General features: G+C 54.7%; 1 protein-coding gene across 6 annotated transcripts; it reads left to right on the plus strand.

Annotated features, from left to right (window-relative positions):
* Positions 1–37,111: 37,111 nt before the first annotated feature.
* Positions 37,112–59,768, plus strand: STX16 (syntaxin 16). Of its 6 annotated transcripts, none has more exons than XM_040988200.1 (9): positions 37,112–37,679; positions 43,969–43,980; positions 50,838–50,945; positions 51,480–51,620; positions 52,460–52,625; positions 53,729–53,820; positions 54,185–54,328; positions 55,415–55,495; positions 57,170–59,768. In XM_040988200.1, the coding sequence occupies exons 1-9, from the start codon at positions 37,548–37,550 to the stop codon at positions 57,272–57,274; spliced, it is 981 nt and encodes a 326-aa protein (XP_040844134.1). In that variant the 5' UTR covers positions 37,112–37,547; the 3' UTR covers positions 57,275–59,768. The 6 variants fall into 6 exon arrangements, with proteins under 6 accessions (XP_040844134.1, XP_040844136.1, XP_040844139.1 ...); XM_040988202.1 differs by having other exon boundaries at positions 37,112–37,628; XM_040988205.1 differs by lacking the exon at positions 54,185–54,328.
* Positions 59,769–66,056: the final 6,288 nt, after the last annotated feature.

Raw genomic sequence — 66,056 nt, forward strand, 5'->3', positions numbered from 1 at the left:
ACCGCACGGCTGGAAGTGGGGGCTGGACGAGAGAACAAATGTTCAGATGTCTTCGTGGGTGACCTCCAAGTTTCCACCAGCTCCTAAGCCCTGGGTCATAATTCACGCTCTCTGGCTCCCATGGAGGACGGGTTGGCCGCTGGAATTCCGGGATCTCTGCGTGGCTGTGCGGCCGCCAGGGGCGCCCCTGGGGAGCCCAGCACAGGACATGGGCCTCCAGCAGGATGGAAGCCCGTGTTTCCATTTGGCTGGGCTGAAGGGCGCCCCTGAGCTCATCCTCCAAGCGTGATCCTGCCGGCGTGGGCCGGCGGAGAGGCAGGCGCCATGTTAGGAGTTCACTCCTTGGGGTCTCCAGCCAGGGGACATTGGTTAAAATAACTGCAGCGGGGCCAGCCTTCAGCAGCGGACCATCCGTTGATCGGTCGTCTTTCTGTCCTTCGTGCACGCCTTCATTCAGCTTCCAACCCCTGTCGCCCCAAGCCATGCTGCAGCCCGACGCTTAGCAGCATCTAAAACGTACCCTACGCCGAGTGTCCTCCAGTGCGAGTGGCAGCTTCCGACAAGGTGCCAACCCCCTGTTGGCCTGGGGGCCCTCGTGTCTTGTCTGCTCTGGGTTGCAGCTACCCCAGTAACTTCTGAGCCTATAGAATAGGAAAAATACCATGAAAGGCCTCACTCAGAACCAGTCACCGGAAGCCGTGACTGGTTTGCTATTTCCGCTGGCTCCTGTGTTGTTCTCACACCCAGAGGACCATGGAGGTCCAGGGCCAGAGTGGCCGTCTGGTCACCTGCCAGCGCCTCCCAAGGCTCTTTGTGTTTTCACTCTAACATGTACCAATCCGTGAATTTTTCTCTGTTTCTACACGTCCACCTATCTGTTCCTGTGTGTGTCCATCCACCTGCCCACCATCCCTCCGTTGCTGCCCATCACCCTCGTATTTAGGCCATCTGTATTTGTCCATCCACCCACCATCGGTGTCTGTCATGCCATCACTTAACCCCTTCTGAACCATGAGCTCTTGTTTGTCCGGTGTGTAGTTTCTGCCTTCACATTCCCTGGTGACTGGCCGGGTTATCACAGCAGAACTTCATGCCCCCACAGAGAGGCCAAAGTCCCCAGGAGTCCCCAGGTTGCTCTCGAGGCCCTGAGGGAGGACGCTGCTGGCTCCTCCAGCCTGTGGTGGCTTGAGGCCTTCAGGTGTCCTTCCTGCGAGCTGCCCCTTGTCTGTCACAGATGGCCCGTCACTGGGATGACGCCACTCAGGACTCTTGACCTATTGAGTCCACAAAGGCCCCCTTTTCCAAATGCCCCTCAGTCAAGGTGCACAGGGCAGCCCTCTGGCTAGATCTCGCCCTCCATGTTGCGGAGTGATGACCCCGGGGTCCCTGCGGGTGCTCGCTCAGTGTCTGTGGGATGAGTGAATGAGCCCAAACATCAGCTCAGGGGTGCTGAGCTTGCGTGGAAGTCTCCGGAAGGCCAGTGCACATGGACGTGGCTGGCAGCCCCAGGCGTGGAATTGCTGGTGGAGAGAGTGGGGGCAAGGGCCAGGAGCCTTGACGTGGCTAAGTTTCCAGGCCTTACAGCTGGGCGCACTCCCACACAGGCGGCAGGTCCTATGTGGTAATCAGAAGTCACCTCTCCCGACCAAAAGCACCCCTCGGAAAACACCCTGCCCCTGGAAAAGCACCGGAAGCCCTGATCTGATGACCTAATTCTCACCCTGGGGCTTTGGATCTTTGGTCTCACCCTAGGGCGAGCACCATCACCACCATTCTGTGGAGAACGCCAGTGAGGGACCAAAACTGGAGCCTGGCCGGCGGCTGCGGCTCAGGGGTTGGGGGCTCCTTGGGGCAGGTGTCCCCCTGGGGCTCACAGAGTCCAGTGATTGCCCTGAGAATCCTTCCAGGAAGGGCAGTTCCACCAGCACAGGACAGACAGCAGGACCACCCTCGGGCAGGACAGTGGTGGGGCGGGCTCTGTGCAGGAGCCCAGCAGTGACGCTGACCCCACCCCCTGCCCTCCTCTTGCTTTTGTTTTTGTTTTTGTTTTTGTTTTTGTTTTTTTAGGAACATGGTTTCGTTGACGTCCGTAGGGATCCTTCAAGGTGTTCATGAAAAACACATTATGATGACCAGGCTCTTTATGGATTTTGTGTTTTTGTACCCAAAGTAAACATTATCTTTTCATTTTTCACAATCTTCCTGAAGCACCTGTTGTTCAGCTATCATACAACTGGCCCATTTTAGGTGTGCGGGTCAGCGCTTAGAAGCCATCTGTGGATTCATGCGACCGTCGCTGTGCTGTCCATTGCAGTCTGACTTGACAAGAACCCCTCAAGGTTTCACACCCCTGCTGCCAGGCCTGCCCCGCCCGCACCATGCCCTGCTGTGCAGCGCGGGCCTCCCCCTGACCGACGGATTGCGGGAGCCCACCTATGCTGGGCACAGGACCAGGGCTTCACTCTATTGGAGCTGCAGCATTCATATCCCACCGTCTGGGAGGATCCCGCCGTGGTTCTCCCACAGTCAGCTGGTGGAAATCAGGGTGGTTTGGGGTGTTTCCGAATAGTGGCGCTGTAAGCATCCACCTACAAGTTTCTGTTGTATGGTTTTCCAAAGCAGCTGCACCATTCTGACCCATTCTAAACCCCTCCCAGCATGCATGGTGAGCGGCTCTGGGGCTCCTAGACCGTCGGTACTTTTTTCACTGCGGTTTCTGAGTCCAGCTGCCCTCATGGGTGTAGGGTGGTTTTGATTCACACCTTCCAGAATGATCACCAGCATTTTCTCAAGTGCTCATTTGCATGACTTCCTCTGACGACGGCCTTTGCCCATTTAAAATTGGATTATTCATCTTTTTTGTTATTGAGTTGTAAGCATTGTGCATGAATTTCGGATCTAAGTCTTTTATCAGATCTGACGCTTTGCAAATATTTCCCCTCATTCATATGTTGTCTTTCCAAGTCCCCATGGGTGTTCTGCAAAGCACAACAGCTTTAAACTCGGAAGAACTCCGGCGGATCCATCGTTCCTCTCGCTCCCGCTTCGGGTGTCAGACCCGAGACTCTCGGCACACGGACTGATGAAGAGTTGCCCCTGCTTCCTTCAGAGATTTTACAGTCCTGGTGTTCACAGTAGGATCTCTGACCCATCTTGAATTAGCCTGTGTGTGGCGTGTGCCACGGGGGGAGGGCATCCAACTTGTGCGCCATGTGGAAGATGCCATGCCACCCCATCGATAGTCTCCGTGTCCTGGTCACGTGGGACTTCTGTGTCAGTGTCAAGCTGCTCTTGAGGTAGGATGGTTCAGGTGTGACATTCACCCTCTGCAGGTGTCCAGTTCTGTGACCCCAAGACCCCTGCCATGGTCGATGTGTTGCCTAGCATGTTGTACAGCCAGAGGCCGTCCTCTTGGAGGCCTGGGCTGCTCCCTGTCCTTGCACCTGCTCCAGCATGGTGTGTTCCTGCAGTTGTCCAGGGCACGACCTTCGGCCCGACTCCTTTCACTGAGTTGAGTTGTCTGCAGCTCTTGCGGTCACTGTCGGTCCAAGGGGTGTCCTGTGTCAGAGCGTGCTGAGTGACGCAGGGGAGAGGGCTGCTTGCAGACTGGACAATTATGGACAAGGCCACGGCAGACAGGGGCAAGCTTTGTGTGCCCATGACTTGGCGTTTCTCTTAGCTAAGAGCCTCTAGGCGGTCTGCTGTGGGGGAGAAGCCGTGGCACTGTTTCCCAGCCCCGCTCTGCAAGCCCACGTGCAGTGAGCGAGAGTTGGGGTCCTCTGCCTCTTCAGCTCGGCGCTGTCAGACTGAAATTATTTCCTCGATTCTAATAGACACGTAGATGTATCTCAATATGCTTTTAATTTAGATTTCCCGGATGACTAATGCTGCTAAGCGTGTGTTTATTGTCTGGTCATATATCGTTTGTGGAATGCCGTTCAGACAGGCCGCTTTGGTGTGCTGTTGGGTGTGAGTGCTCATTCGCCCCGTGATATCTCCTTAGCTGTGTCTGGCACGCACGCTCTCCCAGTGCGGCCTGCTGTGTGAATTATCTACTGCCATCCGACAAATCACTCCCAAACTTAGTCCTTCAAGTGAGGAACGTTTACTTTCCCACTGGCCGCTGGGGCATGGGCTGGGTGTTCTGGGTGTGAGTTCGCTGGGTCCAGCCACCAGCCGGGGCTATGACCTGGGAGCTCACCCCGGCCTGGGGAGCTCTGCTCCCAAACGGCGTGGTCCCGTAGGAGGGGCCCAGGCAGAAGGCCAGCGCCTCCTGTGACTGAGCCTCCCAGTCACCCTTGGTCGCTTCTAAAATGTCCCACAGGGGATGGATGAGGCCAAGAGTGAGTAAATGAGAACAGGTAGGCTCACTGGCGGCGATGGCCAGACGCACAGCCACAGCTTGCATTTCCGGTGAAAAGTCCCACCTAGAGGGGCCGATCTTCCCTTCCCAGCCACCCGCCCCTGGAGGGCAACCGCAGGTAAAGGAGGTCGCCTCTACACCAGCACTGTGTGGACCACATGTCCCCTCTGCCTCGGTCCGCAAACAAACGGCCGGATCAGGGAAATGCAAATCAAGGAGAGCCACTTGGTGACCGGAACACCCCCCTAATGTCCCTTAAGTCAGCGCACAGGGAAACCAGGCATGGCCCCATCTCTCACATCTCACGCATGGGCCAAATCACCTGCCAGGGCCTGCAGGTGCAGCCCTAGGCACTGAGCGGGGTGTTATGGATGGGGTGAAGTGGGGACTGCAGTACAGAGAAGCCTCCTGGCACCACTCACGTCCACCCATGTCCCCTTGGACCCGGATGCATCTTCTCCATCAATTACATCTCAGAGGAGATGCTTAATTAGATTCGTTCCAAACTTTAGGTTTCTTCGAAATGTAAACAGCCAGAGGGTTGCTGAGTGCTGTGTGTGTGTGCACACGTGTGCACGTCTCCAAGGCTGCAAGGAAAACAGAGCCAGGCCAAGGCATCTGGCTGGCCCTGTGGCTGTCCACCTGTCCCCCCCGGCCTCCTGGCAGGAAGCTGGTCCACTGGGACAGGCAGCAGCTTCCTACCTGGGCAATGCCAGGAGTCCCTGGGGCGTGGCTTCACTGGGGTTTTCTGCCACCATACACAAGCTGATGGTGACCTCGTGGTGTAGCTGGAGTGAGAGTCCCCCAATAGTGACACCCAATAGAGCCACAGTCCGGCAGCAGGCTCGGCAGTCAACTGCAGGCTGCAGAGGAACCTGCCCAGCGTGGGCTCCAAAGGGGCCAAGTCCCGCTCAAGTGCATCTGTAGGTGTGTAGTGAATCATCTCCCAGGGGAGTCAGCCACCGGCATCTGAAGTTCAGACACAGGATCTACATGTGAGCTGGTGGGAGGCCCAAGGGTGCCTGCTCTGTCACCCACAGATACAGGGATACCTGTGCTGTCCTTGGGACCAGCTCAGGGTTCCCTGCCCGCCTGCCCACCCCCCGGATGGGCTGAGGTGAAGGACGTCCTGTGGGCCCACTGTGTTCCGTGCCGTGGGCCCACTGTGTGACTTGGCAGAGTCTCATCACCTCTCTGGTTTCTGCTGCTAACAGAGATGAAAACCGGGACACTCCACCGCTATCACGAGGAGGAATGGAGATTGCATTCGGAAAGTGCTGGATACAGCACTTAAACATAAAGATGATTAATACTGGTAGGTAGTAAAATGACAATTTTTGCTAATATATCCTGAGTACTCCCCTCAGGCTGGCACTGTTACAACCACTCTGTCTGTATTGGCTCAGAGAACCCTCATCCTCACCAGCTTGCTGCCAGGCACAGTGCTCAGTGTTGTACACAATGACACACAGCAGCACGAAGGGACAGCTCTACTGCACTCCCACTTAGACGGCCAGCAGGAACGGAGAGGTGCCAGAGCCCAAGCAGGGGGCACTTCCCCAGCGTGTGGACTCACGTTTGACTCCTTGGGGCAACATGGCACAGGAAACTCAGGACTCAAAGGGAGGCTTAGAGCTTTGGGGTGTGTCACCCCAACCCCCCATGTGGGGGCACAGTCCACCCTCAGTCATATGTAGGACACAGGGCACCACCAAGTGCAAATGTCACCCAGGAGAATGGCAGCAGGAGGCAGTGCCCAGGCCTGAACCTGTGGGCTTTTCTCACTGCTTTGGCTTGTGGTTGGGGGAGACAGGAGACCCCAGCCCTGGAGAGAGGCCAAGGGGCAGCCTTGGAGAGTGGTGCAGCCAGAGCCTGGGGTCCACCTGGAGAATAGGTGAGGCAAGGTGGGTACCCCAAGCCCCACATGACCAGGTCTGATCACGGTGGTCCCTGAGACTCTGCCAGGAGGAGGGAGGGCAATGCCAGCATTCGTTCTGGCCGGCCAGCTCTGTGACCCCGGGCAATGCACATCCTCGCTCTTCCCCACTCTGCTCCTATGTGGCTTTAGGATGCCTGGGGCTGGCATGGGAGGGCTGCCTTCATGTCTTGGTGCTTCCTCTGGACCTCATCCTCAAGTACTTCTCTCCGAGCACCTGGATGACGCAGAAGACAAGTTCTGGTCCCCGCTCTGCTGGCTCCACCCCCCCCCCAGCTGATTGACAGAACTGCTCACAGCGCACTGTCATCTCATCCTGGGGGACTGTGAGGTTCACACCTGTCTCCCTCCCCATGGCCCAGGAGCTCCTAGAGGGCCCCTGGCCATGCCTGCATCTGTCCCTCCCACAGTGTGGCCTCAGCGGGTGTGTGGAGTGAAAGGAGACAAGGCAGAGACCACATCCTGTGTGACCACCCAGCCTCGGGGGGCCTTAGCTGTGTGTACCTGCAGTGAAGTGTTCTGCTTTGCCAAGGCCAGCTCCTACCAGAACAGATACAGTGCCTCCTCCTTCCTGCCCATGCTCAGCTCATAGCCAAGCCTTTAGCCCTGGTAACCAGCAGCTGGGGTTTCCTCCAGCTCCAGGGGTCTAGGCCATGAGGCAATCAGCTGGTTCCAACTGAGAGCTGCCCGCCAAGCAGGGCAGCACGCTGGGCTCCACAGAGCCTCAACAGTCATCTCACGCTTTCTTTCCATTTTCTGAGTGGTTGCTGGAGTTTGCTCTCCTCTGCGATGGGACAGCTACATTGGTCTCCGTGTATTTGATAAATGGGACACTGAGCTCTGCCCCCCCCAACTGACAGTCACATGTGGGGGACATACTATGTGGATGCTCCAGGCTCAGTGCTGTGCCAGGAAAGAAGGGTGAGGGCAGAGCAGCTCTGCTGCCAAGAATGCACCCAGCAGGGTGCACAGAAGGGCTAGGAGAGGGAAGTGCCTGGGCGCTGATCACGTGCTGGTTGCACCTGCCCCTGGACAGCTCGAGGACAGGGCCTGCGAAGGGGCTGGGAAGCCTGTGGCATCTGCATCAGAAGAGGAGCCATGAGTCCTTGCACGTTTGGGCCACTGTGTATACTTCCATCCCTGGCCCTCAAGCTTCTTCCCCAGGCCCTGCTGGTGCTGCTTCCGTACCTGCCTGGCCAGCTCTGCTCCGCAGAAGGAAGCCAGGCCACACCTGGCACTGGATTCCTCATGCGGGCCCACAGCCCAGCTACCAAGGGGATGGGCTCTGCAGGACTGGCTTCCTGTCCAGGAGGCCCTGAGCCTCACAATGCCCCATTGTTTCCAGACCACTGTGGGAAGCTTCCTCAGGACGTGCAGACGAGGCCGGAGGTGCCAGCTATTTTAGGTGCTGGGAGTGGGGAAAGGGGAAACCTGGAATCTCTCAGCACCATGATCTTCCCAGGAGAAAGGCCACGGCGCCCAGCCCAGGGTGTCGGGGCAGGGCAGACTGGGCCCACATGGCTCCAATTCCCACATTGATCCCAACTTCCTCTTTGAATTGGGAATTGCGGGCATGGCAGGCCGCCTGCAAGCCCTGGGGACAGCTCCTGTGGCATTCTATTTCGGTGGGAGGGCCCAGAGCAAGGCACTGGTGCCCAGAGGTCACTCACCTGGCTGCAGGACTGCCTTCAGCCTTATCTTCAGGATCAGCAAGCTGCTGCCCTCGCCACCATATCCCAGCCATGTGACCCAGGGCAATCCCGTGAATCCTATATGGGCCTTGGGACCCGTCGTTACCAGTGCAGGACAGGTGTGATAGCCAGCCCGTGTGGGCAGACCAACGCGTCAACTGTGCTGCGGCAAGACTGAGCTCTAGAGTAGCACAAATGTGGATTATGGAGAGCACGGGTGCTTGCCCAGCGTCCACAGACCCACGCAGACTCTGTGCGGCCAGACTCCATGGGCGGTGCTTACGAAACCCCATGTGCAGGCTGGAGGTCTGGTGGCACAGCAGGCGCACAGAGCTGCACCGAGGTTTGTAGCCACCCCTGGCCATGCGAGCTGGGTGAGTGGCGGGACCTCCCTGGGCCTCCATGTCCTTGTCTGCAGCCAGAGCTAAGGGGAGTAGCCAGCACACGTGCGCCATGTACATTCAGGAAGGTGATCCGTGTGTGCAGGACAGCACTGGGATGACAGATCAAGACGGCCAGTTCTCCCAGGCTCCAAGGGAGGAAGGGCAGCGTCTCCTTCCGCAGCTCCCTGCCTCAGGGGAGTGTCTGTTTCCCTGACCTGGTCTCCAGAGCTGGATGAAATTCACTGTCTTAGAAGACCAAGGCTTGGGCCCGGCATGGTGGTCTAGCGGCTAAAGTCCTCGCCTTGAACGCGCTGGAATCCCATATGGGCACTGGTTCTAGTCCCAACTGTCCCACTTCCCATCCAGCTCCCTGCCTGTGGCCAGGGAAAGCAGTCGAGGACAGCCCAAAGCCTTGGGATCCTGCACCTGTGTGGGAGACCTAGAGGAGGTTCCTAACTCCTGGCTTCAGATCAGTGCAGCACTGGCTGTTGCAGTCACTTGGGGAGTGAATCATTGGATGGAAGATCTTCCTCTCTGTCTCTCCTCTCTGTATATCTGACTTTGTAATTAAAAAAAAAAAAAGAGGAAGAAATAAGACCAAGGCTGGGCTAGTTCGTGTTTCAGCACCTCATATTTCCAATCCAGCTTCCTGTTAATGGCCTGGGAAAGTCACAGAGAATGGCCATGTGGGAGATCCAGGAGATGCTTCTGGCTCCTGCCTCGGCCTGGCTCCACCCTGGCTGCTGTGGTTATTTAGGGCGTGTGAACAAGCAGAGGAAGATGTCTCTGTAACTTGACTCTCAGATACATAAGGAAATAAATAAGGTTGAACAGCAACACAACTGAAGAACATATTCTTGAATGAGGGGCCAGATCTTACAGGCCCCGTGTGGCATGTCCTCCTCCTGCTGGCTGTCTCTGGCCCTCGTGCTTCTGCTCCCGGCCTTTCCCCAGCCTCCCAAGCCACAGCACACTGTTCGCATCCAGGCCGGAGGGAGACCATGAGCAGCCTCTTCCCCAGAACTGCCTGTCACCCCCGGCTGTCTGAGCACGGTTAGGGAGGCACCCAGAATTCAATTAGGAAGAAGGAGCTGGACAAACAGGACAGGTGGCAGTAATCAAAGCTGACACGCAGACAATGCCTGCGAGGCCCATGGGCTCGGTGAGCTCCCAGCACCTCTGTGGAGACAGGGGACGGCCCCAGCTAGCACCGCACCCCAGCCATGCTGAGATCCTGTCTGGCCCAGTTGTGGGCCACAGTGTCCCCGTAGGTCTAGGCTCCGGGTGTGGGAGGCTGCATGGAGGTGGGCCCTGTACTGGCATGCCTGGCCTGGTGCTGGGCTGCTTATGGACTGTGTGTATGAGCTGAGCAGGGCCCTCAGTTTTTCACTTTTCAGAGCCAACACAGGTTCTGAGGCCCCAAGAAATGCTGTGCAGATAGCCCGCTCCTGGGGCCTGCTCCCTGCACAGGTTCCTGAAGACACCCACCCCAGAGTGCAAGGGCCTCCCAGGATCCCACCTGCAGCCACCTGCCGGCCACAACCTCCTGCCCGCCTTCCTGCAGGATGCAGCTGCCACCGTGAGCCCGCTGCTGAGCCTGCCAGCACCTCCCGGAAGGGACAGCTGCTGGCTCCCATGTCCCATTCATGCTCCCCTTCCTGTTTCTCCTCCATTTGCCTGGAACATCCAGATGACATGAGAAGGAATGCCATCCCCGCCTCACTCTCTTCCCTGGTGATCGGGGGCTTATTGGACCAATGGACCACTTCCAGCTGGCATGCAGGATCTGCTCCCTAGCCCCTCCATTGCACAGAGTGGACAGGACCTACCCTGGGGCCTCTTTCCTCCTGGCTGGGGCACGGAGACCACCCCTCCCCGCTTCCTCATAGGCACCTGCGCTGCTCTCCAGGACACATCGTTGTGGAGAGACGCATCGGCTCCATGTCGGTCTGGGCCCGTCTATACCTGCTAGGGAGCAACAAACAGTAATTTTAATTGAAAAAGACGAAGTGAATTGAGGCCCTGTGGTCCGGTGCTCGGGAGCCTGAGCGGCTTATCCCTTGGCGGGTGGCTGCCACTGCTGCTGCCTCAAGCTGGCTGTGCGGCTGGCTCTGTGTTAGGGCCCCTAGCTCAGGTGGCTTTCACTGCTGTCTTGGGCAAACGTCAACTCCTCAACTCCTCCTGGGTATGTGTGCTGCCTGCAGGGTTGCACACTTCCACCAGATGAGGTCACGTGGCTGTTCCCACACTGACAGGTGGCAGGTGGATAGCCCTCAGGCAACGCCTCTCCCTCCCTGCCCTGTCAGAAAGGGGCACCCCGGTGGGCAGTGCCCCATGAGCAGCCCCTGGTGGGCTTGCGCTCGTCCTAGGGGATTCTGAAGCAGTAACAGGAACGATGGTTAGTGGAAGACATGTCCGCCTGCTCTTCCTCTGCTTGGCATCTGCCATGAGCAACAGGGCGCTGTGTTTGGGCCCAACAGCGATGTCAGTCTTAGACCTGGATATGACATGATCTCCATGACTAAAGGACACAGGAAAAGACGAGACATCATGTTCAAAGTAGCCAATGAAGCTGCCAGCACCGCCCGGGCCCAAGGGGACAGAGCAGGGATGCAGCAGGTGCTACCACAGAGCCCTGGGCCAAGAGCTGTGTTTGGGCAAGGGCCCCTCTCCATCAGACAGTGCCCTGGACCTCAGACCTGAGACAGAGATGCAGTCCTGTGTCCATGTGGGCAGAGCCCAAAATGCAGAAACGACTGCACCTGGAACCAGCAGGCGTGGGTGCGTGCCCTCTTTCTCTTCTGATGTCACCAGCCAACAGCAACTGAGCATGACGTCATTTCTGGGTGTCGGCACTTGCTAGAAGTTTCTGGGAAAGACATACCTGCAGCGCTGTGTGAAAGCGTCAGCTGCTGCCGGCCAGTACATGGAGGAAGACACCCAGCAGACCTGGGGTGTCAGGATACCCTCCGCAATGCCTCGTCAGTGCTGCTGGTGGAGTTGGATCCCCTGTGTGTGCTATCCCAGGTCACGTGCCCGGGACCCCCAGGAGGTGGGCAGCACCCAGGTCAGGGGAGCGGGAACAGCCAGTCAGCCATGAGCCTACAGCTCTTGCTTGTACATAGCTCTACTGAGATGCATGGCCCCAATTTTACAACCCACTCGTTCACAGAGGGCACGCCTGCTCCATCTGCAAAGATGTCTCAGAAAACCCGTATCCCGTCCTCCCTAACTCTGCCTCAAAGCCAAGCTGAACTCCCTTTCTGTTCCTTTCTGGGGACCTTCCATCTGATGAAATCTCACCATGACTTATCTTTGTGTTACTAGGCTCGACGCTGGCAGTGTGTGCCCAAGTGTGTCCACTGGATCACAGCTGTGTTCTGGTCAGTTGCTGGACACTGTTCTTTCATCTGAATGAGCCACCCTCGTGAATGGCTGCAATGCCTGGGCAGTCCGATTGTTACAGACTCTGGCTCCTGTGACCTGCTCAGAGTGGCCCTGGGCAGGTTCTTCTGTGGATGGAAATCTGTTGTCCTAACTCTTGAGGGGCACAGTAGAATTGCTGGGCCTCATGGCAACCGTTTGACTATTTTGAGAAGCTGCCAAGATGCTGCCCAATTTCATTTTACGCTCAACCATGTGTGATGGTCCAATCGTCTACATGCTTGTCCGCGCTTGCTACAATCCCTCTCCTTGGTTCAAGGCATGCTCTCCCATTGCAGTTTCAGCTTGCATTTGCCTATCAATTTTAGCCTTGTGCTTCCCTCGCTACCCAGTAAACAACGATCTATCGTCATTGCCTCTCCGCATCTGCTTCTCCCCTGCCAGTTTTGCTTCTGCTCAGCGGATTTCCAAGCTTGAATTGGTTGTCTAGGTTGATCAGATCACGGCTCCCCTTTCTCTGTCAATAGCCCTTCAATATTTCCTTGTTAAGCACCTGCAGGGCATCTGCTCCTGTCTGGAGAGACGGAGGGTGAAGGTGAGGTCCGGGAGTGATGGTAGCCCTCACGGAACACATGGGGGGCCGACAGCCAGTTGGGGGTGAGCTGGGTCCTGAGCTGGGAGAGGAGGCAGAGGCTAACCCAAGAGCCAGGGTCATTGGAGGTCAGGGAGAACTTTACAGCAAGGAACAGAAGACCCAAGAAGCTCGGCCTGCTCTCCATCCTTCTCTGCCTCAATATTTACTGATCTCAAGTGTGTGCTGTGGTGGGACCTTGTGTACCGTCCACCCTTGCTCTAGGGAGGAGGGATGTCATGGAGCTTGCTTTTGAGCAGGCCCGACATCGTGGGACAGCTGTGTCTCCAATGACACGACACAAATCACCGAGGGGAGAGCCGCCGGCGTTTGTGATCTACTAGCTGCACAGAAACAGCTGGCCGCCCTTTGTAACTATTAAACACAGCAGCCCGTGCTATGAGCCCACTAATTGCTCCTGAGTCTCATTCATTCGGAAAGCCCCTCTTGGGCCCAGCCGGGGTCTTGCCAGCCACACTAGGCTCTGCAACATGTGAGGCTCTGGCTGTTTTCTGCCTCACTGATGGTGGCTTCTCCACTGTTGAGAGAGCAGTGCCAGGACACAAGCCAGCCAGCAGCGTGAGCTTCTACCTGTTGGTGCCTTCAGGTCCTTTGTAGCAAATGTTCTTAGATGCGGCTAGGTCCCAACTCCTACTCCATTTAGGGCTGTAGTGTAGTGTTAGGGGCAATTCCTACCCATAACTTGAGAGCAGAGACAGCCAAACATTTGGGCATGTCGCATTGCCCCATTCATGGTCACCACTGGGCTCCTGCCGAGTGCCCCCTCAACATTGAGCTGTGTAGCAGAAGCTGCCCCACCCCCAGTGCCTGCAAGCCACCTTGCAGGCTGCAGCTCACAGTACCTCCTTCCTGGGCCTTCAGCTGGCTCACTGCTGCTGGGGCCCTGCAGGAGAGAGCAGAGAGCTTGTGCTGCATAGGGCTTCTAAGACGCTCCTGATTGCTTCCTTGCTTCAACTGAGATGACTGTTTCGAAAGTCGGCCCCTTGAGCAGAGAGCCAAGGAAGCAGTTGTGCCTGCAGGGTGCAGAGATGGGAAGGTCTTTGTGGGGTCTTCTGTGACAGCAGTGCTGTTGTGTGGGGCCACAGAGCAAAGGAAAGAAACAGGGGAGGGCCAAGAGCTAGCCCACTGTCTTTGGAGCCTGGGCCTGAGGTGGCCGTGTTGTCCACTGAGCAGCAGCAGCAGCCGCCATGGTGACTTAGAGGCTCAGGTGGAGCTCAGCCCAGTATGCTGGCCATACAACATGGTACGGGGTGGCTTGGTTAGCGCCAGCCACGGTGGAGTGAGCAAACACTGCCAGTCCTTCCACCTCGCAAGAGGAACTGAGGCCTGGGAGGCTCAGCGCCTTGCCCAATTCTCCTGGCTCATGGAGGGAGCCAGGACAGCAGTAGCTGGGCAAGTTGAAGGGTCGCCCCCACGGGGCTGTGTGCTGTGCTGCTGCTTAGGGAAATGAAAGTGCAGAGTGTCTGGTCTTTCCCCAAGACAGCAGCCAAGCCTCGAGACCCCTCAGAGCATGCCCCACACCCAGCCACGCTGAGGCCCAGCCTCCCAGGCCAGCCTCCAGAGAGCTTCTTGCTGCCCGGACCAGTGGGCAGCCAGCTGGCCAGGCTTCCACGCCCCCTCCCCTTAGGCTCCTTGTAGGGGACTCCAAGGGCAATGAGCTGCAAACCAGTTGACAACGCTTCGATGTGTTTCTCCATGGCAGTGAGCAGAAGGAATACCCCAAACCCTAAAGCCCCTTGTCATCCCTAGCTTAGGCCCCAGCCGTGAGCAGGCATGCAGGCAGGCAGTCCAGGTGTGGGCAGCTGGGCGGCGGAATGATGGCCGCCGCCTTGGGTGCTTTGCAGTCAGGATTTGCTGAAACCTGCCAGCCTGGGAGGAAGCAATGCAGGACAGCTGCTGCCAGCATCTGGAACCTGCCATTTGCTTTCTCAGTGGAGAAACACGCTGGGTCTGGGGGTCTGCTCCAGGGGTGTTTTCCTGCCCCCAGCTCTGCACTCGGAGAATTCAACAGATTGGAAGGAACAACTAATAGCGTCTCAGTGATGGCCCAATTTTCTTTACTTTTGGAAGAAGTCTCACCGCTCCTTCCATTCCTAGCTCCCCTGTTCCCAGAATGCCTCCTCCGAGCCTCCATACCTCCCCTCCCAGCTTCCCAGCCCTGATCCCGGGATTTGAAGGCAGGCCTGACACCCACCCCCACATCCCCAGCCTGGCTGACAGGGGGTGTTGCACTGGGAAAGGCAACATGCCAACGAGGAAACTGCAGTCCACGGAAACACTGGCCTGCAGAGATCCTGCGACTCCCAACTCCAGGCCAGCCCCAAAGACCCTGGCTGCAAGTCCAGTTTTGGGCCTGAGAGGCTGAACTTCAACTCTTGGTTCAGCGGCAACTCCTGGGGCTCATTCCCTTTTTGTTATCTCCATGTCTCTGGGCAGTGAGCCAAGCCCTGCCTCCCCTGCTTTACCCAGATGCATAGGCCCTGGCAGTGCCTGCTCACGAGTCACTGATGGAGAGCTTCTTAGAGTGAGAGTGGGACTGAGTTGGGATTGGAGTTGGGACTACATTCTGGAATTGGGGTTAGGATTAGTTTTCATTGGAATTGGGTAGAGTTGTGTTGAATTGGGTTGTGTGGACTAAAATTTGATTACAGTTAATGGGGCTTAGGGATAAATCTGGGTTGGGTTGAGTTGGGATTAGAGTTAGCAGTGAATTGGGCGAGATTTATGTGGGGTCTTGGGTTGGGATCTGAGGATTGAATTGGGTTGGATTAGACTGAGTTGTGTTTGGGGTTAGGGTTAGTATCTAGATTAAAATGGAATAAGGTTGGGTTGAATTAGGTTGAAGTTAGGATTACAGCCTGGAGGTGGGATTGGCATTGGGGTTAGCATTCGAATTTTTACTAAAATTGGGCAGGGTTGAGTTGTTGAATTGGGGTTAGAGTCTGGTTTAGAAATGGGTTGAAATGGGATTGGGGTTAGGATTAGGATCTAAATTAGAAATGGGTTGGGTTGAACTGGGGTTTGTGGTTAGGATTAGAATCTAATTAGATCAGGGCTGAACTGGTTTGGGCTGGTTAGAGTCTGGATTACAATTGGGTTGCATGGGGTTCTTCTGTGAATAGAGATCATGCTTGGTAAATGTGTGTGTGTGCGTATGTGTGCAGGTCTAGCTAGTAAATCCACCAAGTACATGATGTGGCTCTGAAGACAAGGAAGGAGCCAAGGAACGCAGCAACCCTGAGGAGCTGCAGTGAGCAGGACGGGGACCCGTCCTGGAGCCTCTGGCAATACCTTGGCTAAGCCCCCATGTTGCCACCCTCCCTCCTCAGCCACCCCTCTGCCCTCCACGACTCCCTGGACAGTGCCCCCTCCCCACCCTGCTTTGCTGCTACTCTGCCTGCTGTCCTGCATCCCAGCCTCTGCTGCTGAGGCAGTGTGGGGTTTCCTTTAAGGGCTAGCTAAGCCCAGGAGGTCTGCGAGGAGACCAGGGTCTGAAGCCAAATCCTCAGGATATTCCCTTCCCTAGCTGCCATGGTGGACTTGGAGAAGGGAAGACGCCACCGTGGGCTGAGGCAGGAGTGCAGGGGAACGGACATTTCTGGGGGCAGCTGATCGAGAGCCGCTGCGGAAGAGAAATGAAGTCAGACGGGACAAGGGTCTGTGGCAGCATCTGTGGGATCCCAGCCCAGCCTGTCCATCACCCCAGATATGCATGTCTTAGCTTTCTGCTCTCAGCCATTAGAATGCTGGTAATACAAGGTGTCCTGTATGTCTACTCAGAGGCAAGAAACAGGGGGCCTGGAAGAGTGGGCTCCTTCCTCTGAGCCCTGGTACTGACTTGGGGCTCCTCCGGCCACAGCCCTCATCCTGGCTGTTGGACCCCCTGCTCACTTCCCCAGGGACCTCTGCTGTTCGAAGGACTTGCTAAAAAGTCAAGGGACACCAGGCTAGAAACCGGCTCCTGTCCCCGTCCTCCTCCTGCTGTGTGAAGTGACCCAGACCATGTGCCATCCCTTCATCCACGCAGCTCCCAGCTCTGAGGGGCTGCAGCTTGCCAACTGCTCTGTGGACCACCTGCCCTGCCTGCTACCAGGCCCTTGTTCTTCTGAGCGGAGGGTTGAGCCACATGGACCCAGCACCTAGGAGAGGCTTGTCAGGGGTCAACACTGGGTGCCTGTGACAACACTGGGTGCCTGGGTGGGCTGTGTTGAGGTCTAGTCAGTAAGCAGAGCCTGTCACGTGGACCTTAGTCCTACAAGGCGTCATGGGTGACTTCACATTTTGTAGCAGCAAAGACGGCAGACAGCATCATGGAGTGACCTGTGCAAGCCACACAACTGGCCGGTGGCGTGTGAGCGGGACGATGGGACTGCGCAGGATGATGCCAGTTCCAAAGCCGGTGTTCCCACCTATCCAGGAAGGGAGAGGGCGTGTGCTCACAGGGGAAGCTGATGAGAGTACAGGTCCATGTTCCAGTCTGGGCGTGACTAGGTGTTCCAGCATGTGACGTGTGTAACGTGTGCTATGCCTGGGGCAGTGAGAATGCAAGAGGGGCATGGGTCTGTTCTCCCCACACCTGGTCTGCTTTCCACAGGCGTGGGCTGTGTTGGGGTCTAGTCAGTAAGCAGAGCCTGTATGAGCTGGCCTGAGCTGAGTGAGTCACCATCTGGGCTGCAGGTGGTGGGGCGCATGGCTCAGAGCTCAGCTGCCTCCCCAGAGCCCACACTGAGTCACCCACGCCCACGCCTGGGGCCCTGCAATATTGAACTTGATATTTCGTGCAGTGGTGGGGGAAGGGAGAGAAATTGACTCAGAAAAGCAAAAGATATCTCCCCCTCCTGGTGCTGAGCCCAGAACCGGAGGCCAGAGGGCAGTCCATTTCGGGACCCTGTGGCACACAGGCTTCCTAAGGGTCAGAACCCGGCCAGCCTGAGGCTCTCCACGGCAGCAGGTGCACACCCACCACCACTTGGGTCACCCCTCCTCCACAGCAGATTGCCCTTCCGCATATGGCCTGGAAGCTTCTAGAGCCAGCCCCTAAGGAGGGTCCAGCGGGCAGGATGTGCCACAGAGCGGGAAGGAACAGCGGTCCAGATGGAGGGAGGCAGCGAGCTACCTGAAATTAACATCTGTCTGTTTGTGCATTGCAGTGCAAACACCATGCGGTTGGAGCCCGGCTAGTCCTGTGCCCCTGTGTGTCGCACAGGGCCTGGCACAGGCTGGGTGAACCACACAGCAGAGAGGCAGGCTGGAAGGCAGCAGAGCAGTGACCCTCAAAGCCACTTGGCAGAGGGCCTTCTGGGAACTGGCATGGGGGCAGTAGCAGGCTAGGCTACCACCTGTGTCACCCGCATCCTGTATGGGCACTGGTTCGTATCCCAGCTGCTCCACTTCTGATCTAGCTCCCTGCTGATGGCTTGGGAAAGTAGTGGAAAATGGTCCAACTGCTTGGATCCCTGCACCTATAGGGCAGACACAGACAAAACTCCTGGCTTTGGCCTGGCCATGGTGGCCTTCTCGGGAAACAAACCAGTGGGTAGAAGATCGCTCGGTCTCTCCCCTTCTCTCTGCAACTCTAATTTTCAAATAAATACCTTGAGAGGGAGTGAGAGCACACTCTAGGTAGTGGGAAAGGCCAGCGCGGGGGCCCTGGGGTGGCATGTTCCAGGTCAGTGAGGCTGAAGGGCAAGAAGAGGCTGTTGGGAGTGAGGGCTGCGGAGTCGGGCCTGTGGGCTGTGCTGTCAGGTGGTGGAAGGCAGAAGAGGGACAGCAAGTGAAGGTGACAGGACTCACACCCCCGCTTTGGGGCCTCCTCTGAGACATCTGAGCCCGGCAAGGCCTGCCCTGCTGTCAATGGCCCAGCATTTTTTTGGAAGAAATAGCACCACTGTGGATCTTCAGCGTGAGCAGAAATTTGTTACCTTAGCAGAGGGCAGGGCTCCTGCGACACCGCAACTCAGAAATCGTCCAGCTCGCTGGTCCCCTTGTGCCCACTCTCACAGGTGCCCACTCTGCCGTGTGAGCCACTTCCCCACGTCAGTCAAGTCCAAACACCCAAATGTGCAGGGAGCAATACAATCAGCCATTTCCCCGGTCAGCCCGACTTCGGGGACTGGCGGAGCTACTTGTAGCACTTTAGAAACCTTTTATAGATCAGCTTGTTAGCGCTGATGACAGAGAAAGAAATCACGCTATTAGTGGCTGAAGCTGTGAAAGGCTGAGTATCACGTTTCTGATTGGGGTGCCGCGTGGGGGGCCAAGGGTTGGGAGTAGCCTCCAGAGGCTGTGCATGGAAGCCACGCATGCCCTTGGGCCCCAACTTTTGCTGGCACTGCACCTGACGGAGAACTTCGGGAGATCTTCCATCCCCCACTGCCGCCCCCAAGGCCCTGTAAGGTTCCCAGCTCAGGAGCAGCCGAGGTCTGGGGTCGGACATCACGCTGGAGCTCCCGCCATTGCAGGAAGCTGGTCTCTTCCAATCCTATCTTTTCTCCTTGTGTCTTGCTGTCCTGCCTCCCTCTCCTGGCCTCTGCTTTCTCTCCCCCCTCCACATCTTCCTCTTCCTTTCACTCTCTCTGCCTCCCAACATCTTTGGTCCTGTTTCCACTCCTTTCTTTTTCTAAGAATCCCAGGAACTCTGAGGATGTGACTGGTATGAGTTCCAGGGGCTCCCTGCACAGTGGCCTCCGTATCGCTGCTTTGCTGGAAGGTTCTGCAGTCCCTCTTGTCATTGTGGTCTGGGCACCTAGCTGCCTGCTGGTGGTCACTCCCCTGGGAGGAAGCCAGGCATGCCTCCCGCTCGGGGTGCCGGGGTGGTGCTGGATGGAAGTGGACCTGGAATCAGGGAGAGAGACCACAGAGCGGCAGAGAAACCCACAGGAGGAGGTCACAGGCGAGGCAGGCACACAACCTAGGCCTGGCTCGAATCTTGGCTGTACAACTTCCTGCCAGGGCAGCTGTGGTCAAGCCCCTTCCACTCCTGGCTTCTGCTTCCTGGTCAGTTAAAGGGACACTCGCCTCGTGTCCTTCAGTGCTCAGCCTGGGCCTGACGTCTGTTCAGTGGGAGGCTTTAGCACCTTTGCACACTTAGGAGAATTGAGCTGTGTGTGGTCACTCAGTGTACAGAAAATGACCGGGGAAGGAATGCTAAGAACCACACTCGTACTAGGTGCCAGGCCCTGTTTTCTGAGTTGGTGTGGCGGGCGGCGGGGCAGGGGTCTCCACTCTGGAGCCGCGTTCTTGGCTCTTGTGCTTACTGCCGTCCCTCCCATCAGACACTTCAGCATCTAGGCAATTGAGTGTGGAACCCCGCCTCACCCGCCCGCCTTCCTCCCAACTTCATGCCTGGCCCAAATCTGGTGGGGGAGATTGAGTCTGATGGTGAGGGGCCCCCACAGCTAGGCAAGGGCAGCCTCCCCCTGCGGCCTCTGCCGCCGCCCATGCTCCTGCCCCAAGCCCTTGCGGTCATGCATGCCCGGGGTCTCATCAGCATCGTGCCCCGTCTCATAAGGCCGGGATGCTTGAGGAGCTTGGAACGGAGCTTAGTTCCCAGACCCTGGAAGCAGGTGGCAGCTTAGAGAGGGCAACGGGATCGCTCATGGGCTCTGACAACCTCCAGTGGTGACAAAGGCATGCATTAGAAGCTGTTAGCTTGTTCTAGAGTGACTCAAGTCAGTTTAGATGGAGGAGGAAAAGGAAGGGAGCAGGGGCAGAAGGAGAGACAAAGACATGCGGAGCACCCATGACTGACTCGGCCCCCAACATTTCTCTCTGGGCCTCTCCTGGCTCCAGAAGCCCCCTCCCCAGTGGTGACATCACCAGCCAGGCCCCACAGGTGTTGGCCCTGTGACCCCTCACCAGTCATCTGCTTTCTCCCAACCAGGCCACCCCGCAGAGGCTGGCCCAGAGAGATTTTCAGGGTGGTGGGCATCTTTGAAAATGCCCCTTGCAGCCTCCCTGGAGTCTGTGGCGAGCAGCATCTGTTACCCCAGGGCTGGAGTCTCTAAGCAGTCAGATAACCTCGCTCCCAGAGAAGCAGCAGGACAGCATTTATAGATAGCAGCACGATTTAATGAGACAAAGCCTTAGGCATCCATGGACCAATTTATGGGACGAGCCGTGATGAAATGGCTGTTTTCTTAATAGGTACCCAAGCTGAACACAACCTCAAGCTCTAAGCACTTCAAAGAAAACTCAGCTTTAGCCACTCAAAATTGCAGGCAACATCCAACCGTTCGTCCATCTTATCCCCGCCATGAAAATGATGTGTTTTCGTAATGTTGCATGAGCCCCCATGGCCAAGAGAGAGAGAGAGAGATGCCCCAGCTGCCTCAGAGCCCCAAGCCGGCATTTCCAGTCCCTTTGATATGATGCAAACACCGCATTCCTGGCCCACTTCAGAGGGAGGCTGAAGCAGATCCAAGGGGAGCAAATGTCAGGCCATCCCTGGCAGCCCATTTCCTGGAATTCACTGAGCAAGTGGCTGGCTGAATACCAGCTTCAGGGTCCTGTAGAAAAGAACAAGGCTTTTGATGCCAAAGCTGCCATCTGCAGTGCCAGCATCCCATATGGCACTGATTCTAGTCCCGGCTGCTCCACTTCCCATCCAGCTCCCTGCTAATGCACCTGGGGAAGCAGCAGAGGACGGCCCACACATGGGACATCAGGATCGAGTTCCGGGCTCCTGGCTCCACCCTGCTCAACCCTGACCATTATGACTCTTTGGAGGAGTGAAGTAGCTAACAGAAGCTCTCTCTCTCTCTGTCCATCTCTGTGTCTCTGACTTTCAAATAAATAAATAAATCTGCAAAAGAAAAAGAAAAAATTCCTTGCTACCTTCTGTGCCTGCTGTTGAGGGTCAACACCCTCTGAGGCCAGCACCTGCGTGGGCGCATCTAAAAGGACACAGGAGCCCCCGTGCTGTCTGTTGCGCCTCTGGCTTGGAGAAAGGGCTCCTTCTTCTGTGTCCCCCAAACATTTATCATCCTGAAGATTGACCGGGCAATGAATCACGCACCGCCTAGGATATCATTCCTATTGTCCTATTGAACAGCTGCTTCACCTGGATCCTTAGCGAGGTTTCCACTATCTTGTCTTTTTCAGCAGACATGAACATCCACAGCATCAGACATATGTCAACCTGTCACCACCTCCCCGGCCCACCAGCCGGACATGCACAGCCTCATCATCAATGGGGCACCAGGCTGTGCCCGCTGTGCAGGGGAAAGCAGCAGAGGATGGCCCGAGGACTTGGGTCTTTGTGCTGGCCTGGGCATTGGTGCTGGCATTTCTGGGTTATTCAACTGATGCCCTTTCCGCGTGCCAGGGGTTCTAAAGGCTTCCTTAAACTGGGATCCATGGTCTCCCAGAAGCCTCGAGGCTGTGGCTATAGGCTCGAGTCTGCTGTCCCTACTGAGGGGTGCAAGTTCACCCTGGGAAAGCAGTGTCTTACCTCGAGGGCCTGCGGTCTGGTGTGAAGGACCCCCACTTCATTGTGGAGATGGCTATTTCAATCTCAAGAGCCACGTTGACTCTCAAAGAAACTGGAGTCTCTGGGTGAGTTCTGATTAATATCAGCCCCAGGGAAGCCAGGCAGAGGCCCAAGGGAGGGAGGGAGGTGGTGCATTGAGGGGCAAGGCTCGCCGAGCCCCCAGCCCACCATGACTCTTCTGGGTCTCGCCAAAGGAGAGGGACAGAGGCACAGAGGGGCAGGACAACGGCAAGCAAGGGGGTCAGTTGGTTCCCTGTGCTGGGCCACTGCCCATCTGCACCAACACCCCGCTTGGGTTGCCAAGCTGCCATTGACTCCCACGGGAGGACTTTGAGGGTACAGGATGAACTCGGTGGAAGATGGTCACAGGCCTGGACCAGCGAGGCAGTGGGGTCAGGGAGGGTGGTGGCATTGGGTGATAATGGACTGGGGCCTTCTCCCCAGGCCTTTCTGCCTGGGCTCCCACACACCCCTCACCATGGCCATCCCTCTGCACTCTGCCTCTGGGCTTCCTGCTCATGGGCTGCTTGTTGTGCAGCTCTGTGAGGGCAGGACTGCTCGCCTAACCGCCTCTGCTTGCTCAGTCCTGGAAGGCTGGCTGCAGGTGGATGGGCAGCTGGTGCCTCCCCTTCCGCCCTGCCAGCACCTTGAGGAAGGGCACGCCCCAGGCGTGGATGACTCCATCCAACCCAGTCTCATCCTGCCAGCGCCCACGATGCTTATCCCATTTCCCAGCTGAAGTCTGATTCAGGGAACAGCTAAGACCAGCCTGGGCTCCAGAGAGGTCCCAGGCTCCCTGCCAGCCTGTGGATACCACAGGGACCTAGGGACACTCCCTTGGCCCTACCCTTCAAGAAACAACCCTTTAAATCATGCATGCAGGGCTAGCATGGTGGTACAACAAGCTAATCCTCCTGCTGCAGTGCCAGCATCCCATATAAGTGCCCGTTGGTGTCCTGACTGCTCCACTTCTGACCCAGCTTTCTGCTTACAAGAAAACAGGGAGGGTGGCCCAAGTGCCTAGAGAAGCTCCTGGCTCCTGGCTTCAGGTCAGCTCAGCTTTGGGGAGTGAACCAGTGGATGGAAACTCTCTCTCCCTGTCTCTCCTTCTCTCTGCAGTTTTGCTTTTCAGATAAAAATAAATAAGTCTTTTTAAAACTCTTAACTGTTTTTTTAAAAGCATACATGCATATTCAAAAACAAAATGAGTATTAGGAGGAAGAGCAAGGAACGGAAGGTGCCCCAAGAAAGAAAGGCGATGAAACACAGCCCTGGGCAGCCCTGGGACAGCCCTGGGACAGCTCTCCTGGGAAAGCCCTGGGACAGCCCTGGGACAGCTCTCCTGGGAAAGCCCTCCTGGGACAGCCCTGGGCAGCCCTGGGACAGCCCTGGGACAGCTCTCCTGGGAAAGCCCTCCTGGGACAGCCCTGGGACAGCCCTGGGACAGCCCTGGGACAGCTCTCCTGGGAAAGCCCTCCTGGGACAGCCCTGGGACAGCCCTGGGCAGCCCTGGGACAGCCCTGGGACAGCCCTCCTGGGACAGCCCTGGGACAGCCCTGGGCAGCCCTGGGCAGCAGCATGAGGCCACGAGGGCCACCTGGAAGCAGCCAGCCAAGCCCTCTCCCGTTGTCCTGTTTGGAAACATGTGCTGTGCTGACATGGTTAGTCCAGGTTCTGAAGCCAGTTCTCATTTCAAACCCACTGCCGACAAGAAGAGAGCGACACAGGGAAGGCGACGGTGGAATGATGGGTAGACACTGCTGTGACGTGCTCACAAGCCAAGGAATGCCACAAGGAAGAGGCCGGCCCAGAACCTTCGACAGTGAGCTGGGGTCTGGGGGAGCAGTGCTGGGGGTGGACTGGCTTCATCCCGGCCCCTGAGCTGCTACCCAGGACACCCACACTCCACGTCAGAGCACACAGCTACGTCCTGGCTCCTGCCAACACCCACCGCGGAGACAGCAGCTGAAGGCTGCTCACGGGACAGACCACGGGGCGCCCAGCTCCGACTGTGGCGGAGCGACGATCTCTGTCATCTTTTTGCCTTTCAAACACCATAAAACAGGAGAGTTTGGGAAAGTAGTGCCGTGCCGTTCCCATTCCCAGCTTTGGGAGAGCCTCGCCCCACTCCTGCGGCAGGCAGCCGGTGCCTCTGAGGCGGCAGGGGGCGAACCGGTGAGCCTGGGACTGGATCTTCTGCTTTCCTGGGGCTGGTGACTGCAGGTTTGTGAAGAAAGAGGAGTCAGACCGAGAGGCTGGGAGAGGGAGTGTGTTCCACAGATGGCCATGAACCGGCTGGCAGGCTTCGGCACCTGTGTGGGGCTGCAGGTGCTGGGACCCCTCTTCAGACTGATGTCTTTCTTGTCTCCAAGTTCATGAACTTTATTCAAGAGCCCCAGGAGCGCCTGCCCAGCTGCCAGCGAAAAGGGCACGATGCTTCTCTGTGAGGCCCCGTCCTGCAACCATCCCCAGCCAGCCACAGAAAAGCCCTCTGTAGTGTGGGCCAAGCAGAACAGCCAGGGCTCAAGTCCTCCTTGGAAGAAAGGGGCAGACCCGTCCAGACACACGCCGCCAATGCACACACGGGCCGTGATTTATTAGCCCATGTCACGCCATGTTTTCTCTCCATTACCGGGAAATTGTTCTGCCTGGCCCAAGACGCAACAGTATGGTTACTGTATATATTTTTCCATGTCTTCCAGAGCCAAGAACCCTGGGCGGGAAGTGAAGGAATCAAAAAAATAGGAAAGTGAAGGTCATGCGCGTGGGCTGCAGCTCAGGGAGTGGCCAACCGAGTTGTGTGGGGGCCTCTGCCATCCCTGGGGTGCTGGGAACCTCTAGGTCCGTGTCTCCCCTGCACACAGCCTCTCGCAGCAGGGACCCCACGCTCCCATGGGTCCTCGCCTGCCTTCCTGAGTGAGGGGAGGTGACAGCCCCTCCCTGCTGCTCTGTGGTCAGAGTCTGTGATGCTCCCAAGTCACCATGAGCTGCTGTGCAGGTTAGCAAGCTCGGTGCCCAGGCCTCCAGGAGACCAGGGGCTCAGGCTCACCCCATCTCTAAGGGGCAGTAAGTGAAGTGCCCTGGTGCTAAGAGCAGGAGGAAGGGGGGACGAGACGGAGGGAGGGAGAGAGGGATGATTGAAATCAGGCAGGATGGAGGGGGAGTGAGAGGAAGGGAGGCGCCCCCTCCCACCAAGTGCCCCGGCCAGGATGTGCGTCTTGAGATGTGCTGTTGAGCTTTGGGGAGGAGGCTTGGCAACACCCTCATTCCAAGGGCAATGAGTGCTGGTTACCACAGGGGTGGGAATGGGACCACCCAGTCCGTGGGAGCTGGCCAGGCTCACAGCAGAGGGAAGGCCGCCCCCACAGTCCCTGCCCTGGCTTTAGCTTGGGAGGCCTGAGCACCCACAGCCTGCAGAGCTGCTGCCCCAGAAACCTCAGCCCTCAGCAAGCCCCAGGTACTCCCTAGCTGGAGAGGCAGCCCCTAGGAGACGCTTACATGCAAGCACCCCAGGACCCCCTGGGCCAAAGCCAGCTGAGACCCAGTGAGATCCCAAGTCCTCACAGCAGCCCCCGCCTCCGTGGCCTTTCTGCCCATCCTTCCCTGTCTGCTGCAAGATCACCCCCTCCCAGAGGCATTCCCTGACCACTTTCAGATGTGTCCACTCCGCCACGTCCTAACAGGCAGCTCCAGGCCTGGCATGTAGACGCTGCTCTGCCAATATCTGGCACTCACAGGGCTGACTCCTGGCCTAGACGCTCTGCCTGAGGGCTTGACAAAGGTCATGCTGGGCAAGGTTAGAAAGCCAACAGCACCACCAAGGAGCTTGGTCAGAGGTGGGCTCTGGAGCCAGCTGGACCCGAGCTCTGTCCCTGATGGCCTTGGCCGACCCCGAGCTCTCTGATGCTGCAGGCGGGCTGCTGAGCACAGGTGTAGCCGGGCCTCTGCTCGGGGTCGGGGGAAGCTTGGCAGGTTTTTTAGCATAAGCCAAGGGTTGGGGGATGCTTCTTTCCTGGGGAGGAAGGCTTTGGGGGCCTCCAAATGTCCCCAACACACACATCTCCCTTTATAAAAGACCGGGGGGGGGGGGCGTGTTGTGAAAAAAGATCGTAGGACAGCACAGCACCCGGAGCAGTGCAAGGCAGCCCTGCTTCGTCTTGGCACAGCCGGACCCCCCGACTCTCAAGGATTGCTGTTTCTGCACACATCTGCTGCTGTATCTGCCCTGACCCCAGCAGCCAGTCCAGGGGCAGACAAGAGGCCCCCAGGCAGCCAGCCTCTCCCAGAGGTGGACAGCCCTTAGCAGCCCACACGGTTGCCTTTCCAGGCTGGGCTGGTGGAAGGTAAGCTTCCAAGGAGTAAGAGACAATCATGCCAGCGGCCTCTCCTGTCGCTGCAGACTCATCTTTCGCCTCCCACGTGTCCCCAGGACTGGGGCTGCTGGCCAAGCTGACACGTCTGAGAAGAGTGACCCCTCATTTCACACTGAGCTGCACCCTGAGACCACAACCCGCCGCCCGCGTGCCAGATCACAGAGCCGCCGTCTTTTGTGTCATGCCCCAGTGCCTCTGGCAGAAGAGCCTGGACCTGCCATGGCCGTGCCCGCTGTCCCCCACCTCGCTGCCTGAGGCCTGCCTTTATCTCTCAGGAGCTTCATTCATTCATTTACTATTCATTTATTCTTTCATTCGCTCCACAAATATTTGCCAAGCCTGCCCTCTGCGTGAGGATGGTGCAGAAATGAATTGAGTACACACAGCCCCACAGCACTGCATGGTTCCAAACAGGAGATAAGCAAACGCACGTGTGTGGGCGATGGGGCTCGCCGGCAGGTGTTCTGGGGACAGCACCCTGCTTCCCCTAGGGAAGGCAAAGCTCGGCTTGGGTGGGAAGTGGGCAATGCTTGGTCAGTCCAGCTCCGTCCAGAGCAAGCTGGGCTGGGTCAGGGATAAGAGACTGTTAGTACAGATCACCAAGACCCAGTCTGGGACCACACTTGAGATGTCTCCCTAGTCTAGGAGCAATGCAAGTTGCCAAGGCAACCACACCAAGCCAAAGAATCTTCTCTCAATCCAGGAAGCCTCCCTGCAGGCGGAACTTGGAAGTCTTGAAACAGCAGGAGAGTAGAGAATACAGCATCTGTGAAGGAGTCTCCCCGCCCCGATTTCCTGTGTATCCCACCAAGGATGAGTCAGACACCTGGCCACCCTCACATTGCTCAGTAGGTGAACACACACCACGAGCCAGAGGGGAGGCAGAGCCCTTCCCCAGCACGTATCTTGTTCCCTCTGACCCACACACCCACCCGCCCTGCTCACGGGCTGCACTCAGATCTAGGTGGCTGTTCTGTCTCCAGTATGACAAATGACACCCAGTGTCCCACAGAGGCAAGCCCAGGGGATTCTCTTATTTGTAGGGGACTTGGGAGATACCGATTCTTCGCCAAGAGCGCTCCGTGCTTGGGATGGCTCTGGGGGGGGCCGGGGGCTGCTCTCCAGGCGAGCTTGGCTCCAGCGCATCTGTGTGAACCCAGGCAAGCAGCCTCCCTTCCCTGGGCTTTGTGATCTCACAGGAAAGTCATTTTTTCTAAGTCAATTAGCCCAAAATGCTGAGACCAAGAGGCCTGGACCAGGGGCTGATGGGGATTTCAGGGAGGGGGCCACTGTGCCCTGACTTCTCAGAGGTCCCCTAGTGCTGGTGGGAGGCCTACCCCCTACCATTACCCTGAAATGGCCCCTTTACTGCCCCCATCACGACTTCCCAGTAAGGTCCCTCCTCTCCCTTTTGTCTTCAGTTCCAGATGGAGCAGGGTAGGGAACTGTGTCAAATAAAGACAGCAGTGCTAATGGCATCCCAAGGAAATGAAGTGGAAAACCGCACGACTGAGGCAGCTTCGTGGAACACTTTTATCAGAGGCCCCAGGAAGAGCTCCCTGGCAGACAGAAGTTTGATTTCCTTGGAAAGATGGAAAGGTGGGACTTGGGTGGGACACACCAGATTTTCCAGCTTCCCCAGGGGTGGGAGGTCTGGGAGCCAGGCCAGGGGCACAGCCACGCTGTGGAATCTGTCTCCATTACTCTCTCATGTCCTCTCTCTCTGCTCTTTCTCTCACACACATATGCACACACTGACCAAGACCATCATGTGTGGGTTTTCAGACTTGGCTACCTTTGAGAACTTCAGGATTCGCTTAGCAAAAGCTTCCAAGCCCTAAATGCCAGGTCAGCCTTGGCTTCCAGCTCTCCCTCCTTCATAGTTGAGACAGGCTCCTTCAAACCTTGACCTTGGGGGAGGCTATCCCAGCGCTATCTGTGAGGAGCCCCCTGCAGGTGCTGCTGCCTCAACTACCCCAAGCCACTCTCTTCATCTCCTGGCCCTTGCCATGCTCATCTTCATTTCTTTCTCCTAGAGAGTGCCATGCATTACATGGATTTGTTCATCATTGTGTCCTCAGAGTCAGGAACTGTGCCTGGGCCAGGATGGGCGAATCTTCCAGTTTGACCAGCAAGGCAGAAGGCAGAGCTACACACCTCACCGCGCTGGTGGACGCCTGAGGAGAACTGCCTTACATACGTGTGGAGCTGATCAGGCAGGCCCTTAACGTGGTGTCTCACCTCTGGTAGGGTCCACCTACCAGGCCCTCAGAAGGCAAGGGGGCATGGAGGGGACAGGAACCCACACTTGCGCTGGCACCCCAGGATGCCAGATTGGACCCCAGGCTCCTCTCGTTGCCTCTGACCACAGTGACCAGGGCAGCCTGCAGAGGCTGAGCCCCTCCTCACCCTGCTACAGGCAGCGGGTGGCCAGGGGCAGGGGCCAGAGGAGGGCTTGTAGCCTGCTCCGCAGTCAGCAGCTCGCCAGCCAGGCGCTCAGCTCCGAGGCACACAGCTACCTTCCCAACCTGCAAGAGCTTCTTCTGCGGCTCAGCGCAGCTGCAAACACAATTCCAGGAACTGCAGCTGAGCTGGCCTGAGAGTGCTTTCCCAAGTCCTCCTGGTGATCCCGCGGGACCCACTGGACACAGGGAGGAGCAGGCGCCTCTGCGGGGTCACCCGCGGCCAGGTCTGCCCCCTTCCAGGGCCTCTGCCTGGAACACTACACCCGTTAGCACCCACACTTCCAGCAGGGGCCCCTCGTAGGGTGGTTTCACGCCAAGGTCAAGTCCCAGCCTCATCTGTGCTCTGCTCAAATCTCTCTGGAAACATCTACCCTCCCACATTTCTATGTGTCTTGCAGAGAGACTCTAGTCATTTACTGACAAAAAGATCTATTTCTTATTGCCTCATATGAATAAAATGCTTACTACATATGTTTTTCTGGATCTTACATGTTTTTCCTATTAAAATTCTTAGCTTTCCAAATAAAAATATACAGAACTCTGTTTTTAATGCACATATCTACCGAGAAAGATAGAAAGCCATTCTACCCAGTGGTTTAACCCCCTCATGGCCGTAACAGCCAGGGTTGGGTCATGTTGAAAGCAGGAAATCTAGAACTGCTGCCAGCTCTCCCACTTGGGAGGAAGGTAGGGCATCAAGCATTCGGGTCACCGTCCACTGCCCTCCCAGGCACAGCAGCGGAAAGCCAGATGAGAAGTGGAACAACTGCAATTCTACCTGGCACCCACATGGGATGCCAGCAACCCAGGTGGCAGCTTATCCCATGGCATTGCAACAAACCTCCATTATTCTTTGCAGATTCTTTGCAGTGGCCTTGTCAGATTCTACACAAGTGGGCCACGTTTATAATGGTTGCTTTCAGTTGGATATCCAGGTTGTTTGCAGTTTTTCACTGGGATATTCCACATGGCCAAGTGTTGACCTCTGCCCCTTCTACACCGGGCTGACTTTTAGCACTCGGTGGACCAGCCAGAAGTCCACCTGCGATGTACCACATCAGGCCAGCCACCCTCCGTGGCTCCGAGGTACGTGGTCTACCAGCAGATGTGCGTGACACCGGGCTCTTCCCAACACCCAAACCACAATGAACTAAGAAATGTGAATTGAGGAAGCATCGGATTCAAACTGGGCAGGAAGGAGGCTCGAACTCTAGCCCTACTCTGAGCCGTCCCCGACTCCTGCCACCCGTCCGTGCCGAGGCCGGACGGAAGTTCTCTCCCTGCTCCTCATCTGTCCCCGCTGAGCCCTTCACAGCTGAGCTCTTCCTCTTGGCTCCCACAGCGTGCCTTCGTGCGGAGCGCCCCTCCACTCCAGGGCCCACTCCCATCCTTCGAGCCACCTCCGTGAAGGCACCTTTCTCTGAAACACTCCCTCTCATTTCTGAACTACTGTCATCTTTATAGTCACTTGGGCAAATGTTGTCAAGCTCCATTGCTCACTAGTTGGTTCCTGTCTGTCGGTTTTGCGTCCCCAGCTACACTGAGTTCTTGGAGAGCAGGGTCTTATATAACTCCAGTGTCTCCGGAATCTAGTAGCCACTCCACACTGCCACACTGCTAGATTTGCTGCTGTTAGGAGCTGTTGCCTGGGCACACGAATGTGCCCGCCAGCTGCCACGACAGGACACACCCCACACTGGGCTCCTCTCTTGCTCTTCTAGCTCTCTCCTTGCCAAGGTCTTCTCGGGAAACCACTCCGCAGCATGTTATCCTATCACCCCCAGCCCTCGCGGGTCCAAAAGCTGCCTCTCCCTTGAAGACACATGTGACCGTGTCTTTGAGCTTCCCAATGCCCCCTGACCCCTGAGGAGCCACACCTCCACTTCTCACTCAGAGCTGAAGGTATAAACCCGGCCCCAGTACTCAACCAGCCTTCATGTCCACCCAAGCAGTTTGTGTCAGGGCCACATGGTAAAGTCACACCTAATAGTACCAAGAGAAAACTTTCCTTCAACTTAGAGCTGAACTCCAGGGCAACACAGGGGCACAACACAGGTAGTCTAACCATGAGACCACATGACAGCCAGCTGGGGGATGGGCCAGCATCTCCAAAGAGGAATGGAGATGCCAACCACAGCTGCCCCCTTAAGCTGCATACCCTTCAGGCCATTAGGGCTCAGGGATGGCACCCACTTACAGGCAACAACCTAGAAACATCAACTCCCCATCCTCTTTGGGGTACCCAGCATCATCCATCTGGCCACATGCTGCGAGTGGCAGGTCTGTCCCCTGAGCCACATCCATCTGGTAGGTGACCCTGCGAAGACACATCAGACACCTGGCACCTCCTGCAAACCTGGTATCAATGCAGCCCTTCCACTTCAAGAATCAAAAATGGAGGACAGCCCGTGGGGCAGGGGGGGGAGAGTGGACAGTGGATCCCAGCTGTCACAGGAGGCGTGAGCCATGAGACGAGAGGGAGCTCTCATTCCAGGAGAAGGGAGCAGAGGCGGAGGAATGTTTTTGAGGTAAAGGGCCAGACATGGCGAGCATGGTGACTGAGTGGAGCATGGGGTGTGGGGCGCGAAGCGTGCACGGCAAGCCGGACCTCGAGTGGACAGCAGGAGTAAGAATCATCTTGAGTGCAAGAAGAGGACAAAACAAGGGAGGCTGGCACACAGGCTGAGGAATGGAGACCCACCTGCCCTGGGGCCAGCACTGGAGCCATGCAGACCAGCCAGAGGGGTGAGAGACAACGTTGTAAAGGAAATGGCACTCGTGCTCCCTCGGGTGCAGTCGCGGGTGCTGCATTGGCAGATGGCAGGGTCAGGACTTGGAATGCCATCAACAGGAACTGGTGGGGAGGAGCACACTCGAGCAGGGGCCTGCTCTTCACCGTTGGGTGCGAAGGATGGCCAGGTAACTGAGCAGCCGGGCGTCGGGAATCCAGGGCAAGGGTGAGGGTGGAGCTTGTAGATGAGGGCCCGAGGAGAGGTAACAGAAGAACCAGGATCAGACACTGCAGCAGGACTGTGCTTGGGGTCTGGGCCACAGAGAGGCCGGGAAAGAGGAGAGCTGCGCTTGCAGCAGCCAGAGGAGTACAGCATCCGGGCGTGGGAAGGGCGCAGCCTGGATGGAGCACAGCCCCGAGGCAGAAAGCTGCTGAGCTGAGCAGCCAGAAGACAACCCCTTCCTCAGTGTGGGCGCTGCGACTGGGCAGATCCGCAGTCTCTCTAGGCTCCTGTGCACTCACTGACCAGGGCGGCCTGAGCTCACACCTGCTGCTTTATGCCACAGCAGGGTGCTCAGGATGAGGGCTGACACCCCCCACCCCCGCCATCAGAAACTGAAGAGTCGATGTCTGTTGAAACCCTTGGGATCCAGATGTGTCCTTGCTTCTGGAGCTGCTGGGCTCTGAGACACCTGGGCAGGTGAGCTTGCTAGCAGTGTGCTGACTGCCAGGGAGAGAAGGCTCCAGAAGGAAGCCAGCACACAGCCGGGAGAGCTCCTTGCTAGAGTTTGCCCATCTGGACCAATGCATTTGCTTTCAAGCTGAAGCCAGTTTAATTTGGGGCTCTGGTACTTACAAGCAAGAGCCCTGACCCATCCATGGCCACAAGGTTAATGAGAGCTGCTGGTTACAAAAGCGCCTGGAGTCCAGCATCGCGCTTGCACATCACAGGTCACAGCTACGGCCATGGAGGAAAAAAATCAAAACTAGAAATGGGTGGACTGGCTGCATCTCATTTCATGCTGGCAAGAAAACACGATGATTTCCTTTATATTTTTCAAGGATTGAGTCATACAGGTCAGCCCTGACTTGGCACACAGACTCATTGTTCCTGCCAAAGGAGCTGTTTGGGATGGCAGGGTTGATTCACTTGAGTACACACATGTCAACATTAGCCTGGGGAAGAAACGTGCAACACAGATACGCTTGCTCGTCTGGACTGCTACCCAGGAGGCCCCTTTGCGGTCACAAAGACGGAGAGCCAACATGTTAGACGTCGGGGAGAGCCCTGGGACTTCACGGAATAGCGACACGTGGCACGACAGCCTCGGGACCGCGAGAGGGGAGACCCCCTCCCCACAGCCTGGACAAGGTACAGGCTACTTGACCTCGAGTGGGCTGAGACCCAGGGCATGGGAAGGAGCCAGATGAGGCAAGATCCCAGGAAGCAGGGAGTAGTGAGTGTGCTAAAGCAGCCTGATGAACGGGAAGACGGCAGCCATGGCCGTGGGGTGAGAGGGGACAGGCCCGCGACACCCTGCCTGGGCCACCCTTGTTGAGTCTTAACCATCTGGAATTCTCTGGTCCATCATGGAATTACTCTCATCTTTCTGTGCACCCACTCACCCACTCCCCAGTTCACAACCACTTTGCCAAAACTCACCATGCAGAGGGCGAAGACTCTGCACCATGCAGAGGGCGAAGACTCTGCACCATGCAGAGCACCAGGGAGGGAGGAGCTCAGCACTGGGTGTGGCAGCCAGGGAGCTCCTGGGAAGCGCTGTGGAGGTCAGATGCTCTCTGCCCCACCAAGCACCCCACTGCGCCAGCAGGACAGAACACTCACACAGCGCACAAACCAGGTACCCACCGAACACACCCACATGGTGGGCACAGTGCACATACCAGGTACACACGCTGTACACACCCACACAGTGCATACACCACGCACAGACACAGCACACACCCACACAGTGTACACGCCATGCACATGTCATCCACATACATAGTACATCATGTACATACATGACTCACATGCAAGGTACCCATGTGTTGATCACCAGGATGAAATCAAACCTGAATAAAAATGGTGATGCTATCTGTGATTCTGGCTTGCCTTAGGTGACACTCTGATCTAGCCAATTAGACACTGAAGGACTAAGAGAAAGTGAGGGGAGAAGCTCTGAACGTGGAGACTGTTCCATCAATTAGCTTAATTTTTCTGCCAGCCAAGGCGAGACGATCATTCGTTAGCATCAGTGGCAGCCCCACTTGGTTCAGCATGGGCAGCACCTACTTGCCGCTGAGCACTGGTCGTCAGTCTGGCGGCCGAGGGCCAGAGGGAGCCGTTTCAGGGCCTCAATCAGGCAGTGACTTGATCACATTTGCGCTTTGGAAAGGTCAGCGTGGCTGCAGGAGAGAAGGTGTAAGAAGGGGACGAGATGGCGGCTGGCAGGAGGTGGCTGGGGAATCAGGAGTGCATGGTGGGTGGAGGTCCTGGAGTCACACGTTCGCCAGGGGCGAGAGCTGTGTCCTGTGCCAACCCTTTCAGCAAGAACTGGGCACAGCCCAGTTAGTTTTCAGCAATGCTCCATGAAGCTGAGGTATCTGGTGCGAAAAGTCAATGGGGCCATTTGCTGGCCCAGGCATCAGAACTGAAGGCATGGGGCGCTGGGAAGGCTCTGGGGTTGGAAACCCTCCAGGGTTTGAGGAGCTACTCAGAATGACAGGATCCCGCACTCCGCACTCCGGTCTCCTGTGGCCGTGGTTCAGCGGAGACATTCATCAGGCGTGGGTGCTTGCGCTGCTCAGCTAGGTGGAAGGATGCCACTGTCTTCCCACAGGTGCCTTCTGGCCACAGCAGGCCAGACTACCTGAGCCCATGTCCCCAGTGCTCCCAGGCCACAGAGCAAGAATCTTGCAAATGTGCCTGCATGGTGTTCAGTTTTGCTGGGGACAGCGCACCCATGCGAGCTGCTCCTCAACAGCAGGGCTGCGGCTGGGACCAGTTCCGTGACCCTCGGAGGCATGGCTCACTCTGGGCTATGTTGCCCCAGTTAACACCCTTGTCGAAACCTCAGGCTGCTGACCCATTTTGCTTAGCCTCTAACGTGCCAGCACTGGATTCACTAGGGAAAGTCCCAGCTCATGATCCCTTCTCACCAGGATGACTGTGGCGGGCGGCTTCTTGGATCCACTAACTAAACGCCAAAAAGTGAGTACGGAGCCCAGGAAGCAGGACCCGGGTGCTCCTGAAGCATGGGGAGGATGACGGAATCCTGTTCCAGGCCAACAGTGAGTCAGAGCAAAAGCTTTTAAAATATAAAACCATCAACCTAGATTTCAATTACAACGAAACACATACTTGGCTAGGAGGGACTGCTTAAAAAAAGAAGAAAATTCAGGCTAAAGCCACTTGACAGGAAAATAAAACAGCCAAGGAACATTCAGATAGAATGATTTACACCCTTCCCCAGCTGGCTTGCAGAGGGCTTCAGGGCACACATCACCGCAGCCAGCGTGGCAGCCCTTGATCTGGCTTCCTGCCCTTCCGGGCGCACCGTGCGTGCCCACACACGCATCGCATCGCGGGCCTCAGAGCTGCACCGCCCCGCTCCGAGAGCATGCACCGGCTCCCTGCTGGTGTCCTCTGGCCGTTTGGGGGTACAGGCAGTTTCCTGCCTGACTCACTGCCTGCACTGAACATCCGAGCCTAAGCATGAGAACGCGGTCGTCCTGTGGTAGATATTTAACACGAGCCAGAAAGAGCCACCACGGCTGCGGCAGCAGCAGGCCAGGCAGGCTCAAGCGCAGCCTCACCCGCCGAGTGGATGAATAAATAACCCTCCTAGGCGCCTCTGCTCAGCCCCCGATAGCGTTCAGAGCATTTTCACTTATCTTATTTGATCTTCTCAATAATCCTGGAGAGGCAGACAGGCCATAGATGACAAGGATCAGGAAAATTTCATACTTTTTTCTTTCTTTCTTAACGGATAGACTAAAGGCTTAAAGTCACAGAAGGCAGGTCAGAGAGGCTGGCACCAAATCCCAGGTCCTCGAGCATTCGGGCTCATCTTTCAAGTATGTTTATCCCCAGATTGTTCCAAGCTGGAACAAACAAGAATCAAACAGGCTGGGGTGGGAAGCAGAGGCGCTCAGGCCTGGGCTGGGCCAAGGGCTGCAGAGAGAGTGGGCTGCTGGGGGAGGAGGATGGTGGCTCTGACGGGGTGTCCGAGGCCCGCTCCATTGGCACACACCTGTCCCTGAATGTATATTTTTTTTTTCTCATTTTGTTTGGAAAGGAGAGAGAGATCCTTCCATCTGCTGGTTCACCCCTCCAAAACCCAGAACAGCCAAGGAGCCATCAGCAGCAGCCAGGAGTCCCCTCGTCCTCCCAGGGGTTTTGGTGGCCAAGGCCAGGCGATCCTACCGGCCACCGGGGGGGGGGGTCTCTGCAAACATCCCCCCCCCCAGTATTACAACACAGCCAGGGCTTCTCGGGCTTCCTGCACGAGGCTAGTGAGGGTCTCTGTCTCCTGGGGGCGGAGAGGTACAGCCGTCCCCATGCCCAGTAGCCCCTATGTCCAGGAACCCCAGCCCCGCGGCTGGCTGGTCCTTGCGCAAGGCTCCCGCACCTCAGCCATGCCCGGCTCGTGGGCGCTCGCGGCTCCAGTTCTTCCCTGAATGATGTTGTCTGCAGCAAAGAGCCTTTTTTCACATCCACTGGAGTGCCTGGGGCGCCTTCTTCCGAGAGAACTCACATGAGGGGTCCTGAGGCCAGTCCCCTCCTACCCCCTCCCGAGGCCAGCCCGCAGCCCCACTCGGGCCTCGGTGGGCAGCGGCGGGGGGCACACCGCTGCTCCCGCTGGACATCTGGCCCGAGTCGCGGTGCGCCGCAGAGGACCCAGTAGCATCTGGGGGCATCCAAGTTTTTGGGAAGCTTTCCCACTGGAGACGGCACAACCCCACAGAAGGCGGCTCACGGGGAGGGCGTGCGCCCGGCGCGGGCTGAGCGACCTGGAGGCCCTGCGCTCCCGCTGCCTTGGTTTTATTTTGTTTTGTTTTTTTCCTTTTTTCTCCCTCTGCTTCTCGGGGTTGTTTTTCAGATACTTCTTTTTTTTTTTTTTTTTCCGGGTTGAAAAAAAACAGCAGAGCCAGCGCAGCCGGGGCGAGCGCGGCGCCGCCCGCAGCGGAGCGTGCTCGGCCTGCAGAGCCGGCCTCCCCCGCCCGCCCGCCCGCCCGCGCGGCTGTGCTCCCGCTGCCCAGGTTCGCCCGCCGAACCAGGTCCACGCCGAGTTCTGACGGTGGCGTACCACCAGGGAAGCCACGCGCCCAGGCTGGCAGCCACGCGCCCAGGCTGGCAGCTGCCCTCCCGGCCCGCTCCCAGCGTGTGAATACACTCACAGAAAGGCCCACGGGGCGGGGGTCACCCCGGGAAAAGACGGGGCGCCCCCAGGCCGGGGTGCGGGGCAGGGCCAGGGCCTGGGGGGGGGGGATGGGGAGCGGATGGGGAGGGAGCAGGGAGCTCCCGCACCCGGAACGTTGCGAGCAAAGCTTGTGAACGTCGCAGGGAGGCACTCGTGAGGGACGGACAGGAAGAGGGCCAGGGGGGACGCCTGAACCCGGGACCCACAGCGCGGAAGCGGCCTGGGGTTGAGCTACAGGCAGACCCGGGGATGGAGGGAGCCGGAGGAGAGGCGTGAGGAGGCCGAGGGGGTCGGCCCCGCCGTCCTCCCGGGCGAGCAGGGAGCTGCAGGCGCTGGGCAGGCCTCGGGCGGGGCGGGGCGCCCAGGGCCAGCTCCCTCGGCGGCGGGCGAGGGTCCGCAGCCCCCTCCCCCGGAGCCGGATTGGCGCGTCAGGCGCTTGTGGATCCAGGGTGGGATTGGGGAGGGGTCTCCGGGCCGGGGTCTCCGGCTACGTGGATTGGGGGGCTCGCAGTGCTTAGAGATCCGCGTGGGGCGGGGGTCTCGGCGTTCGAGGCCTCGAGGCCTCGGTGCAGAGGCCGCTCCGCGTGCCGGGGTCACGGCCCGGGCGCCGTCGGGGCTCCGGGGTGCGGGCGGGGGGCCACACAGGGTGAGCCATGGCCACCAGGCGTTTAACCGACGCTTTCTTGTTGTTGCGGAATAATTCCATCCAAAACCGGCAGCTGTTAGCCGAGCAAGTGAGTAGTCACACCACCTGCAGCCCTCTGCATTCACGTAGCATTGCTGCGGTGAGTCCCCCGCACACGCGCGCACCGCGGCGCCGCCCGTCTGTCTGTCTGTGTGTCTCTGTGTCCACCCCAAGCAGCAGCAGCAGCAGTCAGAACTCAGGAGGGACCCCGCAGCCCCCCACTGGCCCCCACAGGCTCCCCGAGGCCTGGTGCTGCCCGCCCGACGGGGCGCACGCGCGGCCCCTGCCGGCAGGGTGCAGGGGAGCTCCCGCCCCGGATCCGCCGTGGGTGGGGTGCAGGGGAGCGCCCACCCCGCATCCCTGTGTGGTGGTCAGGGTGCAGGAGAACTCCCACCCTGGACACGGATGTCATGTGTGGAGTGCAGGGGAGCTCCCGCCCCGGATCCGCCGTGCGTGGGGTGCAGGGGAGCGCCCACCCCGGATCCCGGCGTCGTCACCGTGGGCGGGGAGGGCAGGGGTCCCCACAGGCTTCTCGGAGCTTCCTGCAGGGAGGGGGCCCCCACCCTGTCTGCCAGACAGAGCAGGCGTGAGGCCCTGCGTTCCCCATATTCCCCAGACAGGAAATTAAGATTGCTGCTGCCCCCGCCAAACTTTTTTTTTTTTTTACCCCTCTCTTTCTGAAATTCTGTTTGCATGTGCGTGTGTGAAATTAACACCCCAAGGAGCTCCCCTTCCCCTTTTTTCTTTTCTTTTGGCTTTTATGAACCAGAACATTTTAAAAGCTAGCAGGCGTTAGATATTTGTTTTGTTTTGTTTTGTTTGGTGGGGCTTTGGATGAAACCCGACTTGGAGTCAGGTCTGCGTGGTCCTCCCCGCAGGACCACCTGCTGCAGCCGGCCTGCCTGGGTCCGCGGCTCTGCATCCGCTTGTACAAAACCTACTTTTCTTGTTCTGTTTTTCACTCCCTAAAACAACCGTGCTTTCACCTGTGTTTCCCCCTCATGTGTTTGTTTAGATGTTTCAGGAAAATCACACACGTGCTGTGACGATGCGCATTAGGCACACGGAGGATTTGTTTTGTTTTGTTTCTCTTTTCTGTGAAGCCACACGAGGAGATTCCCTCTGACCGCAGGACGAGCGAGAAAGCCCAGAGTTACTGGAGGCGTGCGGGCTTTCTCCCCAGCCGAGCCGGCTCCTGCGGGCTCCTGCGGGCTCCTGCGGGCTCAGCCCGCCAGGGTGGGAAGAGGATGCGGAAAGCCGGTCAGTGGGTTTTTAGTTCAGCCAAGCCAGAGCTGCCCGCTCCTAAATTGACTTTATTTTTTGCTTCCTCGGGGTGGGGGAAAAAAAAGAATGAAAATTCACATTAGTGCGTGCTGCTCCGGTTATCAGATTTCACCAGTGTAAGAGCATATTGTTTTCTTTTAAAATTTTTAATCAGATACGGTTGAGTACAGCTGAACCTTTTAGTAACAGTTGTATGAATTGTTCTCCCTCCGTCTTTTTTTTTTTTTTTTGAAACCGGTAAGATCTGATGGCTTGAAACAAACCCGGGCAGCGTTGTAAAAGGGTGGCTTAACCTCGGTGGCTTTCCAGTGGTTTCTAAGGTAGATAATTGTAAATATATATATTTAATATAGTACTTAATATTTACTATATGGATTCCAAGTAAAATAATTAAAAATGAATGACTAAAGTGTACAGTTTGGAAATAATGTGTATGTAAGGAACCACACAGATAATTTAGTCAACTCAATTTCTTAAAAATACATTTGTGGAACTAAAAATACATGTCCAAGGCAGAACATTAGAAGTTTCTGTTGCTCACACCACTGCAAAGTCTGTGTTTACAGAAGTCTATTTTGAGTCTTTTTTAGATTACTCAAAGCAGTCAGATCATTTAGAATATCCTTGTAGTCCAGATCTTTTTTTTTTTTTTAAAAATCACTGTTCAGTGTACACAATTAGTTTACCTGTGAAAATTTAAAATTAGTACACACATTTATGTATCTTAATTGTGTGCACTGGAAATCGTGGGTGTGTCGCAGGCTTCAGAAGCGTTTAGGGGGGAGGCTTCTCATGCCTGCAAGCCCTTCGGGGCACACGGGAACCCGAGGCAGCCCGGGCAGCAGTTCCAGTGGTTTAAGCTTTTCTGGAATTTGGAAAGCGTTGTCAGCGTTTCTCACAGCTTTTCCAAACAGCCTTGGATAACTCTGGCGTGTGTTTTTCACTATCAGAAGTTGAAAACTGCATCTCTAACTTGTGAATTTCAGAATCCTATAACAAATCAGAATTACCTCTGACAGCGTGGACATTGAGTAGGCGGCAGGTGATATTAAGAAACTAATTAAACTAATTGTGATTGATCACATTGATTTCTCCCGGCGCTGCCTACGGAAATGTTTGATATTATAATGTCAAGGTGTCCGTTCACTTATTTTAAGTATTTCATTCCCTCCTCAAAAGAAGAAAGCAAACAAAACAAAACATTAGCAATTGTTAAACCTACTTAGAGGAGCACCGTGAGGACACTATAGCACTTTACATATCTTTCTGTGTTTTACAAGTTATAAATTAAAAACCTGAAGATGTTTGTCTGAGTAAAGTGAAACGGCACAGTGTGCAAATGTGTACCACCCCTTGATTAAAAAGGAGGGAACTGAACTTGAGAATTTTAAGTTCCCAGTTAGAAAGCTGCACAGAACATCTTGGTGCACTTACGCACAGCTAAAAAGAAGTCACACCTTACGTTGATCTTCCTAGATGCTGATGAATTTCACATGCTAATTAGAGGAAAGCACGACAGAAATTGGCCGCAAAGTGAAAGAACATTCTGCCGAGGCCAAAGGCCACAGAATTCAAACCTAAGGTGCTCGGGGGTCTGAGTTGGAAGAGGAAGCTAAGGTAGTTGGCTGTGCTGAGGGCTAGTGTGTCACTCAGGGACATCCGGTGGAGTCTCCCCAGACCCAAAGGTGCAAGGCACCTCAGGGTCCTTTGGCCCAGTATTCCCATTTGAAAAGCCCACCAGGCCTGCCTGCTTCTTGAGGGTTGTGGGGCCAGGACTGGAAGCACCTGCCACCATGTAGCGATCCTGGGGTCTGCTGCCTGCCCCAGGATTTCGCTAGCACAGCCAGCCGTGGCGTTTCTGCTGTAGGAGAGATGTCTCGTTTGCATGTGTGTTTCTGAAGCTTAGCCCTGGAGCCGGGTACGTTGTGCTTTCCTTTGGTGGCAGGCTCTGAGCACGATGCAGATGGTCTGGTCTTGGGTCTTCCCGTTTCTGCCTCAGCAAGGGTGGGAGTGTAAGCGCGGGCACGTTGCCTCATCTTTGAGTGAGGACCGTGGGTAGGGGGCCAGTCTGCCGGTGCAGTGTCCGGTTCTGCGTCTGCAAAGGAGGGACCCAGAGCTGTCATCTGTGTGATCACCCTCCTGGCTAGGTTCTGAAGTAAAGTCCTGTGCATGGAGCCCCGCTGTGTCCGCCTGGAGCGACGTGAGGGCGCCTTGGTCAGGCAAGTGTGGGCAGAAAAGGAGCCCGGTGATTGCCCTAAGCCATGACGTCAGCGTGCTGGCGGGCACAGGCTGGGTCGCTGTTCTGGTCTGCTGAGGTGCGGATGCAATGATTTGGTTTCCTTTGGTCTAGAACGGATCGAACACAGGGGTTGTTGCTCCTTGGCTGGTGGTTAGCACCTAGTCTATGCCCTGATTTAAAATTATGCATAATCTATAAATGGAAGCTACAGTTAATTGGCCTTGGATTAGTTTGAAATCAGCACATTGGATTTTGTTTGTTTATTTAATAAAATGGGAGCTTTAGGGAAAACAAAGAAGGGAGGAAATCACTACAGTGAAGACAGGCCTGAGGCAGGTCTGGGGTCGCGTTGGCACGCTCGCCGCGGGCCTAGTGGGGACCAGGCCGCGTACGGGGGAGCTCCTGGGGTCCCCACAGGGATAGCACACACCTGCTGAAGCTTGCCACCGGAAGCTGGCGGAGCATCCGTGGCCTCCGGAGCGGGAGCTGTGCGGCCTGCACTTCCAGGGCTTGTGCTACAGCACAGCCTGGGAAATACAGCACTGTTGTGTGAAAACAGGGGGTTTGGTTTGGTTTTCTCTGTTTTTCCTTGCGGTAGGATAGCATCTTTCCTCACCTCACTACAACCATACGCAGTTCGCTCTGAACCTGTGTGTTGAAAATCCCACATTTTTATCCATGCTGAGTTGGTTGGAAAATTAGTTCTCTCTTTAGAATCCAAGTATGAAATCATCGTATGTTTCTCTTTAGATCTATTTGCTTTTCTGCTTTTTAAAGATTCCATCTGAGCAGCGAGTCTTACTTAGGAATAAGGGTACTTTGTTGGATAAAAATGAAGCAAACTTTTATTTTGGCAGTCAGGGAAATAAAGTAAATATCACGATAGCATGGGCCTGTGTTTGCAGGCCATCCTGCTCAGCTTTCCCAGGCTTCCTGAGTAAACACAGATGGGTTTCCACTGATTTTTTCAGTTTTGTGTAGAAAGCTCTGTAGACTGAATCCCACATGCTACCTGGAGTTTTCAGTATTTACTTGACAGTGTGCCATTGGCAGGTCAGAAACCTGGATTCAGACCTTGTCAAGATTTAGAAGGTGATGATGTGTTCATGCTGGCTGTGTTCTGGTCTTTCCTGATGCTAATTCCAAATGTTTTGGTTCTGGTCTTGACTTAATTTCCTGGTAACCTGGTGGCAGGGGGAGTTTTGCAAACTTTATAGTTTTAAGTAGCAAAGGAGGGCAGAGGGGGGATTCTTTCAGAAAAGATGACCTTGGAGTTGACTTCCTGTGGGGGGGGGGGGTGTGCAGCTGCCCACTGGGGGCTGCCAGAACATTTGGCATCGGCGAGGCTGGAGGCAAGGTGGAGGGGGCCTGTCCGCTGCCAGCCCGAGCACTTGCTGGGGGCCAGGCAGCCTTCTCCAGGTTTGGCAGTTGTCGTTTTCTCTAACTCTGGGATGGCAGGAGTCAGGTTTCCCCTCTTTCCAACTAATAACTGAGAGGGAAGAGGGGGTGTGCTCTGAAGTGCCCCGGGAGGCCAGAGCCCTGCGGGGTGGAGACCCCAGCCAAGGCCTGCAGGGCCCTTGCCCGGAAGCCGGGAAGCTGTGAAGGGAAGCAAGCAGGCGCAGGGGCCGAGTCGGGGCCTGCCTGGGTCCAGTTCCACCAGTGAAAGATTTCAGTGCTCGCTTTCGAAAAGTGAGAGCAGTTTCTAAAGCAAAAGGTGATTAGATCAGATTTCCATCTGCCAGGATCTCCTGCGTGCCTGGCTGCTGGGGCCGTCAGGGCTGCTGGGCCGTGTCCTTCACTGAGTGGGCGACGAGCGCGTCTGCTTCCACTTTACTGTTATCGCAGTTCTGTAGTATTTTGGAGCCCACGGACTACCTGCATTTACATTATTTAATTTTCAACTAAGAAAGATGTTTTTCTATTTTCTAAATTTACTGCTAACCATTTAAAAAATCAACAGCTGATTACTGAAATTCACCACTAATTATTTCAGTGATCAATACTGTTAAAAAAAAAAAAAAGGACTTAGCTGTTCAGCTTATTTGTCATCAGCACCGGTCTGTTCAGAAGATGGAATTATGTGGTTGATTGAAAAAAGGAACTTTAGTTCTAAACTGCAGCTGACCCCGGGCCAGGCCGTCCCTTCACACTCCCCGCTCACCTGCCGATTTGTCTTGTTGCTGGCTTTTACATTCTTCCTCCAGACAAGCAGCCATACCTGCGCACAAATGGCCCACGGGTTCCCTTTGTTTTGCCACCTTTGTCTCTCCCCGGGAGACGCTGTCGCTCTTTCTCCCCTGTTAGCACGAAGCTGGTCCAGCGGTAGCTGTGGCATTTTTAATTTGTAGCAGCCTTACATATTGTGGTGCCTCAGATATTGCCTGCGTCCAGGCGTGGGCAGGAATTGAAGGTTGTTTGTTTTTAAAATTTGTTGCATTTGCAGGGCTGATTTACATGTTAAAGTGTGCATTTATTTCACATGGTAAAATTACATTTCAGCTTTTCTCTCATTTTCCTGAGGGACATTTAAAGAATGTGCTATTGTATATGCTATTTGGAATTTATGAATCATTTAGCAGAATGTTTTAGTGAAACTAAGGCAAATGTGTTTTAATTTTTATAGCTGTCTGTTGTTTCTTCTCTCATTTACCGAAACAACAACCACAGTAAATAAAAATAAAAAACATACTGATGTAGCTTTTAAGGAAACGAAAGAAAGGAAACTCAGAGGGGATATTGTCAGTGGTTTAGTGGAACTTAGAGTCTGCTGGCTGCGTGTTCCCTGACTAACCCTGCCCTGTCTGTCTGTCTGTCCCCATGCGCTCTCCCTGCTGCCTGGGACCGACGCAACCGCATACTGCCGCAGGAGCTGGATGAGGTACTGTGTCCGGATGTCTTTGCATGTTAGTGATTGTGTGTTTATAAAATGAAGCCCATGGGCACATCCATGTGCGATGGTAACAGTGTGTGTTTGGACGACTTTATAACTCTCACACTTCAACACTGGGATTTGTGCAGTGTGTCTTCACACCGTGTGAACTGATGATTTGAGCGGAGTTCAGCAGCGTTACTTCCCCCCTTGGCAAAGTCCACGTCGGGAGCGGCAATAAGAGTGACTGTTTTCTCAGAGCAAGCCAGATGGAGCTGCGGTCGTGTCTGAGCGGGGCCGAGGCTGGAGCCGTGGACAGCAGCGCAGCCACGCGCCTGCTCCCCGCGGGCTTGGGCCCTTCCGGGGTTTTTAGCATCTCTGGCAGCGGTTGGAGAGGGTATCTCTCCGTCGCACTTCATTTCTAAAGGGACTGAGGAGCAAGGGAACCGCCGGTGATGTCCGTGCCTGTGCTGGTGCTGGCAGGGAGGAAGTCTTTTCAAAGCTAGTTAGGACGAAGTGTCTGGGCCGGGCTTTTTGTTGGTGTAATTTGGAAGTATGGGTGGGAGATAGAACAAGGACCACCAGTTTCAGAATGGGGGGTCCTAACTAGTAAATGAAGAGCTCTCTGTAAGCCTTAGCTAGTGCGTAGTCACAGTGACCGGGGACTCATCAGTGTCGGCCGCAGCAGCTCAGTCCTCTGGCTGTTCCAGAACAGGTTCTGTAAGCATAGGGGCTGCGGCACTCCGCCCGGCTGAGTCGAGTGGGGCCACCAGAGACCTCTAAGGAGCCTGCCCAGTGGAAGTGAGAGACCCAAAAGACAAAGAACTCCATGCAGAGGAGGGGTCTTTAGAAACTTGATGGGAAATATGTGTTGTGGAAAAACAAACTGTATGGAGTTCAGGCTTTTTTCTGCATCAAAATAAACTTACCTTTGAATTACATTCTCCCACAGGCTGCCTCTCCCACAGTGCCCTCGTGGATAGTGTAATTCCATTCTCTTTTTTTAAAGCACTGATAACTTACATTTATGCATCTTTTGTGCTCCGAAAATCTAAAGGACTTGTAAGCCATCCCCACGGCTCTCTTCCGAGTGGAGTCAGGATGGCAGAGACCAACCCGTTACACACACATGCACATTTGTAAGAATAATGTCCAGGCTTACTTCTGACACTCAGAACAATGTTTGAAAGCAGATCCTTAGCTGCCAGGTGCCTGGGCCAGATGTGCCATCCATTCGTGGGGCTGGGGGCTTTGCTGTTCCTGTCCGGGGCTCAGCTCATGCCCAGTAAAGTGTCCACGTGCCGCGCTGGCCGGCTACGCTCAGCGTGGTGGGGTGGAGAACTGGAGGTTGCAGGATGGATGTGAGGAGATTGGGGGAGACCTGTGCTCACCTGTTCTGAACTTCTGCTCCTCCAAAGGAACGGCGTAGGGATGAGGAGGAGCCCCCCAGGGTCTGCCCTCTAAGCTGCGCTCCAGGCCTTGTCCATCCACTCCAGGCAGCACGTTCCAGAAAAGAGGCACATGCTGTGATCAAGGCCTGAGAGAGCCATGTCCTCCCACAGACCTGGCAGGCATGCAGATGGTCTGCGAGGGCTGCCCGCACACCTGGTCGCAGCACACTGGTCTCCTTTGTCCCTTTGTCCAGCACCATTATGTCTGTGATGGAGTGTGGCTCCCAGAATTGTCCGCAGTGTGTACGCGTTGGTTGGCGCATCCGCTGCGCGTGCCCTCGGCTAATGATGATCGTGTATTCATTTCTGTGGAGTGCCAGGTGCTGTGCTAGGAGCTGCCGTGCAGGAGGGTGGGCGCCCCGAGGCTGGCTTGGGTGAGCTGAAATAGGATTTCCTGTTGGTGTTGCTGGGAACCATGAAGTGTCTCCCAGGTCCCAGGGTGGGCTGAGAGACCCTCTTTGTAGGAGAGGGCTCTTGCTCAGCTCTATTCTTCGTGCACCATGTCTGGGGGGGGGGTCCTGCTCACTTTTGGGGCCTTTCAGGAAGTGATGAGGAAGCTCAGCCTCCACTCATTCTCTGACCTAGGGACCCACCCCAGCTGGCGCTCCAGGTCACTGTCTAGACTTCTCCTGAGCTGTTGTCGATGTTGGTTGGTTGGTTGGTTTGGTTTTGTACCAAATAGCAACTGTTAACAAAATGTACAAGATGTTGAGGTTGGAGATGCTCATGTAAAACACCAAGCCTTAGAGGGCAAGGCCGTGCCGTTGGTCTGGGAAGAGCCTGGCTGAAGCCTGCTAGTTACCCTCCAGAGAGGCTGCCCGGTTGGCTGGGCTGTGTGTGCTGCGCAGCCAGGGAGCAGCCCTGCTCTTAGAGGGGCTTGCTGGCACAGAAAGGGTACAGCTGGTAGAAGTGTTCGGGGCAGAGTGAAAGGGCAGGGGTTACTGCTCTTTTTTTCTCAGATGTATGAGTTGATGAAAGGAAAATCAGTGAAACTAGCAGCACTTATATTCAAATAGTATGATTCTTTTTTTAATTTCTGTATTTTTGTGCAGTTTGAAAAATATCTATTTTGAACATTTAATAATCAAGAAAGGCAGGCATTATTCTAAATTATCACACATTCAAAAAATGGTGCTATCATCCCTGATTTTATGTTTGTCCATGACACTTAGTCACTCCCCCAAGAAAACGCAGATTTCCTGAGCCTGATGATCTTGCCGCCCAGCCTTGCAGCCTCCCATAGCCGTGTGTTGCGTGTGGCTGGCTTCATCTTCCACAGCCCCGTGGAAGTGAGAGTGGCCAGGCTGTAGTTGTCAGTATCGCTTCCTCACCATAGACCTTTCTCGCTCCCTGTGTGTCTCAGCTCAGTGTAGTTCTGGGGTTGGTATGGCAAGAAGTGCACGTAACACTTCGTGTCTGCAGAGCTTGCTCTTTTCTGAATCTTACAGCTCAGTCAGCCTCCGTACACAGGCAGAGCTCCTGGGAGACACCGAGAAGCAGAATCCATCTGCTGATTCACTCCCCGATGGCCAAACAGCCGGTGCCCAGCCAGCAACCCGGAGCTGGGTGCGGGGACCGGGCGCGTCGGCCATCCTGTGCTGTTCTTGCCAGCTGCATGAGCAGAGAGCTGGGATATGAACCTGTGCCTGCCACGTGGGATGCTGGCTCTACCTGCTGTAGCACAGAGCCCCAGGGCAGGCTTCTCGAGTGGGAAGGCTGTGTCGGAGCAATAGACTTACAAGGCAGTGTGTCTGTTCCTTCCATAGGTCGAGGACTCGTCCATACTGCCTGGTGCTCACAGATGCCACTGAAGTGGATCAAGGGAGACAGCTGCGCACGTGGGTGTGCTGCAGTCTGCCCAACGGGAACTGTGACCGAGTTAGGGATCAGGTACCAAGAGTTCTCCGAGGGCACAAGTGCAATCCAAGATTGCAAAATCTCTAAATTCTTAATTTACATAAGTTCTTAATTTTCTGTTTTAAGATGTGGATTTTTTTTTGTTACTTCATAACACAAATTTCTTTAAGAAAAGCTTTAATGTGTAACTTCATACTATTTTGAAGGATAGCTGAGTTAAAATTAGGCTAGGAGAGGGAAAAAGGGTTAGACAATGTGGCGGTTGTTTTATCTGCACGGGAGAGGCGGGGACCACGAGCTGTTGCTCGCACTGCGGTTCCAGCAGGCGGGAAAGCATGCGTGCCATGGGACACACAGTTCCTGAAGCTGCACGGGTGATGGTTTTGCTGAACATATGTTTTTATGATCATATTTGTTCTCATTTCAAATCACTGGTATTTATCTTCATTTATGTTTTCTCTTCCCAAAACCGTCTTCTTTCCCACAGTACATATTTGATATATACTGCGAAACCCATGCCGGTAAAATTCATAATACATACCGTGATAATGTTAACAAAGCCATGCTGATAAAATTCACAGAACATACTGTGATGCACACTGCAAATCTATGCTGATGAAATTCATGGAACACACTGTGATAACGTTACAGACTCGTGCTGATAAAATTCCTGGTACTGTGCTAGGGCTGTGATAATATCACAAATCTGTGTGATACAATTCACAGAACCTGCTGAGGTAACGTCAGAGCCGTGGGGTGCAGTGTGCTGGCTGAGGTGTGAAGACATTGCAAATCCATGTGACACGATTCATAGTGTGTGCTGTGGGATGCATGTTGTAAATCCATGCCATAAAACCCATTGTGCATGCTGTAAATTCATGCAATAAAACCCATAGTGCATATGATAATAACATTACAAATCTATGCAATGAAATTCATAGTATCTTCCACAATGCATGTCGCAAATCCATGTGCTAAATTTGTAGTGCATGCTGCGGTAGCACTGCCAATCCACGCACTAGAAGCGATGCATTTCCTCTCAGCAGAGCGGTGCTTCTGTGTCGGGATGAGATAGCTGTTGCCAGGGACCATATCAGAAGGCGTAGCTTATTCACTGCTTAGACTGCAGTGCAGCGACGGGTCGGCCCCGCCCGTCCCCGCATGGAAGCGTCTTTTAATTAGCAAGCTTCTTGGGTAATTTTGAAAGAGTGTGTTCTCCCCAGTTTTGATTTACATCTCATTTTGGGGGAAAGGGGAAACATCTGTCCAATCAAGTCCTGTTTAAGAGTTGTTTCCACTTCAGCTGACTTTCCAAATGTGATTGGTAATGTCTTGTTTGTTTCAGATAAAATGACGCTAATGACAGTGCAGCTAGAGAGGGAGATGCCATCTCAGGAATCCTCTTTAATGCGTATTTGTAAATAGTAACAGCAGTACCATTTATTTTGCGCATGAGTTCAGAAGCATAAAATCACTGTAAATACAACAAATCATCATTATTGCTCAATTAAAATAGGGTGTAATAATAAAATACCGTGGATTAAATACTAAACTGATGTAGTGGCGTTCTTTTGGCCGGGGAAAAGAATGTTAGTGTCAGGTCTAGCTTCATGTGAGCAGCAGAAGCTGCGTGTGCAAGGCCGGCTCTGCTCCGTGCGGCCCCTGTTGGCTCACTGGGTGCTGGGAGGAGGTGAACGGGGCAGGAGGGGAGGGTGCGCCTTGGCCTGAGCCACCGCGTGCTCCCCAGAGTTGGGTGCCTTGGGGTGGGACTGTTGCCTGGAAGGAGACAGAACCTTCTGGGCCGGTGGCCTGTACCTTGTCTCCATGACTCGTGTTCCACTGAGGAAGCCGAGTTTTCCTGTTGCCTTGTGCTCCTGTGGGGACGACTGTCGTCCCTGGTGCCACGGGTGGGAGTGCATCACAGCACTGGGTTTTGCGGCTGTTATTTTAATCTGATGGCTTCTTGTCCTGATTCATTTTCTTAGCAAATTACAGTTGTATCTCACGGGTCTGCCGGGGTGATTGGCAGCCGGGGAGGGTGGTGCTGGTGGAGAGGATGGGAGCAGTCAGCCCACAGGTCTGCATCTGATGCGTAATAGCTCTGTGGCCTTGGGCAAGCTGCTTTACTTTTCTGGGTTTCAATTTCCGTATTTATAGATTGCAATAATAGTTCCTGGCTCGCCTAGTTTTTGTGAGGATTAAAATAATGGAAAGAATGCACAATTCCTCTTCAAAGCAAACAGAAGGTAATGGCGGTGGAGAGCTGCCACTTGAGGGACGGGGAGCTCCAGACAGTGGCTGTCGAGATGACACACCGTTTGTTTGAGAGTGGAAATGAAACTGGGCTGCAGCAACAGGGGCCAGGGGGCTGAATCACGGCTCCCAGACACTCGGGGGCAGCCGTGGGGCCTGAGTGTGCAGCCCCCGGAGGCCTGGGAGTGTCACGGCCATGCTGGCTGCTGGGGGTAGGGGAGGGAAGCCAGCAGTTTGAGGAGTTTTGCTGTGATCTGTGTGCTCAGGGTTCAGGGTGAGCGACTTGATGAGTTCCTGTAATCCAGACATTTTCCTCGTGTGATTCTTTTCCCTTTCATGTGTGGGTTTTTTAAATTTGTCCTGTTGATTTATTATTAGAAAAGCAAAGGAGTGTTTACTAAATGAGGAGATAAATTTCAATAACCCAAATGAATTTCTTCACCCAGTGCTGCAGTGTGATTTTTAAAAATTGACAAAGCATTATCTGTGAAGAATTCTTATATTTTCCATTATATTTTGATCATTTTTTTTTTTTTGGATCTTTTCAAGTTGCCATTTAAAAAAATCTGAGCTCCAAAGGGCACCTTAAAATCCTTTCAGACTGCTCCTTGCCCCAGGCAGGAAAACAGCTTAACCATGCCAAACCCGTGACTTCCCTCTGTGCTCACACTCGCATAGGCAGTGTGTTACAGAAGTACAATGGACAACAACTATTGATACCCTTTCCGCAGCAGGGAAGCTGTGCCTGTGGTCACGGCACTGGCCGTAGCGCAGCTTGCCTGCGGTTGGAGGCTGCTGCCCCGTGGCAGGTGGCTTTACTGCCACTTCAGGTAGTTGGTCACAGGGCTAGCTCATGGTTAGTGATCTTAGGACTAAGATGACTGGGCCTGCAGTATTTCTAAACTAAACTAAGTGTACGTAAATAAATCTCAGGACTATTAGAAAATTTCGTTTTAATTCCATTTATAGCCTAGTGCTTTTTCAAAATTTATATCTGATGACATTAATTATTGAGACCAGTACTAAAGAGATGTTTGTTTTAAGGCATGTGTGTTGACTTTTTCATTACATTTCTATAGCCAGAACAAGTCAAAGTCATGTTCACAAGTCTGTCCAAGGAAGTTAAGAACTGTGCATGAAAAGATAGGAAAGCAGTACCAGATCCTAGCAGTAGCAAAGCGAGTCTGTACCCAGGCAAGTGCATTTCTTCCTCGGTGTCTGTCTTCTTAGGGAGTGATGTTTAGAGCAGATGGGAGCGGCTTGCTGCGTCCAGATGCTCATCACCCTGTCCCATCATCTCTCCAGCTTGCTGACGACCGCATGGCGCTGGTGCCGGGCATCAGCCTCGACCCCGAGGCAGCGATCGGCGTGACCAAGCGGTGCCCTCCCAGATGGGTGGACGGAGTGGATGAAGTGAGTGGAATGTTGCTTTCACGTACTTATGTTTTTGTGTAATTAGAATGATGTACCTCAAGATGTCTGATATCTGAGCATTAGGACAACATTTTAAGATGTCTCATAAGTACCACAACATCTTATAAGAAATCTGGTAGGACAACATATTTAAGATAATCTTGTAATGATGAAAACACACCTTAAGCTGTCCAGTAACTATAACGTTTTTAAGATGTCTGCTGTAAAAGTCATTTGGTCACCCTTGTCGGTTTGTCTCCGGAGACACTTTAATTTTTGAGTTTTGTTTTACACGATACAAAAAAAAAGTTGTGTGTTAATGATTATTGACTTCAGTTGTAACTTTAGTAACATGAATTAGAGGAAGAAATTGAAAAAATTGTACAACAAAGAATGGTTTTTGATTTCCTAGTAACTTGAGTTACAGGTTGTTTACATATCAGCAGGTTCCTCAGTTTCTTGAAAGCCAGGCTGTGCTGAGCGTGGCTGACCGGCTCAGACACACAGGTAACTGCAGTGACTCCCTTTGTCTAGATCCAGTACGACGTGGGCCGGATTAGACAGAAGATGAAAGAACTAGCTAGCCTTCATGACAAGCACTTGAACAGACCCACACTAGATGACAGCTGCGAGGAGGAGCATGCCATTGAGATAACCACGCAGGAGATCACGCAGGTGAGGGTGGCCTGGGTGCGGGCTGGGGGGCAGGGAGGCTGCAGAGTGCCCTGGGCCCTCCCTGGGTGCAGGCTGCGGGGCGGAGAGGCTGCAGAGCACACAGGCACCCTGGGCCCTCCCTGGGCACCCTGGGCCCTCCCTGGCCCTCCCTGACCCTCCCTGGCCCTCCCTGACCCTCCCTGACCCTCCCTGACCCTCCCTGACCCTCCCTGGCCCTCCCTGACCCTCCCTGCTCCCTGAAGTCACCGGTCGCTGCCTGGTGCTCGCTGCCTGGTGCTCACGTTGGGAGGCAACTGTCTTGGGAACCTTCCTGGAATGATGACATAGAATCTAAACTCCGAGCATTACTGAGAGTTCAGTCTACTCATCTTCAAATGTATAGCTGTCAAAGGCTAGGACTTAAAAATGTTAGGTTAAAATCTAGTTTTAGTCATTGAAAAGAAACAGTGTTTCTAGGAGGTGTCTGTGTGAAATGTGAAGTGTGACTCATGTTGGCTGTGACTAGTGTCTCCGAGTCTCCTGGGCGCTGAAGACTGGGGGATGGGCCCAGTTGGGCATGCGTGAGCCTGGCCTTCTCCTTGAATCTGTGCCAGTGGCAGTAGGGATGGGTAGCAGCCAACTCCTGTGACCTCGCAGGGATTGTTGGGCGAGTGCTGTAGTGCTGGCACTGTAGGTGATGCTGTGCGCGGTGCGGGCCACACACAGGCGCCCACCGAGAAAGGAAGCCCCTGAACTCTGCGTTACCAGCAGCAGTTCCCTTGCTGCTTCCGACTGGTGGGTGCAGAGGGGTGGGGGCTGCTGCCGCAGGCTTGTCCTGAGCCCAGGATCTGTTGTCCTAGCTCTTCCACAGGTGCCAGCGCGCTGTGCAGGCCCTGCCCAGCCGGGCACGCAGGGCCTGCTCTGAGCAGGAGGAGCGGCTGCTTCGGAATGTGGTGGCTTCCCTGGCCCAGACCCTGCAGGAGCTGTCCACCAGCTTCCGGCTGGCACAGTCGGGCTACCTGAAACGTGAGTGCGGCCATCTGGAGAGCCCAGCTGTTGGAGAAGGAGCTGCCTCGGCCGCCCTCCGCCTTGCTGCTTGCGAGCACTTGTTTCCTCACTTGTCCCTTTCCCTGCTCGTGTTTTGTTTTGTTTTGTTGTTTTAAGATTCACTTATGTTATTTGAAAGTCGGAGTTACAGAGAGAGGAAAGTGATTTTCCGTCCCTGATGGAGCCCCCAGACGGCCACAGTAACTGGGCCTGAGCCAGGCAAAGGCCAGGAGCCAAAACACCCAGGCCTCGCAGCACATGAACGAGGAGCCAGGTGTGAAGCAGAGCAGCTAGGACTCCACCCCTTGCTTCTGTGAGATGCCAGCATTGCGAGTGCTGGCTCGGCGGGGAGGGGCAGCCCTTGTTAGGGCTCCAACAGCCACGCCAGGCCCGGAGTGAAGGCACAGCTCCATGTGACAGGAGTTCATGTGGAAGCCAGTGAAACTGACTCCACGTCATGCTTGAAGAAGTTGAAAATCTAATACATTTTTAAACCTATTGATTGCTAAATGATGGGATTTGAGAGAGGTACTCATAAATGGGTAAAAATCAATGAGCACACAAAGCCACAGGTAAAAATCACAACCAAAATATTTGGAAATGCCTAAAAGCCCCTTCTTGGGAACAGCTTTCAACACTCTGCCAGCTCCCACATCGGTCTCCTCCCCACATAGCGGCCCAGCCAGCGTCAGCTCTGTCCCTGTGCCGGTGGCCCTGCAGCCCTGCTCGGGAGAAATCCCCGCACATGCTTGGAAACGCGCAGAGCTGGTCCTCTCTTTGACAGCGGGCGTGTTTAGGTTTTAACTGTATTACTTCCCAAGTGTGAGTCGGTCGTTTGGAAATCCCAAGAGAGTTTGAGCGGTGGGAGTGGAGGGCCTTTGAAGGTGGTGTGGCTGTTCTCTGGGCATTGGGTGACAGCAATGCCTGCATGAGGTCACGTGCTCCGCCCTTGCCCTCACCTCACTCCTGTTGACAGCTGCTAAGAATACCCCGTTTTCACTGTTGAGTTTTACTCCAGATCTCCCCTTTTTTGATGGTGGAGCAGTAACCAGCATGGTAAGGTGAATTCCTGTCTGTGATAGGCATGAAGAACCGAGAGGAAAGAGCCCAGCATTTTTTTGATACCTCAGTCCCACTCATGGATGACGGAGAGGATGCTGCGCTGTACGACCGGGTAGGTGAAGGGCTCACGGTCAGCGGCTGCCAGGGGCACCCCTCTGTCCGCTGGCCTGCCTGGACCTCCGACGCAGGCGCGCCGGCAGCTCGTGCAGCCGCCCCTTAGCTTGGTTCCCAGAAGCCCCGGAGACCTTGTTGCTGCTTTCAGGGACCTTGAGGCAGGCGGTCGTCCCGCTGCTTCCTGGGGAGGAAGGGGGAAGGCCCAGGCTCGGCGCTGGGGGCACTGCCTCTCACGTGGGGCCACCGCTTGAAGCGCGGGGGCTTGGCTCTTGTCCTGCTTGGAGCAAATCGGTGCTGGTTGACCGTCACTTTCCTGAGGGCACAGGGTTCTAACCTGCACACTCTGCCCTGTGTTTTGCCAGGGTTTTACCGACGACCAGCTCATGCTGCTGGAGCAGAACAGCCTGATGGTGGAGGAGAGGGAGCGAGAGATTCGTCAGATTGTGCAGTCTATTTCCGACCTGAACGAAATATTCAGGGATTTGGGAGCCATGATCGTGGAGCAGGTGCGTGGCTTGACCTTCCCTACCTGGGGGCCTTGTGCTGCCGTGACTCGGTCCCTCTCTGGTCCTATCAGGAGGAGAATCGGCACGCCCTGCCTCCCTGTCTGTATGTGCGTGCGCATTAATTGCGTACGTGTGCGGCTGTTGTTCCTCTGAAAGCCGTCAGCCCGCGTTTTTCAGATAAGAAATCCAGACAGGCTCTCAGCTGCTCTGGTGCCCCCGGTGCTCAGGGAGCAGCTCGCTCTGCACACGTGCTGGGTCCCGACTCAGCCATGTCCTGGTGATGGGGAAGATTTGCCTCCCAGACCTGGTAGGTTGTTGGGCGATGGCGATTGGAACCACCAGCTCTCAAGTAGAATTAAATTGTTGTTCACTGTGAAAATCTGATTAGGGCATTTTGTTATCTTGCCAGTGGGGGTTTGGGTCCTGGTCTCTGTGAGACCCACTGCAGGGTGTGTGTGCGGGCTGCGTGGATCTAGCTCCATAATTGCCTGGCACTCCCCGGAAGCTGCTGCTCTGTCTGCTAATGGGGCAGGTTGTCAGTTATAGCCTGGTGTCCCCATGTTCCCGCTGAACTGAGAGATGAAGCAATTAACATTCTCCTTCCGGCCATGTTTTGAATTTGAGATGGTGGGTTGGAACATGCTGTACTGACCCACATGTACTCCTGTGAGAGTCCGTGTGCTGGCCGAGTAAGGGGCACAGAGAACTGGCCTTCTCTGCTTCCTTGAACCCAAGTGTCAAAACAGCAGGTGGGCCCGGGGCCCAGCACCCCCTACTCCTGTGCCTCCCGCACACCACGATCTTTGTAAGGCCACCATGTGTCTGAGTGAGGCAGGTCGCATGGTAAAAACGACACCAGCACCATTGTCGGTGTTTTCCTGGGGTGAGTCTCGGTGCGCCTCCCTCGCGCCCTGCCGCGGAGTGCCCACGCTGTGCCCAGAGCTTGTGGCTGTGCCTTCAGCGCACAGTTGAGTCAGACAGATGAGCCTGTGGGTGATGATGTTTGTCATTTGCATATCTCATTTCTGAAGGTCAATTTTCCCAGTTGCAGTTGTTGATCGTCTGTAACTTTCATTTATTACTCAGGGTACGGTCCTTGATAGAATTGACTATAATGTTGAGCAGTCCTGTATCAAAACGGAAGACGGCCTGAAACAGCTGCACAAGGTAATGAGCTGGTCGTAGGCGCGAGGCTCCATGAGGGCACTGGGCTCAGCGGGGGCACCTGAGCTGCAGCGTCCCTGGGGGCGCACTGGCCCTGCACCTCAGCTCCTGGGGGCTTCAGCCTGGGCCGGGCCGCCTCCCACGGAGAGGAGGTGCCATGTTTTGGGGACTGGTTGGGAGTTCGCTGACCTCCACGCGGATGCCTGCCTGCCAGTGCCGGCTCAGGCCTCTCGTTGGGATGTGTTTCTGCTGGATTGCTGGTGCAGAATCATTCTGGAGAAGAGAAAACTCTAATTTTACCTTGAATTACCACAGCTTGTTTCTGAATATGGTTTTATGAAACCAGTTTGTTGAAGGGAAAATGGTGGATCTCAGCTAATAAGGTGGCTGTTTGGCGAATTTTTGTCAGTTTCTTCTAAAAAATAAGTGGAAGTCATCTTAGAAATTTGTAATCAGTTGCAAAAAAACATACACGTTAACCACTTAGTGTCTCCTGTGTATAACTGGTGCCTGCTTTCTTTAGAAGAAACATGAAAACATTTTGCAGACAAACTTCCATCCGTCTCCAGGCATCGTGGAGACCCTGGAGGACGTCTAGCCATCCAATGGACATTTTTCTAATATACTCCGATGTAACTTCCCCTGCAAACCTGGCCCCTTCTCTGGTAGGGCGGCCTCCCCATCTGCTGTGTGTCCGGGCCCAGGAGCGAGGCTGTGCGGGTCTGTGTGCAGGGGCGGTATTCCCGCGTCCACGCAACGTCCGTGCAGAGGCCTTCGCAGCGTCTAGACAAACACGGTCACCTTACTCCAAGTGGAAATCAACTTGAGTTTCTCAATTTATAGTTTATATAAAACTGGACGTAGTTTTAAAGTTTGTTAAATAAAGGCTGGTGAGAGACACTTTGTAATAGAACGTGGAGAAAGGGGAGAGCTGGCCCTGCGGCCTGGTGCCAGGCTCCTGCAGGTGAGCAGGACTTGCAAGGTGCCCTCGGGGCCACGTGCCCAAGCGCTGTGGCTCGCTCCACTTCATCGGCAGTCATGTGGTTGCCAGAGCTCACCGGGGCTGCCCTGACCACACATTCCCCTTTGGGTACAGGCTCCTCGTGGGCCTGGGATGGGGAGATGGCATCTTTGTGCCCACCAGCTTCACTTTCTCAGGCTTCCAAGTCTGCACAGTGGCATTGGTGGTATTCCCAGAGATGCCCGCGGCTCCTGCCATGGGCTTGGGGAGGGCACGTGGTCTGCACATGCCGTTCACGGGGCCCACTTCACCACTTGTCTGTCCAAGGAGGAGTTGCTTCCTGCCTTCTAGACTAGGGAGATCAAAAATGGGCCTCTGTATGCCTGGCTTCCCAGCCCTGCTTACTGTTCATATCAGCCAGCTCTCCTCTCTTGTGGTGACAGAGGTATGCATTTATTCTAGAACAGGGTCTGGCAGGCGTAGCCCTGAGCGAGCAGGATGGCAGGGGCAGGTCCAGCTGGGTAGGAAGCGTCCCCCTGGGCTTCGGGACAAGTGTGTGGCTGCTTCCCGGACCCACAAGCTCCCGTGGGCTCAAGCAGGTGCAGGGGTTGCAGTGATGCGGGTATGCCCAGACCCAGCAGCCAGAGCAGAAAGGAGGACGACCTGGTCGGGGACTTTGGGGAAAGTGACTCCTCTTCCCCGTCCTCTCTCTGTAGGCGGAGCAATATCAAAAGAAGAACCGGAAGATGCTGGTGATCTTAATACTGTTTGTTATCATCATTGTCCTCATCGTTGTCCTCGTCGGGGTGAAGTCCCGCTGAGTGCTGCAGGCTTCCCGTGGTGCCAAATGCACACGCCCTGCCCATGGGAGGTCACCAGCCAGCCGGCCGGCCAGCCGCGTGTCCAGGAGCAGCCCACCTGGCACGGCCCCCCAGCTGCCTCTGCCGCCAGGGGACGCGTCTGCTTCCTTCCGAGTGGATGGCTGTGGCCTGGGATGCTGCTGTAGAACAGAGGGTCTGTAATGAATTATCATGAGTTGTTATATATATATATTTAAGAGAAAAGGAGTTGAATGTTTGCAGGAACTGCACAGCTGTTCAGGATTACATTTATATGCTATTTTTTTTTAGCATTTGTGTCTGAGCAGCATGTTAAAATAATTTTTGGCAAAAATTTTTTTTAAACCATATGGTTTATAAGAAATTTGCTACCAAAAATTTATGGGTAGAGGCAAAAATGCCTCTTCATCTTTCTCTATATATTTTCCAGTTGAAAACAAACTGAGAATTCCTTTAAGAATTTATAATCCGTTCCCCATTAACTTAATTTAGCTTTTCCATCACTGTTAATGATCAGAGTAACAAAGTGTGAAAAATTAAAAACCATCATTGATGTGAATTAACACATTTAGACGGGCCAGTTAAAATAGCGTCATAAGTTTAAATTAATTGTAAATAGAGTATGCCTCATTTTGAATTTTTGCACTGTTTTCTACTGTAAACCAAAGGGGTTGCTAGGCAAAGCAACCTGCGTGTAAATGCCGATGACAGGAGCCCAGCTCCCACGGCAGGAAGGGTTGGCGTTGCTGGAAAGTCAACCAGATTCGGCCGGAGCGTCCCCGAACGTCCCCAACCTGCCCTGCTCAGCCCATTACTTGCATACTAACCACATAATGACCTGTTCAAACCAGACTCCACTTAATGAACTGTGAATTTACACAGAGGCCATTCTAAATGGGTCACCCCATTTAGGATTAGTGGATCTCAAATTATTAACCAAACATCACTCCATTTCAAAGTAAAATACCCCACTGGTGATTTGATTTATCGGCCCTTCCAGCCCCACTTAGCAGTGCCGGGGAGGTAACCTACTCCGGACAATTAGGAAATCCCATCTGGGGGTGCAGCGCTGGGAGCCCCAGTGAGACTCCACTGTTTACCTGCCTGCTATCCACATGGTGCTTGACAGTGTTCCTGGGACTGAGCTCGCGCGGCTAGGGACCGCAGTCGTCCGCATCTTGTCTTGTCTTAACAGACACCAGCCCGTTTTCATGGTCCTTGTGTCATTCTTGGTTTCTCTTCCATTGTTTTTGCTCTACTTTAAAGCGGACCAGTCACAGAAAATGCCTTCTGAGCTGGCTTTGGCGAGATGTTCCGGAGTTGAGCCTGAGTCCAGATGGCCCGTGGCTGGACCCAGGCCCTGCCCTGCTGTCCCTTCCCAGGAGTTTGCCACCTCTGGACAGCCGTGGGTTTTCTCCTTGCTGACCTAGGGGTGCACCTGGCACACACTCCAACAGATAGGTCTGCGAAAAGCACCCCTGGGCCAGCTCTGCTGCCTCTGCTGTGCAGGGCTTGGGCAGACCCAGGAGGAGTGAGGCTCCGTCGGGCTGCCTGGGGCCACCGTGGCCACACTGGATAACTTCTCGAGTTTTATGAGATGCTGATTCTTAGTAGGACCCTTTAAGAGAGGATTTATATTTATTTTCAGCAGAGAGTTATTAGGGCTGGGTCCCCTGCAACCCACTGGGGTAGTGTGACAGATGTGATTAGAAACTTGTGGGGATCCTACGGGTGGCAGCGGGGTTCCAGTCTGCCTGCAGCTGTGTAGTGCCAGCTGAAGAGCCAGGCAGCCGCTGTGCAGCTGCTGCGGCCAGTGTGCTACCATAGGACAGGCAGGCTCGGAGCCTGGATGAGGACGGGGGTCCTTAAACCTCTGTATTTTTCTCTTGAGCCTATATCTGGGGAAAGACGAGGAGCAGCTGAGGGAGAGAATCCAGTTCCCTCTGCATGAGACGACCTCTGGGGCCTGCCCCGAGTTGGGCACAGGGGCCCTGGCAGGCTGCCAAGGGGACGGTCGCGCCAAGCGAGTCTGTCCCGGGCGCATGACTCTATCAGGACGTGGCGGGTGGTGGTGGTGGTGGCTGTCCAGTCGGACAGAGCGGCCACTCACGATCTTTCCCCGGCTTCAGCTGAGAACTGCCGTCTGTGTGTGTGCTTGGGGGCGGGCGGGGCGGTGCTGGCGGCCGGCTGTGGGAAGCAGTGTGTATCTCTGGTTCTCTGCTAATTGAGAGAGCATTATTTCTTTGTTTTGACACCAAGAGCTTTCAGTGTTTTATCCTAGCTAATGGCTTCTTAAAGGTAATAAAACCCTTCCAACCTGATTGGTCACATAAGATTTTTTTTTTCTTGTATGCTTAAATAAAGCAATTAGTGAAGCGCTTCTATCCAAAATGACTTTTTTTGTCCTTTTTAAAAAACCAATTTACTGTTACTGAAAACTTTTTTGTATAATAAAGCAATCATGCAGATTAAAGAATATCCTGCAATCCTGGTATTAATTTTGAACCCCGGGTTCCTGTTTGCTTAAGATGTGTTTGTATGAGGGGCGGGCCTGGCCTGGCCACTTGTGGAGTGTGTGGGCCCAGGAGTGTGTGCGGCGTGTGTCTGCAGGTCCACGTGGCTGTGAAATGGACTCATCTGGCCTGTACACAAAGGGGGAGCTGCCTCCAAGGCGAGGCTTGGCAACCTTTCCGCAGCGCAGGCGTGCTGTCCACCCGTGTGCTGGCTGCCTTGTTGGGCGTCCGTCCCACACACAGGCTCCTGGGACATGGAGCATTTGATGCTGGCATCTAAAACCTCAGAGATGCTGTTTAGACGCTTTGCCTCCCGTGTGTGTACCTGGCACCGGTCCCCCGTGAGTGGTTGGGCATCACTGCAGGGAGAGGTGGCCGTGTGGTGGCTGTGGGGCTGTCCCCTAGGTGGACCAGGTGCCTGCTGAGCCCACTGACCACGCAGAAACAGCACTACACCAGCACCCACTGGGCTTGCCCCTTGCTGGGGGCGGCTCATTCTCCCAGCTTGCTCATCAGCCTGGACGTTGAGGAACACTGCCCAGGACGTCGAAATGCAGACTGCAGGAGTGAGGGAATGCGTGTACGGATGCTGCGGCCCCCTTGGGTTGTGTTCCCAGCTCAGCTTTCAGTGGCCCAGTCTTGAGGTGACACCCCCCACACAAACACACACAAAGGTAAGCGGGGAGAACCCAGCACAGGGGAGATGGCCCTGAGTGTGTCTTGCCGAGAGGCCTAGGGGAGAACAAGCTAGGAGGGGAATTTTCTTCCCAGGCAGCAGACATCTGTAGGTAACCTGCTTGTAACTCCCTGTGTGAGCAACCTAGAAATGTGGAATCCTTTCTGGCTTGTGTAGTTGGGGAAATGTGGCCTGAGCTGGGTGCAGGTGCGAAAGGCCCTAGCACCACCGCGTGTGCTGCCTCACTTCGGTGCTCAGCACCTTGGATCCCGCCACCCGTGCGGGGGTTCCAGGGAAAGCACCCCATGGTGCCTGCATCCATGCAGTAGCTGTGAGTCGGGTACAGCTGCACCTCTCCCAGCCGTGACCTGGTCTCCGCAGCGAACACCGCACTGGCCGAGTGCCTGCTGGCTTCTCTGGCTGGCCCTGTCCACGTGCTCTCGGCACTGTTTCCGGCTGCGTGTGCACAGTTGTGTTTGAAAGCTGAGCAAGAAGAGCCCTTCGTCAACGTGACCGACGTGGGAGGACTGACGAGGGTGGCAGCAGGCAGGCACCCTCCACGCATGCGTGGGCCTCCCATTTAAGACATGGGGTTAAAGTAGGTAGGTGCCAACCATGTGGCTCCTCTCCCTAAGTCCCATGCCACCCTCAACCAGATGTTGCTTCACAAAGGGACATTCCACTGTGCCAAATGGCAGACTTGCATATGATTATTTGGTCAACTGAAGCAAAAGAAAATAATCATTTGTCCATTGGACCAAATTAGCTCCCTGAACTGCCCAGCGTGCCGGGCATCATTGTGCAGCCGGCACTTGAGCCCGTATTCTGGCCACGGTGGTCCATTTCAGTGAGACGCCATTCATGGTACACATTTAGATGGGGTTCCATGAAAGGAGACCACCGGGCTTCACATTTTCTGGTTTTCAACTCTAATTCTATAATTGCTTCTAGCTAATCATCCAAATTTCACCATTAGCGAGCAGCTGCGTTCTCGCTCGGCTGTGATGCCCTAATGGAGGCCTGGGTCCTGCTTTGATCACTTGGGGTCTCCGGAGGCAGACATGTGGGACTGTTAGCCTGGTGCTCCCACCCACTGCTAGAACGGGGCAGGAGGAAAATGTGTCTCCTGCCACAGCCTACACAGGGGGTCAGATAGAGCCCTGCCTGCGGGCTTACTTGGGTCCAGGGCAAGTACTAGGCCAGCTTCGCAGGGCCGGCATCACCAGCCACTGCCTTGCCAGGCGGCACTGGTTCTGCTTGGGCCATTTTAACTGTTAACATCTACATACAATCCAATGACCTTCTTCAGGAAAGATTCAATGGTCGAGATGTGATTTGGTAAAAAGCTTCCTCAAGATTTTTTTTTTCTTTTTTTCCTATTATGAAGATGAGAGCAGGCTGAGGCTAAGGGAGGTTTGCGGATGGCCATGTGTCATTATCCCTCGCTAGGTTGTGTGTGTAATTGGTGTGAAGAGACGCCTGCTGCCAAGCAGGAAATGATGGGTCTGTTGTGCCGTGGGTCGGTGTGCGTCCGTGTGTGCTAACGGCGTATATGACCGTAAAACGCTTACCGAGATGGAGAACGTCATTTTTAAGTTGTAAATAATAAAAAAAAATAGTCTTGAGCAAAACTGGTTTTTACGATTGCCTCCGAATGTAGCACTTCATTTCGACACTATGAGATGGCTTGAAATTGATTTTTTTTAAAATCCAATTAAGCCTCAAGGTTGGTTATCCATTTAAAAGGTCGGGTGAGCTAAGCAATGACAGTGCCTTTGGTTCTTGCTAATAATTAGATTTACACAGGACTTAAGCGCATGCATCGAGCCTCACTGAGGGCCGGCTGAGGCCCTGTGCGCCACGGGGAGGCCGCCATGTCCCCGGCAGTGGCACAGGGCCATGTGGTACATCCCCACTGGCTGCCCACACCTGCCCTCTCTTGCCTGAGGTTGCCATGCCCCTGCCTGGACAGCGCCTCCTGCCCCACGTGTGTACGGGATGCGAAGGTAACTGGGAGGTGAGACACAGTCCTTATGCAGCCCACTAATGAGTTAGAAAAATACTTCAGAATGTCTTTTTATGGTTCTCCTACGTAACGAGGAAGCCCTCATGAATTTATGAAGATTTTCAGAAAGCCGTGAACTTGACTGGAATGCTTCCTCCTCTGTTTGGGTTATAATGTCACTCAGCTTTTGTAAATCATTGAGAATGGATAAGGGATCTTATTTGGAATCCAGCATTTCCGCCTGCAGTGGAATACCAGGAGGGCGGGTACACTTCAGCATTTTCCATCCTGACCTATGTATGACCCAGCCCAAAATATAGAACCTTCCAGATGTAGTGAGAAAAATACATCCTCACTGCCCTTAAAAAAAGAAGTGATTTCTGATTAATTCTTCCTTCCCACATCTGCCCAGCTGCCAAAACTCTGGACGACAGATTTCCAGGTCCTACTGACTTTTTTCTTAAGATTTGCCTTCAGGCTCAGCATGGTAGCCTAGCAGCCAAGTCCTCTCCTTACACATGCAAGGATCATCCCATGTGGGTGCTTGTTTAATCTTGGTGACCCCACTTCCCATCCAGCTCCCTGCTTGTGGCCTGCGAAAGCAGTCGAGGACAGTTCAAAGCCTTGGGACCCATGTGGGAGACCCGGAAGAGTTCCTGGCTCATGGCTTTGGATTGGTTCGGCTCAGCTTCGGCCATTGCGGCCACTTGGGGAGTGAACCAGCAAATGGAAGATCTTTCTCTTTGTCTCTCCTTCTCTCTGTAAATATGACTTTACAATAAAAAAAAATTAAACAAATGTCAGAGACAGACGTGTGCAGGGGCGGCTCTGCGTATGTTTGGGGTTGGGATGGGACACACGTATGACAGGTTTTCCACGACTGAATCATTTTCAGTCCATTAAAGAGATGCACACTGTCCCAAAGTTTCCCCAAAGAAAAGATTTCTCCAGCAAAATTAACCTCTACTCCGTCAGACACTTGCAGGGGCAGCTGTGGCCTCGTGCTTGCTTCCACAGACTCCCTGGTTCCCAGGCCGCCGCCTGCCCTGGAGAACTTGAACCACAGCAGACATAATCTTGCTAATGTCCAGGAGGAAGTAGAAATTTGGTTCCCAGGGCAGGAAAGTTATTGCCGTCTTCATGGTCATGCCCATCCTGAGAGAATGTTCCAGGCTGCCGGGCCACGAGCCGCCTCTGGGGCGCAGGGTGCAGCCTGCTCGCAGACCAGCGCTGGAGGAGATGCTTGTTGGTGTCCGGAAATGGTTCAGCAAACACATTTGTATTGGCGTGTCCTCTCATCCCACCGATCGCTCGAGTGAGGGCTCAGTATTTGCAGAGATTATACAATGTGCTGCTCAAACAGAGTGCAAAGGGAAAAAAAAAAAGACATGCAGTGTGATAGCTTTCACGTAAGATGCATGAATATATGAAACCTGATTTTTTCCCCCAAAATGACAGGGAAGATTAAACCAAAAGCTAATAAGAAGCTGTGACCTAGGGGAGTGACCAGGTTACCTGGGACGCAGGGGCCTCTCGGAGCCTGGCTTCACACTGGCAACTCAGGGACACTGGACATGTTTTATGTATTCAGAAAATGAAATGGAGAAGGCGAGCCCTACACTGAATACAGACTAGTGCATTCCCCAAGCCTGACTGCATTCCACACCCACACGCCCCTCAGGATGGGGTGAGCTTGGAAGGTAAGAGTGGGGTACATCAAGCAAACCCAGGGAAGAGGTCCGTGCTTTCCAGACTGGGGTTGAGAGTGGCAGGGCAGGCACACGGGTGTCCGTGGGACTGCCACTGGGGCTCTGGGCCATGAGAGGGAGACCTGAAAGTGGAGGACAGGCAGGTGAGGATGCCTGAGTGGTGGGCTTTCAGGTCACCGGACGGAAGTGAGTGCCCAGTGCCCTGGCCTGGGTTCTTTGCCCCATCCCCCACCAGCCGGAGCCAGAGGCTCAGGGAAATAGCCACTTAGAGCCTGGAGGCTCGGGCAGGGCACAGTGGTCACTCCGAAGACCCCAGGGACGGGGGAGAGGGTGCCAGGGCTTCAGAGTAGTGGCCCTGAGTCAGGCACGGAGGTTCTCTGCTCTTCATATCCTCCCATCTCCTCTGGAGATCATTCGCATTTTGCACTGGGCCTCAAAAATTCCGTATCCAGACCCAGGGATCAAGGGAGGGTCTTCAGTAAAAACCCACCCAGTAGCCAACAAGAGAGACGGGGAAGGCAGAAAGTCACCTCCAAGAATGCCATGCGGGACGCGGGCAGGGGGCTCGCTGGACGCAGCAGACACTGGGAAAGGGGTCATTGGGAGTGCCAAAGGAGTTGTGGAAAATAGAAATAAAAATCAGTTAATTATATGCAAATTTGAAATCCTTGCATATCGTGGGCCTTCAAAAATCTCATGAAAAATGCATGCAAGAAGAAAAATCAGGCATAGATTTCCATTATTTTTACACCAATATAAACTCATACTTTGAAGATTTATTTTATTTTTTATTGGAAAGGCAGATATTCAGAGAGGAGAGACAGAGAGGAAGATCTTCCATCTGATGATTCACTCCCTAAGTGACTGCAACGGCCGATGCTATGCCGATCCGAAGCCAGGAGTCTCTTCCAGGTCTCCCACACGGGTGCAGGGTCCCAAAGCTTTGGGCCGTCCTCGACTGCTTTCCCAGGCCACAAGCAGGGAGCTGGGTGGGAAGCGGGGCTGCCGGGATTAGAACTGGCGCCCATATGGGATCCTGGGCGTGCAAGGCGAGGACCTTAACCACTTGCGCCATCGCGCTGGGCCCAAACTCATACTTTGAATCCCATGTTTCCGTGAGCTTCTTGAAGTCACCCTGTGACTTCACCAAAGTCAAGGTCACCAAAGACAAGGCCACGATGGATCACAGGGCAGCAGGGCAGCTGACAAGCACAGGGAGCAGCCAGGCCTGCTGGGGCCAAGGCTTTGAAGCCACAAGGGACAGCTGGGGGAAGCATGTGCAGCAGTGTGCTGTCAGGGTCACCTGTCCACGGGCATGAGCAGGATTTGGGACTGTCCACAGGTGTCCTTCCTAAGCAGCACACAGAGATCCTGAGGACTGAGTGTTCGCAGCTCAATCTGAACAGAGCAGAAACGGAAGACAGAAAGCCAGGCTACGGCACGCGGAGTGGAGCCACTGGTCTAGTCCCAGCTGCTCTACTGTCCCTTCCAGCTCCATGATAACGTACCTTGAGAAAGCAACAGAAGATGGTCCTGCACCCACGTGGGACACTCAGAAGTAGCTCCCGGCTCCTGACCCATCCCAGGGATGGTGGCCATTGGGGAGTGAGCCACGGGACCCCCTCTGTCATTGCCCCTCACAGGGACTCTGCTTTTCGAATAAATACATACAAAGTCTCAAAACACATATGCACACGTATATGTGTGTACGTCAATATACTAAGGTGCTTCAAATTTTGAAAAAATAGAATGAAAAGATTTATTTTGGTGCAAAAACTAATTTTGAATTCTATGTGCAGGAAGGGTCTTCAAACATTCATGAGAATTGCCTATAGGAGAACACTGTGCATGGATACCCAAA

Source organism: Ochotona curzoniae, unplaced genomic scaffold, assembly GCF_017591425.1.
Source record: "Ochotona curzoniae isolate NIBS_2020 unplaced genomic scaffold, NIBS_Ocur_1.0 contig_48, whole genome shotgun sequence".
Taxonomy (NCBI): domain Eukaryota; kingdom Metazoa; phylum Chordata; class Mammalia; order Lagomorpha; family Ochotonidae; genus Ochotona; species Ochotona curzoniae.

Coding starts and splice junctions, on each gene's coding strand:
- STX16 (XM_040988200.1), top strand. CDS start 37,548: ATGGCCACCAGGCGTTTAACCGACGCTTTCTTGTTGTTGCGGAATAAT. Junction 50,946..51,479: donor GGGTGGACGGAGTGGATGAA/GTGAGTGGAATG, acceptor CCCTTTGTCTAG/ATCCAGTACGACGTGGGCCG. Junction 54,329..55,414: donor GAGCCATGATCGTGGAGCAG/GTGCGTGGCTTG, acceptor TTTATTACTCAG/GGTACGGTCCTTGATAGAAT.